Source organism: Nicotiana tabacum, chromosome 16, assembly GCF_000715075.1.
Source record: "Nicotiana tabacum cultivar K326 chromosome 16, ASM71507v2, whole genome shotgun sequence".
Lineage (NCBI taxonomy): Eukaryota > Viridiplantae > Streptophyta > Magnoliopsida > Solanales > Solanaceae > Nicotiana > Nicotiana tabacum.
This window is the reverse complement of record NC_134095.1, coordinates 89,081,151-89,152,937: the sequence shown is the minus strand read 5'-3', so window position 1 is coordinate 89,152,937 and position 71,787 is coordinate 89,081,151. Positions and strand designations below refer to the sequence as shown.

General features: G+C 38.5%; 5 protein-coding genes and 1 non-coding gene across 6 annotated transcripts; 4 read left to right on the top strand and 2 right to left on the bottom strand.

Annotated features, from left to right (window-relative positions):
- Window positions 1-12,274: 12,274 nt before the first annotated feature.
- Window positions 12,275-22,851, top strand: LOC107788116 (F-box protein 7-like). Its single transcript, XM_016609774.2, has 11 exons — window positions 12,275-12,547; window positions 14,055-14,141; window positions 14,311-14,423; window positions 15,955-16,071; window positions 16,159-16,255; window positions 17,218-17,291; window positions 20,401-20,454; window positions 20,558-20,659; window positions 20,841-20,899; window positions 21,689-21,899; window positions 22,613-22,851. The coding sequence occupies exons 1-11, from the start codon at window positions 12,538-12,540 to the stop codon at window positions 22,670-22,672; spliced, it is 984 nt and encodes a 327-aa protein (XP_016465260.1). The 5' UTR covers window positions 12,275-12,537; the 3' UTR covers window positions 22,673-22,851.
- A 3,641-nt stretch (window positions 22,852-26,492) lies between these two features.
- Window positions 26,493-27,686, top strand: LOC107788113 (uncharacterized). Its single transcript, XM_075232207.1, has 3 exons — window positions 26,493-27,068; window positions 27,167-27,332; window positions 27,472-27,686. Exons 1-3 carry the CDS (start codon window positions 26,493-26,495, stop codon window positions 27,684-27,686), a joined length of 957 nt encoding a protein of 318 aa, XP_075088308.1.
- Window positions 27,687-27,695: 9 nt separating this feature from the next.
- On the top strand, window positions 27,696-28,343 carry LOC142170323 (uncharacterized). The gene has a single exon (XM_075232205.1). The coding sequence runs from the start codon at window positions 27,696-27,698 to the stop codon at window positions 28,341-28,343; it is 648 nt and encodes a 215-aa protein (XP_075088306.1).
- Window positions 28,344-47,082: 18,739 nt separating this feature from the next.
- On the top strand, window positions 47,083-51,037 carry LOC107788115 (BTB/POZ domain-containing protein At1g21780). Its single transcript, XM_016609773.2, has 4 exons — window positions 47,083-47,283; window positions 47,362-47,513; window positions 49,821-49,936; window positions 50,250-51,037. Exons 1-4 carry the CDS (start codon window positions 47,099-47,101, stop codon window positions 50,853-50,855), a joined length of 1,059 nt encoding a protein of 352 aa, XP_016465259.1. The 5' UTR covers window positions 47,083-47,098; the 3' UTR covers window positions 50,856-51,037.
- A 369-nt stretch (window positions 51,038-51,406) lies between these two features.
- On the bottom strand, window positions 51,407-55,798 carry LOC107788114 (chlorophyllide a oxygenase, chloroplastic). Its single transcript, XM_016609772.2, has 9 exons — window positions 55,620-55,798; window positions 54,780-55,016; window positions 54,286-54,390; window positions 53,801-54,076; window positions 53,456-53,603; window positions 53,173-53,357; window positions 52,958-53,070; window positions 52,498-52,792; window positions 51,407-52,049 (listed from the first exon to the last, which is right to left on the bottom strand). Exons 1-9 carry the CDS (start codon window positions 55,689-55,691, stop codon window positions 51,885-51,887), a joined length of 1,596 nt encoding a protein of 531 aa, XP_016465258.1. The 5' UTR covers window positions 55,692-55,798; the 3' UTR covers window positions 51,407-51,884.
- A 12,316-nt stretch (window positions 55,799-68,114) lies between these two features.
- Window positions 68,115-68,233, bottom strand: LOC142171037 (5S ribosomal RNA). Its single transcript, XR_012700650.1, has one exon. It is a non-coding gene; the product is annotated as a 5S ribosomal RNA (ribosomal RNA).
- Between the last annotated feature and the right edge of the window lie 3,554 nt (window positions 68,234-71,787).

The window sequence follows — 71,787 nt, the reverse complement described above, 5'->3', positions numbered from 1 at the left end:
GTTCGTGAAGGCTTGTCTGGGTAAACATTCTAGGAGAAATTTACATTTTCAGAAACCTCGTACTCTCACGAGTCTATACATAACAAGAATACTGAAATCGGAGTCAAAACGACCCCTCAAATCCTCATTTAAAGGTCTCTTAAACTCAAGCCCTACTTACTCATTTTTCCCAAATTTTTCACCACTAATTAAGTCCTTAATCACATAAAAATGAGTTATGAAGTCAAAAATGTTACCTCCAAGTGATCCCTCTTGAATCCCTCTTCAACCCTCTTCAAAAAGCTTCAAAATCGCCTAACAATGCAGGAACCTAGGCTAAAATTCGCGAAATAAACCTTTTAAAACATTCTGCCCAGGCATTTAATTCCTTCTTCACGAATGCGGTCAAGCCCTCGCCTTCGCGAAGCACAAAAATGACGTTGACCAAAAGTCCTCTTACGCGAACGTGACAAGGCCCTCACAAACAAGCCTAGAATGTTTATTTAACCTAATTTCGCGAAGGCTAGTCTCGGAACGCGTTCGCCCGATATTGAAACGTGGGCCCGAGGGGCATTTTGGTTATTTTACCTAATTTCGCGTGTTAGCTTAGAATTTAATTGTAGAATCAGTTACTTGAAGTGTTATTTACATTATGAAATTGAATTGAATAGATTTGGGCCATTTGGAGTCACGTACTCATGGCAAGAGCGTGGTTTCGGATTGATTTTTGAGCCGGTTCGAGGTAAGTGGCTTGTCTAACCTTGTGGGGGGGACCTTCCCCTTAGGATATGATATATTTGATAAATGAAATGCCTTGTACATGAGGTGACGAGCACGTACTTGAGCTAATTGTTGAAAATCCGATTTTTCCTTAAGTATTTTAATTGAGTTCTTTTTTCCTGTTTTATTCTACTTGTGAATTTAGCCTGTTGCTAGTTTAGAAAAGCATGTTTAGTTGACTTAATTGCCTATTTGCTTAAACTGCCTTAATTGTATTACATGAAGCATGTTAGGCTAGAATTAGTTGTTTACTTGGTACAACATTTAGCTAAAATTGGGTATTCTTGTTTTGCTGTTGTGCGTTTTTACTTTGGGACTACGGGACGGCATCCCGGGAGATCCCCTGTACGTATTTATGATCTGAACTGAGGTGTGGGATATGAAGAGATCCCTAGCACGTATATTGAGGATACCAAGAGATCCCTAGCATATATTGAGGATACCAAGATATCCTCGGGATACCGAGAGATCCCTAGCATATATTGAGGATACCAAGAGATCCTCGGGGTACCAAGAGATCCCTAGCATATATTGACGATACCAAGAGATCCTCGGGATACCAAGAGATCCCTAGCATATATTGAGGATACCAAGAGATCCTCGGTTATCATCCTTGTTATGAGTGGTACTTCCTTGTGGTTTGCCTTCATCTTTGTTTCCGTTATTATACTCTTATTATCCTGTATAAATTCTTACTATAGATTCTCAATTGCACTGCTTATCTTATCCTGTCATCTTTATATTTTATGTAACCTCAGTAGGGCCCTGACCTTCCTCGTCACTACCCAACCGAGGTTAGGCTTGGCACTTACTGAGTACCGCTGTGGTGCACTCATGCCCCTTCTGCGCATGTTTTTCATGTACAGATCCAGGATACCGCTACTCAGGCCTATCATCCTTAAGGAGGCAACTCCTCTAGAGACTTCGAGGTACATCTACCGCATCCGCAGACCGAGAAGTCCCTTTCTATTCCTGCTTTTAGTATTTTAGCCCTTCTGTATTTTTTTGTTCTTATTAGACATTCCGAAGTTAGAGCCATGTAGTATTGATCTTAGCTTGTGATTCGTGGGTTCCCGGGTCTTGGATTTATGTTTTGGTATTGATAGTTAAGCATGGTGTATGCCGAGCGGCACATTTAAACACTCTTACTGCTTTATTTTGGTTTTAAATTGTTTACTTCCGCAAAATTTTGGTTTTCTTCCACAAATTAGGCTTACCTAGTCGTAGAGACTAGGTGCCATCATGATGGTTCATGGAGGGCGAACAGGGGTCGTGACAAGTTGGTATCAGAGCTCTAGGTTCATAGGAATCGCGGATCACAAGCCAGTTTATTAGAGTCTCGCTGATCGGTACGGAGACGTCTGTACTTATCTACGAGAGGCTATGTAACTGTTAGGAAAACTTCCACTTCATTTGATTTCCTTGTCGTGCGATATTTTGATATCACAATTCTAAAATTTTGTCTTCTATTCTCTCACAGATGGTGAGGACACGTGCTACTCGAGATGATCAGGCACCGGCGCCCCCTACTGCAGCTGTCAGAGGCCGGGGCCGGGGTAGAGTCCGAGGATACGCACGTGGTGCAATCGGAGCACCTGCGCGAGCTGCCACCGAGGTACCACTAGTGGACCCAGCCGGAGTCCAAGCACCTGACACGCCCACTGCTACTACTACTCCAGCTCTTCAGGAGACACCGGCACAGTTTATGAGTATGTACACCACTTTGGCTCAGGCAGGGTTGCTTCCCCTTGCTGCAGCCACATCCCATGCCGGGGGAGGAGCATAGGCTCCCGCCGCCCGCACTCCTGAGCAACGAGTGCATGTTGAGTAGGTCCTTGAGATTATTCCTATACAGCCTGCAGTGCCAGTTCAGCCGGAGGACAGGGAAGCGGCTTCCGAGGATGAGCAGCTGAGGCTTGAGAGGTTCAAGAAGTACAATCCTCCTGTATTTAGTAGTCTAGCATTGGAGGATGCTCTGGTATTTCTTGATGAGTGTTACCGCATTTTCTGTACCATGGGTATCTCAGGATCGAGCGAGGTTTCTTTCACTACCTTCCAGCTTCGAGGAGCCGCCTATGAGTGGTGGTGCACCTACAAGTTAGATAGTCCAGATGAGGCTGCTTCACTGACTTGGGCTCAGTTTTTAGATCTGTTCCTGAGGGAGTATATTCCTCAGAGCCTCAGAGATGCATGGCACGCAGAGTTTGAGCATTTGTGCCAGGGTGCTATGACTGTTTCAGAGTATGTTGTCTGTTACACCAGTTTGGCTAGGCATGCACCAACCTTGGTTTCTACTATCCGCGAGAGGGTTTGCCGGTTTATTGAGGGCCTTATTCCCAGCATCAGGTTTAGCATGGCTCGTGAGTTGGAGATGGATATTTCTTATCAGCAGGTGGTGAGTATTGCTAGGAGGATTGAGGGTATGCATGCTAGGGAGAGAGAGGAGAGGGAGGCCAAGAGGTATTGAGAGTCGGGCCATTATTCTAGTGCCCGTACCCCAGCTGTAGGTCGTCATGGTAGGGGTTATATAAGTCGTCCTGTTCATTCAGCTCTTCCAGCAGCCAGTAGTGCTCCAGCTCCTCCTAGGCCTAAGGAGCCTTATTATGCACCTCCAATTTCTAGCGTGCCTCCTGCGCGGGGTGCTTCAAAGGTTAGTCCAGCAGACCTGGCCCTAGCCAGTCACAACCACCGCATCCTCCCAGGGCTTGTTTTGAGTATGGTGACACACGCCACGTGGTGAGGGATTGCCCTAAACTTGGGATGAGTGCACCTCCACAGACTTCTCAACCACAGCGTGCCCCACAAAGTTCTCAGGCTATGATTACAGCTCCAGTTGCTATCCCACATGCTTAGCCAGCTAGAGGTGGAGGTCGGGGAGGTAGAGGTCGCCCTCGAGGGGGAGGCTAGGCCAGATACTATGCCCTTCCTGCTCGTACCGAGGCTATTGCTTCTGATTCTGTCATCACAGGTATTGTCATGGTTTGTCATAGAGATGCATCGGTTCTATTCGATCCAGGCTCCACTTACTCTTATGTGTCTTCTTATTTTGCTCAGCATTTGGGTGTACCTCGGGATTCTTTGAGTTCCCCTATTTATGTTTCTACTCCTGTGGGAGATTCACTTGTTGTGGACCGCGTTTATCGGTCGTGTTTGGTTACTCTTCGTGGTTTTGAGACCAGAGCTGATTTGTTATTACTCAGCATGGTATATTTTGACATTATCTTGGGCATGGACTGGTTGTCGCCTCATTATTCTTGATTGTCACGCCAAAATCGTGACGCTTGCTATGCTAGGTATACCGTGTGTTTAGTGGAGGGGTACTTTAGATCATACTCCCAGTAGAGTTATTTCTTTCCTTAAGGCTCAGTGCATGGTTGAGAAGGGGTGTGACACGTATTTAGCTTATGTGAGAGATGTCAGCATTGATACCCCTTCAGTTGATTCAATCCCAGTAGTACGGAATTTTCCCGATTTGTTTCCAACTGACCTTCCAGGCATGTCGCCTGATAGAGATATTGATTTCGGCATTGATATGTTGTTGGGCACTCAACCTATTTCTATCCCTTTGTATCGTATGGCTCCTTTTGAGTTGAAGGAGTTAAAAGATCAGTTACAGTAATTTCTTGATAAGGGTTTTATTCGACCTAGTGTTTCACCTTGGGGTGCTCCTGTCTTATTTGTGAAGAAAAAGGATGGTTCTATGCATATGTGTATTGATTATCACCAGTTAAACAAGGTTACAGTGAAGAACCGTTATCCTTTGCCTCGTATTGATGATCTGTTTGACCAGCTTCAGGGCGCACGGGTGTTTTCTAAGATTGATTTGTGCTCAGGTTACCATCAGTTGAAGATTCGGGAGCCAGATATCCCGAAGACTACTTTCTGGATTCGGTATGGTCATTACGAGTTCCTTGTCATGTCATTTGGGCTGACCAATGCCCCAGCAGCCTTTATGCATTTGATGCACAGTGTGTTTCAGCCATATCTTGACTCGTTCGTCATTGTCTTTATTGATGATATTCTGGTATATTCTCAAAGTCGGGAAGATCATGAGCAACACCTTAGGACTGTGCTTCAAACTTTGAGAGAGAAGAAATTATATGCTAAATTCTCGAAATGTGAGTTTTGGTTAGATGCAGTGGCATTCTTAGGCCACGTGGTATCGAGTGAGGGTATTCAGGTCGATCCGAAGAAGATAGAGGTCGTACAGAGTTGGCCCATACCATCCTCAGCTACAGATATCCGCAGTTTCCTTGGTTTGGCGGGCTACTACCGTCATTTTGTGGAGGGGTTTTCATCGATTGCATCCCCTATGACCAGGTTGACCCAGAAGCGTGCTCCATTTCATTAGACGGAGGAGTGTGAGGCGAGCTTCCAGAAGCTCAAGACAGCTTTGACCACAGCCCTAATTTTGATACTGCCTATAGGTTCGGGGTCTTATACGGTCTATTGTGATGCTCGAGGGTTTGCCTCGGAGCGGTGTTGATGCAGGATGGTAGGGTGATTGCCTACGCATCCAGACAATTGAAGATACATGAGAAGAACTACCCTTTTCGTGACCTTGAGTTAGCTGCCATTGTTTACACCTTGAAGATTTGGCGCCATTATTTATACGGGGTTCCCTGTGAGATTTATACTGGCCATCGAATCTTGCAACACTTGTTCAAGCAAAAGGATCTAAATTTGTGCTAGAGGAGGTGGTTAGAGTTGCTGAATGATTATGACATCATTATTTTATATCACCCGGGCAAGGCCAATGTAGTGGTTGATGCCTTGAGTCGCCGGGCAGAGAGTTTGGGGAGTTTGCCTTATTTACTAGCATCAGAGAGGCCTATAGCGATGGATGTTCAGGCCTTAGCCAGCCAGTTTGTGAGATTGGATCTTTCGGAGCCTAGTCGGGTTCTAGCTTGCGTGGTTTCTTAGTCTTCCTTATTTGATCGTATCAGGGAGCGGTAGTATGATGACCCTCATTTGCTTGTCCTCAAGGACAAGGTTCAGCACGGTGATTCCAGAGATATGACTATTGGTGATGATGGGGTATTGAGGATGCAGGGTCGGATTTGTGTACCCAATGTTGATGGGCTTTGAGAGTTGATTCTGGAGGAGGCCCAGAGCTTGCGGTATTCCATCCATCCGGGTGCCGCGAAGATGTATCAGGATATGAGGCATCACTATTGGTGGAGGCGGATGAAGAAAGATATAGTCGGGTTCGTAGCTCGGTGTCTCAACTATCAGCAGTTAAAGTATGAGCATCAGAGACCGGGCGAGTTGCTTCAGCAGATAGAGATTCCAGAGTGGAAGTGGAAGTGGGAATGGATCACCATGGACTTTGTAGTTTGACTCCCACAGGCTTTGAGGAAGTTTGATGTTATTTGGGTGATTATGGATTGGCTGACCAAGTTCGCTCATTTCATTCCTATGTGTACTATTTATTCTTCGGAGTGGTTGGCGGAGATTTATATCCGGGAAATTGTTCGTCTACATGGTATTCTAGTTTCCATTATTTTAGAAAGAGGTACTCAGTTCACATCATGGTTTTGAAGGGTCGTTCAGCGTGAGTTGGGTACTCGGGTAGAGTTGAGTACAACATTTCACCCTCAGACGGATGGACAACTTGAGCGCACTATTCAGATTCTTGAGGATATGCTCTGTGCATGTGTGATTGAGTTTGGAGGGTCTTGGGATTAGTTCTTGCCATTGGCGGAGTTTGTTTACAACAATAGCTATCAGTACAGCATTCAGATGGCACCGTATGAGGCTTTATATGGGAGACGGTGTAGATCCTCGGTGGGCTGGTTTGAGCTGGGTGAGGCCAGATTATTGGGCACAGACTTAGTTCAGGATGCTTTGGAGAATGTTAAGTTGATTTAGGATAGACTCCGTACACCCAGTCCAGACAGAAGAGTTACGCGGACCGGAAGGTTTGTGATGTTTCCTATATGGTTGGAGAGCGGGTTCTGCTTCGAGTTTTGCCTATGAAGGGCGTTATGAGATTCGGGAAGAAAGGGAAGTTGAGTCCGAGGTTTATTGGCCCTTTTGAGATATTGAGGCGTGCTAGGGAGGTTGCTTATGAGCTTACCTTACCTCCCAGCTTGGTAGGAGTTCATCCGGTATTTCATGTTTCAATGCTCCGGAGGTATCACGGTGATCCGTCGCACGTGTTGGATTTCAGTTCAGTCCAGTTGGACAAGGATCTATCCTGTGTTGAGGAGCCAGTAGCAATATTGGACAGGCAGGTTAGAAAGCTAAGGTCAGAGAACATTGCATCAGTAAAGGTTCAGTGGTGGAGCCAGCCGGTCAAGGAGGCAAACTGGGAGACCGAGCAGGATATGCACAATCGTTACCCTCATCTTTTCACTACTTCAGGTATGTCTCTATGCTCGTTTGAGGACTAACGAATATTTAAGTGTAGGAGGATGTGACGACCCGGCCGGTTGTCTTAAGAATTAATGCCCCGATCCCCTATTAAATGCTTTTCCCAAGTTTATTTCAGCTATTTCGATTTGCCGAGATGTTCGGTTTTGAGTTTCGGAGAGTTTTGGGACACTTAGTCCCTAAATGAGAGTTTAAGTGTTGAAAAGTTGACCGTAGTCGGAACAGGGTGAAGACGACCTCGAAATGGAAATCTGATGGTTCTGTTAGCTCCGTTGGGTGATTTCGGGGTTAGGAGCGTGTTCGGATTATGTTTTGGAAGTCCGTAGCTAATTTAGGCTTGAAATGCCGAAAGTTGAATTTTTGAAGTTTCCGGTTCGATAGTGAGATTTTGATCTGAGGGTCGGAATGGAATTCTGAGAGTTTCAGTAGTTCCGTTGTGTCATTTGGGATGTGTGTGGAAAATTTCAGGTCATTCGGAGGTGGTTTGGTTAGGTTTTTGATCAAAAGTGTAATTCGAAAGATTTTGGAAAACTTAGGCTTGAATCCGATGTGTTTTGGTTGATTTGATGTCATTTGAGATGTTTTGAAGATTGGTACAAATTTGAATAAGGTTTTAGGATATGTTGATGCCTTTGGTTGAGGTCCCGGGGGCCTCGGGTGTGTTTCGGATGCTCAACGGATCATTTTTAGTTGTTAAAAAGTTGCAGAATTGCAGGTTCAGCTGTTGCAGATATTTACTCTTTGCGTTCGCGAGTGGACCCTCACATTCGCGAAGAGTCAGTGGAGGTTAGTGAAATTTTAGTCTTCGCGTTCGCGAAGGGCTGGATACTTGTGAACTGCGTTCGCGATTGGGCTTCGCGTTCGCGTAAGAGGAAAATTGGCCTAGTAGAATTTACTCATCGCATTCACGTTGAGAGGAACGTGTTCGCGAAGGCTTGTCTGGGTAAATCATCGCATTCGCGAGGGCCTTGTCGCATTCGCGTAAGAGGACTTTTGGTCACCGTCATTTTTGTGCTTCGCGAACGCGAGGCCTTGACCGCGTTTGCGAAAAAGGAATTAAATGTTTGGGCGGAATGTTTTAAAAGGTTTATTTCGCGAATTTTAGTCTAGGTTCCTCCATTGTTAGGCGATTTTGAAGCTTTTTGAAGAGGGTTGAAGAGGGATTCAAGGGGGATCACTTGGAGGTAACATTTTTGACTTCATAACTCATTTTTATGTGATTAAGGACCTAATTATTGGTGAAAATTTTGGGAAACATGAGTAATTAGGGCTTGAGTTTAAGAGACCTTTAAAAGAGAATTTGAGGGGCCGTTTGGACTTCGATTTCAGTATTCTTGTTATGTATAGACTCGTGAGAGTACGAGGTTTCTGAAAATATAAATGTCGCCCGATTCCGAGATGTGGGTCCGAGGGGCATTTTGGTCATTTTACCTAATTTCACGTATTAGCTTAGAATTTAATTGTAGAATCAATTACTTGAAGTGTTATTTACATTATGAAATTGAATTGAATAGATTTGGGCCATTTGGAGTCGAGTACTCATGGCAAGAGCGTGGTTTCAGATTGATTTTTAAGCCGGTTCGAGGTAAGTGGCTTGTCTAATCTTGTGGGAGGGGGGGGACTTTTCCCTTAGGATATGATATATTTGATAATTGAAATGCTTTGTACGTGAGGTGACGAGTGCGTACTTGAGCTAATTGTTGAAAATCCAGTTTTTCCTTAAGTATTTCAATTGAGTTCTTTTTTCTTATTTTATTCTACTTGTGAATTTAGCCTGTTGTTAGTTTAGAAAAGCCTATTTAGTTGACTTAATTGCCTATTTGCTTAAACTGCCTTAATTGCCTATTTGCTTAAACTATCTTAATTACATTACGTGAAGCATGTTAGGCTAGAATTAACTGTTTACTTGGTATGAAATTTAGGGGGAGGTGCCATGTTGCATGCTATTTACTGATGACATAGTCCTAATCGACGAGACACGACGCGGCGTCAGCGAGAAGTTAGAGGTTTGGAGACATACCCTTGAGTCCAAAGGTTTCAGGTTGAGCAGGACGAAGACGGAATACCTTGAGTGCAAATTTGGGGCAGAGCCGACGGAAGCGGGAGTGGAAGTGAGGCTTGATTCTCAAGTCATCCCTAAGAGGGGTAGTTTCAAGTACCTGGGGTCGTTTATTCAGGGGTCCGGGGAGATCGACGAGGATGTCACACACCGTATAGGGGTGAGGTGGATGAAATGGAGGTTAGCGACGGGAGTCCTGTGTGACAAGAAAGTGTCACTATTACTGAAAGGTAAATTTTATAGGGCAGTGGTTAGGCCTGCTATGTTGTATGGGACCGAATGTTGGCCGGTGAAGATCTCACACATCCAGAGGATGAAAGTTGCATAGATGAGGATGTTGAGGTGGATGTGCGGGCATACAAGGAAGAATAAGATTAGAAATGAAGATATTCGAGAGAAGGTGGGTGTGGTCCCCATGGAGGACAAGATGCGGGAAGCAAGACTCAGATGGTTCGGGCACATTTAGAGGAGGAACACTGATGCACCGGTGAGAAGGTGTGAACGACTGGCGGTGGTGGGTACGAGGAGAGGTAGAGGGAGACCTAAGAAGTATTGGGGAGAGGTGATCAGGCAGGATATGGAGCGACTTAGGGTTACTGAGGACATGGCCCTAAACAGGGAATTGTGGAGATCGAGCATTAAGGTTGTAGGTTAGGGGAAATTGTGATGTCTTTTTTACAGCACACTAGAGTGAGACTAGCCAGTTAGGAATTAGTCTTAGGATGCTATTGATCAACTACTGATGATGGGCTTTATCTTCTGTGTATTAATACCTTACATCTTTCTCGTATTTCCTATATCTCTTATATTGCTGTTACTTTGTTTTTTATGGTATTTATGTTATGTTATGGATTTTATGGTATTTTATGTTGTTTTATTATGAGTCTATTGATAGTACTAATATAGTGTCTCTTGTTGCCTCTTTGAGCCAAGGGTCTCCTGGAAATAGCCTCTCTGCCCCTCGGGGTAGAGGTAAGGTCTGCGTACATATTACCCTCCCCAGACCCCACTTGTGGGATTACACTGGGTTGGGGTTGTTGTTGTTGTTGGTGGTGGTGGTGGTGGTGGTATGAAATTTAGCTTAATTGAGTATTCTTGTGTTGTTGTTGTTGTGTGTTTTTACTTTGGGACTACGGGACGGCATCTCGGGAGATCCCCTGTACGTATTTATGATCTGAACTGAGGTGCGGGATACCAAGAGATCCTTAGCATGTATATTGAGGATACCAAGAGATCCTCGGGATACCAAGAGATCCCTAGAATATATTGAGGATACCAAGAGATCCCCAGTTATCATCCATGTATGAGTGGTACTTCCTTGTTATTTGCCTTCATCTCTGTTTCCGTTATTGTACACTTATTATCCTGTATAGATTCTTACTGTAGATTCTCAATTGCACTGCTTATCTTATCCTGTCATCTTTATATTTTATGTTACCTCAGTAGGGCCCTGACCTTCCTCGTCACTACCCAACCGAAGTTAGGCTTGGCACTTACTGAGTACCGCTGTGGTGTACTCATGCCCCTTCTGCGCATGTGTTTCTATGTGTAGATCCAGGTACCGCTACTTAGGCCTATCATCCTTGAGGAGGCGACTGCTCTAGAGACTTCGAGGTACATCTACTACGTCCGCAGACCGAGAAGTCCCTTTCTATTCCTGCTTTTAGTATTTTAGCCCTTCTGTATTTTTCTGTTCTTATTAGACATTCCGAAGTTAGAGCCATGTAGTATTGATCTTAGCTTATGATTCGTGGGTTTTCGGGTCTTGAATTTATGTTTTGGTATTGAGAGTAAAGCATGACGTATGCCGAGCGGCACATTTAAACACTGTTACTGCTTTATTTCTATTTTAAATTGTTTACTTCCGCAAAATTTTAGCTTTCTTCCGCAAATTAGGCTTACCTAGTCGTATAGACTAGTGCCGTCACGATGGTTTACGGAGGGCGAACTGGGATCGTGACACCCGACCCGATCCAACCCCACCATTTTCCACTCCTAATTATCAGTAATCCCTCGATTCTAAAGATTTTTAAAGTGCCCCAACTTTTTATTTCGTTTAATTCTTTCGGTGAATCTAATAAATAAGCTACAGGTTTATTTGAGCTCAGTAGGTTTAGTTTAGACCCTATAAATATATTAAAAAATTATTTAAATAAGTATAAGTAAGGGTATCTCCGACCCTTGCGCCATTTTTTTTACACCAAACTGCTATAAACACTAAAATGATGCAAATTAACTCCAGCCCATTATGCTATTTTTGACACACACAAAAAAAAGAATATTGTTTTTATATTCTTCTCTCTCTTCTATTTTATATTATTTTTTATTTAAATTTATTTTTTTATTTCATAAAACAAATCTGTTCTTTTTCCTTTTTTAAATATTCATCACATATAATTCGTATTTCTTTCTTATATAGCCATTTCATATAAAATTATTTTATACCATAAATTTTTAAATAATATAAATTATAAGCAAATAATTATACATTATACATATTAGTGGAATAATTAAAAAAACATTACATTATGGTAAAATTTAGTTTAATTTCTACATAAATATTCAACTTATAAGATTAGTATATTGCTCCTATAAATGCACTATTAATGCATTACGAAGTGTAAAATGAGCATCTTTGTCCTTAATTTTTTTTGTGTCAAAGTACGTATTATGAGCTTTAATTGCATCGACAATATGAAGCGCATCATGAGCTTTAACAACATATTATATTTCAGATTTGTAATTTTTATTTTTTTGATGGTGATATATTTTTATATAATTATAACTTATAATAAAATTAACTTATAATTTTATATGAAAATAAAACATATGAAAATTAATTTATAAAAAATATACATCAAAATTAAAATGTAAATTGAATATTATAAAGATATTACAAAAAAGGTATAAGTAATATAAAATTTATAATATGTTAAATTAAAAATATTATATAATAAAAGATAATAATAAAATATTGATGAATAGTAATAGTGTTGATGAATAGTTGATGATGTAAGAAATATGTTGGGACGGAGCACCAAAATATTTAATCGGCGCCGTTGATGATTTTTCATAGCATTTGACGAGGAGAAGAAAAAAGAAAATATATCATCAAATAATGTAGGAACACATACTCATACAATAGAAAATAACAAAAAAAGGAAAAAAAGAAAAAAGAGAAAAGAACTACTGGTCAGAAGTGTAGCAACCCGGCAAAGAAACAACGGTTAGTCGGTGTTTGGGTAGACGGCAACCATAAATCAGGAAAATTGATTTCCCCAAAATTTCCCTTCCCGTTTCTTCAATTTCCTTGGAAAATCAAATTGTGGAGGAACAGAAAAAAAATGACATCAGGTAAGCTAGGAATTGCTCCAAAACGTTACCTCTTTCTCATTTTCATAATTATTCTTCTCTATTGTGTTCTATAATTGGTGTTCATCATCTAGGTATTTGTAAATTCAAATTATTTGGTTGGATTTTTCGAGGTTTTTGGTTATGTAAAGGGTTGTGTGTGTAATTGGGAAACTCAGTTGTATGTTAGTAAAGTTCAAAATATTTTGTTGGAGTTTTCTGGGGTTTCAAGTTATTCAAAAAGGGTGTTAATTGCTGGGAAAAGGAATTTTTTTTAAGTATTTCTATTATATTTGTGTTTTCCTACGTGGGCGTTGCTTGTTTTCATATTCATTTTCAGCTTCTATTGTATTGTGTCATATGGAATTATGTTGTGTTTAATGGAGCTGAAATAGATCATGGAGTGCAGGGCTCAAATCCCCCAAAACACTAGGTGATTAGTAGGTACCTGGTGGATTAGTTGAGGTACACACATATCGGCCAGGTCACTACTGTTTATAAGGAGAAAAGAAAAAAGAAAAAAAAAGAATTGTGTTCTGTATGATAAATAAAAGAGCACAGACTCATGTATATTTTTTGCTCGTCTGCAGTTTGATGAAATAGTCATGTTAGCACTTTTACTTATGTCCTATGCTTTTAAAGAAGTTGTTTTATACATCAGTAGAAAATATAAAGAACTCTAGTACTTTTTATTTCTATTTTTATTATGTATAATATTGGGCTTAGATGAGTTTATATGGAGTAACATGGTCACTGAGGATTCATATAATTGATCCCAACTCGTTTGGGACTGAGGCTTAGTTGTTGTTGCAATTTGATGAATCTTTCGCTCTCTACTTATTGCTTAGTTGAGAAGTTGATTTTGCTGATCCTCCCTAAGAGTAATTTATGACTTTCCAATCTCGTTTGCAGTTTGATGAAATAGTCATGTTAGCACTTTTACTTATGTCCTATGATTTTAAAGAAGTTGTATACATCAGTAGAAAATATAAAGAACTCAAGTACTTTTTATTTCTATTTTTATTATGTATAATATTGGGCTTAGATGAGTTTATACGGAGTAACATGGTCATTGAGGATTCATATAATTGATCCCAACTAGTTTGGGACTGAGGCTTAGTTGTTGCAATTTGATGAATCTTTCGCTCTCTACTTATTTCTTAGTTGAGAAGTTGATTTTGCTGATCCTCCCTAAGAGTAATTTATGACTTACCCAATCTTGCAATAATTTTCATTTACTGTAGGTCATTTATCCTGATCTTAGTGATTTGTTTAATTCTTTCGAGTAATGTAAGTATTTGTTTCCAACTTATGCTGAGAATATATAACTTTTTCGTCAATCTCTATGCTTTAGTCCTGTCACCTGGGTTTTTATCAGCTTTTGGAAATTCGTTGGGCCAGATTCTCGAGTTAATGACAGAACTAGAAACTTTTCCTTTTTGGTGTTGTCATGCTCTTCTTATTCTGTAATTTTGGTTATCAATCACTGAAAATGGCTCATATCTTGCAGATTACACGGTTAAACTCGCAGTGGAACTTGAAACTGCTGCACGGTTGAGGGCTTCTCAGTTCATTGTACCTCAAAGGCCATGGCTTGGTATTATCCGTGCCCTTTGTCATTGTTTACGTTAATTACATTGCTCCTAGCAATTTCTAGCTGCATAAACTATTCATTCTGTCTTGGGTTCTTTTTGCTGACATTTAGTTTTGATGACGAATTTGTGTAGAATAAAACTAGTTTCGACTCACATGGCTTTTCCTTCCAGATTTGTACGGGATTAATGTTAAACCTGTCGCTCCTTTTGGAAGCGCTAGTAGTAAGCTGTTTGTTGATCCTGCACTGATACACCGGGTACTACCTGATGAACTTCTTTTTGAGGTATACTTTCCTGGATTTCAATTAATTTTCCTCTGTAATTTTTGTATCAACATGTAAATATATGGCAAATGCTTGAAATGCTTTGTGACACTAGGAAGCTGAACAATATTGATAAGACCTGTAACGGAGATGGGCTGCTAAGTCAATTTTTAGGTATCGGAACAATAAATGATATTTTTTTCATAAATATCAAAAGAAAAAAAAAAAACCGAAAGTAAGAGGTTTTTGTGGCTGTTCTGGTTTACTCATACATTTATAGTGAGGTGATATCTAGTTAGCCCCTTGTGAATAACTATGGCTGTTCTGGTTTACTCTTACATTTATAGTGAGGTGATATCTAGTTAGCCCCCTATGAACAACTTTTTCTTTCTTGCCACACAATTGATTAGTAGATTCTATGTGGAGACCAGCATTACTACTTTAACATCTGCTTTAAGCCTTTTTTCCTCTTCGATTCTTCATCTTTAGAAGAAAGGTTGGACCCTATCTCTTCTTCATTGGAGATTGGGCATGCTGGACTCTATGATCTCATTATAGTACTCAAGTCAAGCTTTACAGCCAAGCATAACAGTGACCTTTTTCTTTGATTCTTTCTCTGGCTGGTTAGCTAGTTATCGAAGAAATTTTATCTAATTAGCCTTCAACGGACCTGCCTCTCTCTCTCTCTCCCTTAGGAATGGCAATGGGGAGGGGCGGGTGCGGGGCGGGTTTGGCAAAACCCACAAAAATTTCAACCCGCTCCGCCCTGCATAGTTTTTTTTTCAGTTTTTAACCCGCCCCGCCCTGCCCCACTTAATTTTTTTTCTTTTTTCTTTAAGTTTTTTCTAAAACTAACTAGTTTGACATTTTATTATTTTATAAAATGGAGAGTTTAATAGAATACATAAACATTTACATTTACCGTCTTGCAATGGTGAAACTAGAAAACCACCAGCTCCTATACCCAGTTGTTGCTGCAAATATCCTTGATTAAATCCTCAGAGAAGATAATAATAGACATAACTTCTCCGGTATATCTCTAAGCAGTATTATCAAGGCATCAATAATGATATCTTAACTTATGTAATATCATTTTGGTGAGACTTATGCAAATTGGTTAATTATAAATTAAAATAGTATTCGTGTTAGTGAAGAAGGATGTGAAATTGTAGTTGAAATGATTGCTTTGTTTCAAACAAAAAAAAAATTCAAAGTTGCCCCGCATTAAACCCAAAACCCGCCCCGCTTTAAAAATTTTAAAAATTGTTTAACCCGCCCCGCATCAAACAAAGCCCGCTCCATTGCCATCCCTACTCTCTCTCTATCTCTCTATCTCCATTACACATGATTTTGTACCACTACTTGATTTACCTTTTTAAGAAGTATTAACATAATAATATATGATTGCCAAATTGCTGTGTCAAATCAGATATACTTGAGAAAGATTATGCTGTTTGTAGATTGAAATATTAGATTTTCGTCCTTCCTGTCTCTCTATAGCTAAGGTGAGGAAGTCGGAGACTTATCATAATTTATGATTGATATTGTGTAGATCTTCTCGAGAATGACTCCATACACCATGGGTAGGGCAGCTTGTGTTTGTCGAAAGTGGAGGTATACAATTCGGAACCCTGTATTTTGGCGCAATGCATGTTTAAAGACTTGGCAGGTACCGTGGGTACTGGTTCTGGTAGTTCTTTTTACCACTAGTAAGCTTGGTTATTGATCTTTAGAAATTGTGCCTCTTTCTTTGAAGGTTGCTGGAGTGGTAGAAAACTATAAGGCCCTTCAGTTGAAGTATGATGGTTCATGGAGAAAAATGTGGCTTTTAAGACCAAGGGTTCGTACAGATGGTAAGATATAGTTGCACAATTGCTTCGAAGTATATTATAGTTACATTAAATTGCTGTGGTTATTCTTTTAACACATGATATTTGCACCTGTTTCTATGACAAGAAGTTCCTTATTAATTAAATTACTCTTGGGAAATCATTATTTTGGGAGGGAGAGCAGATTGAGGACATGTGTGGGGATGGTTTGCTATACTGTTCCTTTCGTTGGATTTTGGAATGTTATGTTTTCTGATTATTGATTTTGGTGACAAATGAAATAGATGCTTTTTCCAAGACACTAGAATGCCAGTACTTTAACTTCCATTTGTTACTTTTTGGCTAGATAGGTGCCTTCTTTCTGTACAGTTCTCAGATTATTCATTATTACAACGCTGCATTTTAATTATCCTCAAATCCAATCTGTCATTTGGTCATTGGTCGCTGGAATAATACAACACTCTAATCCTGTATCTGGGAAGAGCCTTTAAGTTCCCAAGTTTTATGCGCTAATTGGTGCGTCATGTGTAAGAAAAGTAATGGTACATGTTCCTATGTGTTTCTGCTAAACAGTGTTTGTTGATGTTCATTTCTACATAGCTTTTCTACTAAAGATAGTGGTAAGAGTTGCTGATGTTTTGGTAGAATTTTTGGTTTCTCCTTGTAGCATCAATAGAATTTTGCTATAGAGCATCCAATATTTGGTAAAAGCTGGAATTATAAAGTTTTCCAGGAAGTGTCTTAAAGCTGGGTATAGTGTATTTGAGAGGAATGCAGCGATTGTATTTTCCAAAATAAATCTCTCTGTGGATGGTATATGACATAAGGTGGTGTACCACATATCAATGTATTTGTCTTAAATTTTCTTCTCATCTCTTCTGAGCAAGTGAATTTCCCTATCAGGATGTTTCTGTCATAGGCTGTAAAAATTTGGTTGATTTGTGTCAATGACTCTAATTTCAAGTTTTCTTATTTTTATCCTACAGGTATTTATGTCAGTCGAAACACATATATTCGTGCAGGAGTTGCTGAGTGGAAGATTACAAATCCAGTTCATATTGTATGTTTATTCTTGTTTTCTATTTAGTTAAAAAAAAGGCAAAGTACATCATTTACCCCTTGACCTTGAGGCCAAATCCCTCTTACACATGTTTTCAACACAGCAACCTTTTACACACTTAACCTTTTCAAAGTGTCTCTAAAACACACCTGTTCGGCACTTGACCACTCTGTTCCCAGCAAGTGTATGTCACACACCATTAATATCGTGACACATGTCATAAACTTTAAAAAAATTACATTTAAAAATCTCCATCTTCTTGAAAAAAAAATAGAAAAACTTCATCCTTCTTAATCTACCCAAGGCACCATTTTAGCCAAAATCCATCTCTCAAAATGGTTATCAGCTTTACGAATTAAAAACTAGATTTTGTGGAACTGATTAACCAACAATGATCAATATTTATTTGTAGGAACTTTCTTTCTCTAAACTTTCCTAATCAGTTTTCTAAAATAATACTAATTTAATTTGGAGTTGGAAAATTTCAATTTCAATCACCTGCTCATCATTTGAAGTTTTTTCATTTAACTCCTTAATACCTTAACATTCAAAGTTGTGATTTTGAACTTTAATTTGCTACATTGATAGTGCTTGAAAATTAGAACATTGGGGATTGTGATGAAGAATTTGAAATGGGTTTCATTGAATTAGTGGCAAAATAGTAGCTTTTTTACCTTTGTGGTTTATGGGTTTTAATTTTGAATCAGCGGAAATGAAAAAGATTTATGGTGTAGCACAGATTGAGGTAGGTGATGTTGGGCGGCGACAATGGAGGATGGCGGCAGAGCAGCGATGAAGGGATGGTGAAGATGGAGGCCCAAAAACTTTTTAAAAAAATAAATTTAAGATTGATTAAAAAAATTGATGAAAAAAGAAGATAGATAAAAAAAAGTAAGAAAATGAAAAGAACTGAACACGTGGCGTCAATTTATAGCTCCATACACAAAAAAGTTAATACTCACTCGCTTTTATTGGGTGTAAATCACGTAATGCCAGGTGAGCAAAAGTGGTGTGTTTTTGACACACTTTTGAAAGATTGTGTATGCAAAAAGTTACCCGTATTAAAGGAGAGTCATAGGGATTTGACCTCAAGGTCAGGGGGTAAACTATGTATCCTGCCTTAAAAAAATTCTCATACAGTTCTTGAATTGCATCTTGTGACATGAGCTAGAGCTGGTGAATACTGGATGATACTTTTAAGAGAAGGCAAATTGTGCAATATGCTAATTCATCTTTTGTCTTGTTAATTGTATGAAGGAAGAAAGTTCAGAAAATTTGACGAATTAGACAAATGGAACTTCCTCTTTTCACTAGGATATAGAGGTCGCTAGTTCATCATAGCTAGAAGCATAGTAAATTATTGTGTCCTTATTTCTCGTGAAGATTTATGATCAGTTGAGTCATTGCTAATCCCCCCTCCCCAGGAAAAGAGAAATAATGAAATGTGCTTTTGGCAGTGTTGTCAAAGGCAAAAAGCGTTAAAAAGAGCTCCAAGTCTATCGGGGCTTTAAGCGAAAGTGCAATTTAAGTGTGGGCTTTAGTTAAAAAAATACGCAACGAAGAAAAAAAAAAGAATATATAATACAAGAAATAAATAACAATTTCATTCATAATGATTTCCTTAACAAATAATATATTCTTTTGCCAATCATATTTATTGTTTTGTATTGCTCTATTCAAGATAGAACTTATGGGCAATGAGGCGCATGCCTTAGTGCTTTGCCTACACGGGAGCGCAATATAAGTGAGGCGAAGTGCATACCCTGAGCTTTTTTGAGTTTCAGGGCTTAAGCGCGCCTCGAATGAGCCTTTGATAACACTGGCTTTTGGTATGGTTTGTATGTGTACCTGGGAGATGTTATCTTTGAAGGAATCAATTATGATCAGTGTTTGTTGTAAACGATTGAAGTTATTTTTTATCAAAAAAAAATATTTTACACCAAATGGAAAAAAGAACATGCATCTTTTAATGGCGCAAATCATTTTCCTCTACAACTATCTTTTCTTTTCTTTCTTTTAAGTTCAATTGTGGGGTTGTGATGGTTTGGGGGGGGGGGGGTGAGGTAAAAAGATGCAGCTTATGGGGTTTGAACATTTCGCCTACATGTTGGAAGACGCTGGTGCTCACCAAGTGAAGCTTCACAATCATGTATGCAATGGAAGGCGAGGGTATATATGTGAATGGTACGGGTGCTCTTCAAATATTTCATGTTCACTTCAACCATTTCTCCTGCCAGCATTGCTAACATATGTCAAACTTTACTATGCGGAACGTCTAGCAAATGCGAGACCCTTGCTCCATCTCCTATTTTCCTGCTAATATCTCGTGCCGCTACCCTTTATATCCGACCAAAACTAACGCAAAAGGAAATATATTCTATCATAAGACTTTTTCTATGAGAAAGTTACGGTGAATACTTTATATGTCAACTGAAAGTATTCGAAGAAAATATTAGACTTCTATATTTTGTTTAGTAATCGTGGTGTCTGGGCCAACTTACGCGGATCTCAACTAATTCTATAAGGTATCTACTACCTTCCACCAGCACAGTTACCGGATAACCCTGTCCGTCAAGGCTTGGACAAATGGAAGAAGTCACCTACTGTTTTTGCCTCCGTGGGATTCTAACTTGAGACCTCATGGTTCTCACTCCACTTCATTGACCACTAGGCCACACCGTTGTGCGATTTGTACTTTTTTTTTCCCCAATACTAATGTTTTGTACTAGAGAAACTTATGTCAACCTGATGTCTCCTAAACATTTTTATTTGTTTTTTGAAGGGGCTCGAGTTTCTTGGGAGAGGACATAGTATTTAAATTTTCATTGTGTTAAGCATCATGATCTCTATCAACTTTTCCTTGTAGAAGAAGTTATTCAGTTCTCTGATTTGGACATTGCTCGTTAATAAGTCAGTTGTTGAGCCTAAATAATTTAGTCTTTTTGTTTTAATTGGTTAGCATTGATATTCTATCAATTCTAGATCTGTGTTTGAATTTTTCATTAGTGATGCATTTTCCTCCCATTGCTTCTTTTTCTTCACTTTGCATTCTATAGCAGTTAGTCCTCCATGGCATTTCATAACACCACAATTGTTCCTTTGATTGTAGGTATGTTACTATCGCTATATGAGATTTTATCCTTCGGGCAGATTCCTTTATAAGGTAGTCATCGTTGGTTGCTTAGCTCTTGTGACATACTAGAAGATCTTTACATATTGTTTGTTGCTATAACTGGTTTATAACTTACTGTGAATTGCTTAACTAGAATTCATCACAAAAAGTCAAGGATGTCACAAAATGCCTGAACTTCCGTGCCTCAAGGGCTGACTGTGTTTTTAGGGGGAATTACACTCTATCAGAGGATAAAGTAAGTTCAAATCTACTTTTACGTACAACTCAATTTGTTTTCTGCAGCAATATTGGTCATATATGGTAAAACCTATATCATGGTTCATTCCTCCTTGGTTAAGTCGGTACTGCCATTGGCATTTAGTTGAGTTATATGAAGCAAAGTTTGAACATGCAGCTCATTGCTTTCTTTTTTGCAGGTTGAAGCTGCTCTTTTGTACCCTGGAACGCGTCCAACTGTGTTAAGATTTCGTTTAAGGTATTTGATCACGGACATTCTATTTTTGTAATTTGAGTTCTTATGCTTAGCTCGTGTAAATTTAAATCATTATTGAAGGTTGGGTACTTTTCCCCTCTGTCCCTTTATGTGACCGTATAAGTTCTTAAACTTTTCTCTAAGAGTAACTAGCTTTTAAGCAAAAGAATAATTAAAATGACCATCTGTAAGAGTGCAACTTAAATTATATGTTGATGCCAAGTGAGATGTATGATTTTTTAAACTCAGATTTGAAAGCAGCAGGCTATCTTTTTCAGATCCTGGTAACTCTTGTAAAAGGTTTAGTGTTGTGCTTCCAATAAATGTCAACGCTCATTACAGTTCCCACCTTATCCTATAGTGCAAGCAGTGCTAACAAATTTCTGCGTCTTTAAGATGTTTTAAGTAGGTTCTGCGTGTAATGTGTGGATTTCGTGGTAGCTAGTCTCTTGGGCTTTCTCTTGTAGAAGTAATCGATTAATACTTGCGTAATTCCATGCAGTTCTTAAGACGTTTTGAAAAATTACTCTTGTATTAAAAAAAAAAATCAAATTCTGACTCTTAGTGCTATTTTTCCACTTGCAGATGACATGTTCTTTTCATTTATATCACTTGTGATACTTTGTTGTCACTCAATCGCTACATTGACTGCAATTGATAAACCTGAAGTTTGTACTGTAGAGTGGAAAGTATATAGAATCTTCACGAACATGTAATGCTGGTTTCTCTAATTGGTGTAATTTCTACTGGGTGCCTCTTACACATTTATATGACACATCACATTTCCATTAGGTTGAGGGGTACAACTCAAGGTGCTAATAACAGAATGGATCTACTTGCACTTCTTACGAGTGGTGTGAATGACAGTGAGGTTGACGGCCCTGATGAAGACATTCTTGGGGTTGTTGAGAGGTGGCAAGATGATGAAACACATAACCCAGATGTTCCAGCAATTTCACACAAGAGGGGTCTAACACCTTTTGTCTTTGTTCCATTTGAGGAGGTGAGTTTGTCATTCACATTTTTGTTAAGGAGTCCCTCCTCAAATCATGCGAAAAGGAAGATGGTTTATCCTAAAAATTAAACTGTCTTCCTTTTTAAATCTGAAAATAAGTATGGCTAAGGATCCAATTCTAATAGGTGGAGGATGCTTCTTATGATTGAATGTGATGTAGTGTCTTCTAATTTACTATAACATAAAATAAATTAGCTATTTCTAACTTGAAGCTTGCTCAATATTTATTTACAATCTTGAAACAGTCGATATAGGTCTATACAAAATAAGTAAAAGAAAAATTGGCTGAGTCACTTTGCATAGTAATGTTATCAGAAGCTAGAAGAATATGCTGTTTCTCCATAATTCATACACCCAATTAGCTGCTGCATATACATGCATTAAGTCGCCACTGAATGTCCTATCTAGTTTAGATATTTCCTCCTTCCTTGCTTACAATTTTTCGCGATTGTTATCATTGTGGTCCCTTTGCTTACAGTTTTGATGATTTTAGCCCTATTTGATTCTATGATTACGATACTTCATTTTCCAATCACTAGCCTGATAAAGGTTTTCCTATATCTAACGTCACGTGAAATTACAGCGAAATAAAGTTTTAATTTGTTCTGTTCGATAACAATTTCAGATATTTGACATCTATCGCATGCATATATGATTGAACACGATTAACACTTTGCTTCTTATCCTTTTCGGGGTTATAGGTGGAAACTTCAGTTCTGAATCTCCCTGTGGAAAGAATGGACTTTTACGTGCCTGGTTAGGAACTGGATCAAATAGACAATCTATTGGCTGTAAATATCAAGTATTGATTTTTTTGCAAGTCTTTTATTTTGGTATCTGTAATTGGAAAGCTATCGATTTGTTGTGACATAGGTTCCTATCGAGAATGAAAGACTGTGTAATATGATATCTTTGTTTGTAATATATGGCAGTTTGAATATGTTCAAGTTGTTATCTGTGTGACAACTACCTTCTTTTAATAAAATACTTGAGGGTGAGAGGAGGGAGAAATTGGGAATCGAACAGTATTACCGTCTTTTAGTATGAACATCAACCTACACAAGTGGATGTTTGGGCAGTTCACCAAGTGAGTTAATAATTACTGATTTATTGATGTATAATTGTAAACATGTGTTTGATTTTGAAGTTGATAATATGTTGTGTTCAACTATAAGTTTGGCCTTGTTGTTAGCCACTCTTGAATTCTTCCCTCTCTGCATCCTTTTTTCCTTATGAACTGGGAGTTGCTTATTTAGGGTGAGACTTTCGCTTTTCAACTCTCGTTTGCACACCAAAACTCAACTTGATTGAACTGGTTTAGTTTGTTTAAATTAGCACATTTTTTTGCTTTTACTGTGCTTGAGCCTTGAACTCATCTCCATAGTTGAAGTTGAAGTATGTATTACTTTAGCTTTTAGCTCGTGAGACGAATAAAAGAAAGGAAAAAAAAAGGTATTTCGGTGCACTAAGCTCCCGCTATGCGCGGGGACCGGGAAAGGGTCGGACCATAAAGGTCTATTGTATGCAGTTTTACCCTGCATTTTTACAAGAAGCAATTCTACGACTTGAACCCGTCACCTCATGGTCATATAGCAGCAATTTTACCAGTTACGCCAAGACTCCTCCTCTAGCTTAAATACCTTAAAATCGAGTGTGGAAGGTGGAATATCGAAAGAGGAGATGAAAGATAACTCAAGAGTATGCAAGCTTTCTGCATTGATTTCGTCAAATGTTTCCCTCTATGATTTGTTTCAAGAATATTATATAAGCATATATCAATTATCATTAACAACAAGACTGCACTAAATAATAGAGTAGTATAAAGCATTGAACTAAAAGTAATGAATTTGTTGCAGGCACATCTAAACCCAACCAATCGAACGCACTACTGTGGCCAGCTCTTGTGATGTTGATTTTCACTTCTCATATATGATCACCAATAAACAGAAAAATAGGGAAAATAAAATAGAGTAGTACATATTTCTTATCTATAAATATCAATCCAGAGAGCTGCTTCAAATGTAAATCACAAGTTGGAACTCCTCTGCACTCATAAATTTCTACGGATAATGTTGGGATCAAAATAACCAGATGTCAAACAAATGCGAACAAAGTAAACCTCGGTGACAATAAATTAGAGGACAAAAAGAATTATATTAAAAGAGATATATTATATTTAATATAGTTTGGTCAATTAACCTATATATCATTTACTAAAAAAAGAGAATATAAAATTTCGAGAGAATAGTTTCCCCTTTATATAAATTTCTCTTAAGAACTACATTATGGATGCTATTTTGTATGAAGGAGTGATCCTCAATTTATAAAGGTGACAACTTTTTTCCTCCGAGAAATGAATCTATCAAATATGGAAGTGGTTTATATTTATTTATTTTTTAGAAAAAGCAAATCAATTATAGTAAATATTTTACACTTCTTTAAAACGACACGTAAATCCAAATATGAAAAGAAAATTAGGGTAAACACTAACAATTCTCCCTTGTGGCTGAACTTTCTTGACAAAGTTTGATCTGCCTTCTTCACATAATTTTCATCACTGCTGCTTGTTATGATTAAAAGTAAGTATTGGTTGAAAGTTGGAGCCATGTGCATTAAAAATAAGCACATGTTAAAAATATTGGAGTTTTGCATTAAAAGTGAGCATGGTTAAAAGTAGAGCCCTACATCAAAAGTGATCAGGGATAAAAGCAAAGCCCATATGTTAAAAGTAGGCATAAGTAGAAAATTATTTTTATTTTTAAAGATGCACCGGCAGATATGTTGAGAATATGGTTGAACATCTTTGAACATGTTTCTCGAACCTTTTCATTATCGCCAAATTGGCTGTAGCTTGATCTGAACCCAACTTGAATCTGTCTTCAACCTCGCTTCAACAATTGTCTCTGGCAGAGGCGGATCTACACTAGGCCTTGAGGGGTCACGTGAACCCGTTAACCTCGGCAAAAACCCTGTATATATATTGTATGTATAGCTGTATATATTTTAGGGACCCTTTAAATATTTTTCTTGGCCCCCTTATAATCGAATGTTGCTTGGAGCAACGGTCCGCCAGTGTCAGTAGTATTTCCCTTCGTTTTGCTACGAAGGACTGGGGTTCGAAACCCCCTTTCCATAAATATTTCTTTTTTAGTTTCTTTCACTTTTTATAACTGAAATAATCAATTATATATTAGTACAATAGTACTATTTATTAGTCACTAGTCAACAGTTGACTAATTTATAATTTTTTATTTTACCTTTTCTCAATTTTATTATATTTTAATAGTTATAGATAATAGTCAATTTTATTATTTAGTTCTTCTACAAAATCCTACCCAAAAGCCCCAAAATATTAAATCTCTAAACCTTCTTAGTTCTTCCTCAATCAAACGCAGAAGCTCCACAGTCGGCCAGTCCCCTCCGTCAAACTCAGAAGCTCCCCTCCTTCAATCTCAGTCTTCACTCCTCAGCCATCACTCCTCACTCCAAAATAGAGAACCATTCTTCCTCAATCTCAATTTCTCTCACTTTGAAAAAGTAGGGGGCATCGAATCTCTGGTTAGTGCTTCTCTTAATTTAAAACTTAATTTTTATTTATAAATTGTAAGAGCATGGAGAATTGGGGATGGATTTTATATGATTTTATTTAGGTTTAAAATTTTTGGTTCAAGAATCCCCAAAATTTAGGTTTGCCACTGGTAATTAAATCAAATTTTCTCTAATGTTATAAATAAATAAATAAATATACGTCTGCATTCTAATTATAAAGTGATGAATACGTACATCTATTAACTTCGCTGATTGTAATTGGCCTTGTTGATGATTACGGGCCTTTAAAAGTCAGAATCGCAGCCACTTTATTTTTACTAACTTTTCAATAAATTAATCACTGTCATATGATACTTAGCTCAGCTAACATTCAATTACTTATGGATGAAATCTCTGTATATTGGGTTTCTGCTTTGCTTTACTATGGTTATGAAACTTTTTGCTTTGCTGTGGTTTCTGCTTTAACCCTTTTTGCATTTGATGAATTTCTATTTTTGATAGACTATTAAATTTATTGAACTCATTTTTTGTAGGAAGTTCTTGTTCTTGTGAATTGAGATGGACGTATTTTTGACGAAGTTTAATTCTTCTCAACCAAGTTCTAGTCTTAGAAACAATTCCTCACATCTTATAGATGAGTTTGATGAGAAATTACTCAATCCTGACCCTGGAGAGAGAGTACCCCATTGATAAATATAGTCTTAGAATACAGGATGACGTAAGAAGACACTACATTCAAAATGGACCTTGCCAACCAGTTAATCATAAATTTCCTAAAACTTTATTCGGGAATAAAATGCGTCAATTTAGTTCGGGTTGGTTTAAAGGTTCCTATTCTAGATGGTTGGAGTATAGTGTGAAGAAAGATGACGCATTTTATTTATGTTGTTATTTATTCAAAAATGATTATGTTCATGAAAGCACGGATGACTCTTTCACAAAAACGGGCTTTAAGGCTTGGAATAAAGCTTCGGAAAGCCTTGATTTACAGGTTGGTAAAGTAAATAGCCTCACCACAAGTGTTTCAACAAGATGCTAGACTTATCAAATCAATCCCAATCAATTCAAGTTGCTTTTGATAAGCAATCTGAGAAACAAAGAAACGAGCACCGAATTCGTTTAAATACATCAATCGATGTTGTAAGATTTCTCTTGTATTTTGGGCTGTCTTTTCGAGGTCATGATGAAAGTGATTCTTCAAAAAACAAAGGCCTTTTTCTAGGGCTTTTGGAATGGCTTACAAAGAGGCTCCCTGAAGTAGATAGAGTCATATTGAAACATGCTCCAAAAAATGATATGATGACTTCGCCAAAAATTCAAAAGGACATTGTGAGTGCTTGTGCACAAGAAACCGCGAAAGCTATAATCAATGATTTGGATGGGGATTATCTCGGGATATTAGTTGATGAGTCCAAGAATATTTCACACCATGAACAAATGGCCCTTGCTTTGCGGTATGTTGACAAAAAAGGCCAAGTGAACGAGCCATTTATTGGTCTTGTTCGTGTTCATGATACCTCTGCAAAGTCGTTGAAGAAAGCAATACTTTCTTTGCTTATGAAACACCCATTAAGTCCATCCAAAATACGTGGACAAGGTTATGATGGAGTTAGTAATATGCAAGGAAAAATAAATGGTCTTAAAGCTTTAATTTTGCAAGAAACTCCTTCGGCACATTATATTCATTGTTCGCTCATCAATTACAGTTGACGCTTGTAGCGGTTCCTAAAAAACATAAGGAGGTGAAAACTTTCTTTGCTATAGTTGCTAATGTGTTGAATGTGATTGGAGCATCCTTTAAACGTAGAGATCAACTTCGGGGTCATCATGACGAATTATTGGAGCAATTGCTAGAGAGTGGTGAAGTTCAAAGTGGGAAAGGATTAAATCAAAGAGCGAGAACTTCAAAGGCCAGGTGACACTCGTTGGGGATCACATTGTAAAACATTAGATAACTTTGTTGTTTTATTTGCATCTACTGTTCATGTGCTTGGGGTGATTGAATATGAAGGTCAAGAGGCTAATGATAGATTGCAAGCAGAAGCTTTTTTGAGTAAAATCAATTCATTTGAATTTGTGTTCTTGCTTCACTTGATGTTGAAGGTATTGTTGATGTCGAATGAGCTGAGTAAAGCTTTACAGAAGAAAGAGCAAGATATTGTCAATGCCATGATATTTCTTGACCTTACAAAGGAAAGGTTGCAACAAATGAGAGATGAAGGATGAAAATCATTAATGGATGAAGTATATTTGTTTTGTACTAAACATGACATTTTGGTGCCTAATATGGAAGAATTCTATATTCCTGGAAAGTCGAAGCGTAGTCCTTCTAATGTTACTTATTCACATCACTTACGTGTTGAGCTTTTTTATACAGTGATCGATTTGCAAGTTCAGGAGCTTAACCGTCATTTTGATGTTGTTAGTGGTAACTTGCTTCTTGGTATGGCTAGCTTGAATCCGGCTAACTCGTTTGCTAATTTTGACAAAGAAAGAATAATGACCTTGTCCAAGTATTATCCAGATGAGTTTGGCAAATTGAAGCTTCGAGATCTTAGTCACCAACTTGACACTTTCATATTGCACATGCAACAAGGTGACCCTAGATTCTCAGATTTGAAAGGAATTAGTGACTTGGCAAAAGCATTGGTTGAGGCAAATCTTGTGGAGACATATTCACTTATTTATTTACTTGTGAAGTTGGCTCTAATTTTACCTGTCGCGACTGCAACGGTAGAAAGAGCATTCTCATCCATGAAGTACATCAAAAACGAATTGCGTAGTAGTATTGGTGATGCATTTTTAAATGATTATTTAGTTTGTTACTTTGAAAAAGAAGTATTTACAAATGTAAGCAATGATGCTATTATTGACCGTTTTTAGAATATGAAAAAGTGTCGAGTTCAAGTATAAGTGGATGATGTACTTTTGTTATATTAGTATCAATTAAAGATATTCTATAACATTGAAGTTTGTCTTTTGATGTAAATTGTGTCTTCTTTAGTTCTCATTTTTGGATAACAGTAGATATTACTATTAGTATGTCAGGAATTGTTATTAAGGCCACTACGCTTGTTTTATATTTTAAAGTTTATTCCAGTTTAGTCCATGTGTGCGTAAGGATGTGCAAGAAGTTGTATATTTTCTTGGAATGCTTTTTTTTTTTTTAAATTCGCAGATCAATTGGGGAGTCTGATGAAATCGAAGTTTGTGTTCACGGGTCAATTGGGGAGTATGATGAAATCAAAGCATAAACTCTTCTTACTTTATTTTAGTTTTTTGCTTAGCAAGTTTATATTATATAGTGGATTGTGCTGCTTATTTACTGGTCTATCATAGAGTTTATACGTATTTTTTTTATTAGCTTTGGATAATTCACTCTAATGACAATGGTGCCCCGTTATACTCAAATCCTGGGTCCGCCTCTGGGTGCATTATGGAAGTTTCCTAAAGTAAAACTAGTTATACAACCAAATATGAAAACTCTATTGGTGCATTAATTAACTTCTAATACACTAAATCAAAGATACCGAGAATTAGCATTTATGATTTGTCCAGCTTGTTGATCTCCGGGAAATGATATTTGTGCTGATTTGCTATTTTTTTCTATTAGAGATCGTCAATTTTACTATTTTAAAAGTTAACTATATTAAATTTTATCAATATTAATTTAAAGTAAAAAAATTCAAAGCTTGAAACGAGGCATCCTTTGAGCTTTGAAGAAAGCTATAAAGTGTCGTGGCTCGAGTGATTCACAACCTAAGGGTCTCAAATTTGATCTATGAGGTATTAACTTGTATACGGTTAAAACCGGATCTACCCGATTTTACTATTTGATCGAGGCTGAAGAATTGCATCAAAGGTTGACCTCGCGACGGACCAGACCGAGGTACGAGAATAAGGCACCGAGTTCGAGGACCGAGATACCTATCGAAGATCGAGACCAAATGAGACAGACATCGAGCAAAGCACAATAACATAAAGGCGAGATATCCGTGACTAGCCGAAGATCACGGCGTAAATCTCGGAACAGATCAAATCAAGGGCGGTTATTTAGTTAATCATGGGATTTGCTTCCGAAATTAGAATTGTACCATAACTAGGATTCCTCTGCTATATAAATAGGGTCCTAATCATTTTGTAACCATCTTACATCCACGCATATCAAAGCAATACAATACTTTCTAGCTTATATTCTTGTTTATCATTTAGCTTGTTTCTTAACTATTTTATGCACCGATCAGTTCGACGTCACTTAAGCTCGAAGGTTGAATCATGTTTCAAGACTGGTTTGCTCTATCTTATTGTTAATCCATACTGTTAATCTTTACGTTTATCAATTGGTATTAGGTGAAATCATGTGTCCTTAAAACCACATTATAAGTTTAATTGTTATCCAATTTTTAGAGTAAACAGTTTGGCGCCCATCGTGGGGCTAAAGATAATATTGATTGCCTGATATTTATTTTCATAACACACACTACTTTACGCTTGTTCTTGTGAGTATTTTTTATTTCAGGTCAACATGTCTAACTCGCAAGCAGTATCCACTCACGCCAATGACGGCCTCGGTTTCCATGGAGAAAACGATAATTTAGTCGCCCCAAGGATCAAAGTGCCTCAAGCTGGACACGAGGGAGTACCAAACACGGACCCCGTCGATGTCAGTTCACACGTCGCCCTAAATGCAAATTTGGGCGTTGACCCTGGAAATAGTGTCCGCAGAGATGCCCGAGCAGTCGATCAGAACGCATAGAGCGGTGGAGAAGGTGGAATTAGCCTTCGCATGATATTCGAAATGTTACATACTCAACAAGCTGCAAAAGCGCAACTCCAAAATCAGAATCGAGCACCAAGCAGAATTGAACTCGAAACGTCATAGGAAGTTGTTCACAGAATTGAACCTGTACCGGAGAAATCGAACGCCAATGAATCATGGATTGACCCCGACATTATGAAGATGATCAAGGAGCTCAATAAGAGGATCAAATCATGTGAAAAGAAAATCAAGGCTAATAACAAAAAGGTAAAAACGTACAACTCACGGGTTGACCAAATACCGGGGGCACCCCCGATTCTAAAGAGTTTGGATTCGAAGAAGTTCATGCAGAAGCATTTCCCTCCAAGTGAGGCTCCGAATCCCATTCCTAAGAAATTCCGTATGCCAAAAATCCCTAAATACAATGGGACCACCGACCCTAATGAGCACGTCACTTCTTACACGTGCGTAATAAAGGGGAATGATTTATAAGATGATGAGATTAAATCCATTCTATTGAAGAAATTTTGTGAAACTTTATCGAAGGGTGCCATGATATGGTATCATAACTTGCTACCCAACTCTATTGATTCGTTTGCTATGCTCGTAGATTCTTTTGTGAAAGCCCACGCCGGAGCCATTAAAGTTGCAACGAGGAAATCGCCTCTTCAAGGTAAGACAAAAGGATAACGAGATGCTCAGGGAATTTGTAACTCGATTCCAAACGGAGAGAATGGATTTTCCTCCCATCACCAACGACTGGGCTTTTCAAGCTTTTACACAAGGTCTCAATGCTCGAAGCTCCATAACCTTACAATAGTTGAAGCAAAATTTGATCGAATATCTGATTGTCACTTGGGTCGATGTGCACAATCGGTATCAGTCGAAGATTAGGGTCGAAGATGATCAACTGGAAACTCCAATTGGTTCGATTTATCCCATCAAGCCCGTGGACAGAGTTAAAAGGGACATCGATCGGGAGCCACAATCAAATAGAGATAGGTACCAGCCATACAATGGAGATCGGAGAAATAACGGGCCCGGACGCAACCCCGTATGGAATTATAGAAGAAACAATCGGGGACAGAGTTCTCGGGGGCTTATGAGCAAAAGCGTTTTCGATAGGGATGTTGGGTCCAAGGAAGCACCTCGACTGTCAGAATACAACTTCAGCGTCGATGCATTAGGTATTGTATCAGCCATCGACCGGATTAAGGATACTAGATGGCACAAACCCTTACAGACCGATCCAGCTCAAAGGAACCCTAATCAAATGTGCAAATACCATGGTACCCATGGTCATAGAACTGAAGACTGCAGACAACTGAGAAAGGAGGTAGCCCGTCTATTCAACAAGGGTCACCTTTGAGAATTCTTAAGTGATCTGTCTAAGAATCACTTCAAAAATAGAGATTCGAACAAGAAGAGTCATAACACTTGATTCATATGATCGTTGGTAGGGTCGATATCTCTCAAGGACCGGTATTCAAATGCACCAAGGTGACGATCACAAGGGAAAAACGAACTTGGGACTACTTACCAGAAGATACCTTGTCTTTCAACGATGAGGATGCAGAAGGGATTGAATAGCCTCACAACGACACGCTGGTAATATCTATTCTTATGAATAAAATTCAAGTTAAACGTGTGTTGCTTTATTCGGGTAGCTCAAAAAAATATTATTCGATCGAGGGTCGTAGAGTAACTCGGCCTTCAGGATCAAACTGTGCCTACAACTCGAGTACTCAACGACTTCAACATGGCAAGTGAAACTACCAAAGGGGAAATCATTTTGCTAGTAAACATGGCCGGGACTATCCAGGAAACAAAGTTCCATGTAATCAAAGGTGATATGAGATACACCGTGCTGCTCGAAGACCTTGGATTCATAATATGAGGGCAGTACCTTCGACGCTTCATCAAGTCTTGAAATTCCTAACATCGGAAGGAATCAAAACAGTGTATGGCGAACAAACTGCCGCCAAAAAGATGTTTGTAATCGATGAAGTAGTATCAGTATCAGTGCTTTCGTCAACAAAAGGATTGGAGTCAAAGGGAAAATAAGAAGTCAAATAGCAACCACAGGCACCAGCCTCGGCCCCATCGGAGGAGCAGGAGATATTCGAGGATGAAGATTATATGATACCTCAAACCTTTATATCCCAGATAATTCTAATGCAACGAAATCGACGGTCAAGGATCTGGAACAACTCATACTGATCCAGCATCTTCCTGATCGAAAGGTATACCTGGGCAAAGGGTTCACTCCCTAGCTCAGGAAAAAACTCGTTCAATTCCTTTTAAATAACATGGATTGTTTAGCTTGGTCCCACCTAGATATGACAAGGATCCTACCGGAGATCACAACACATCAATTGAGCCTGGACCCGAAGTTCAGATCGGTAAAAGAAATGAGAAGGCCCCAGTCCGAGGTAAGACATGCATTCATCAAGGACTAGGTAACCAAACTTCTCAAAATAGGATCCATTCGGGAAGTAAAATATCCCGAATGGTTAGCAAACATAGTTTTAGTCCCTAAAAAGGGGAACAAACTTAGAATGTGCAAAGATTATAAAGATTTAAACAAAGCATGTCCTAAAGACTCTTTTCCTCTACCAAATACCAATCGCATGATCTATGCCACGGCCGGCCACGAGATCCTTAGTTTTCTCGACGCTTATTCAGGGTACAATCAAATTCAGAACCCGGAGGATCAGGAAAAGACTTCATTCATCCCTAAGTATGGCACCTACTATTATAATGTAATGTTGTTTGGGCTAAAAAATGCCGGTGCTACTTACCAACACCTAGTGAATCGAATGTTTGAAGAACAAATAGGTAAATCAATGGAGGTATATATTGACGATATGCTAGTTAAGTCCCTGTGCACAGAGGACCATTTAACACATTTGCAGGAAACTTTCAACATATTGAGAAAATACAACATGAAGCTCAATCCTGAGAAATGTGCATTCGGGGTCGGTTTGGGCAACTTCCTCGGCTTTATGGTGTCAAAGAACCGAGATCAATCCCAATAAAATCAAGGCAATCGAAGACATCATAGTCATGAACAGCATTAAGGCCATACAGAGATTAACAGGGCGGATAACAGCCTTAGGCCGGTTTATCTCGAGGTCTTCAGATCGAAGTCACAGGTTCTTCTCACTGCTTAAAAAGAAGAACAATTTCGCTTGGACCCCGGAATGCCAATAGGCATTGGAAGAGTTAAAGCAGTATCTTTTGAGCCCACTATTACTTCATACTCTGAAAGCGGACGAGCAACTCTACTTATATTTGGCAGTCTCGAAAGTTGTGGTAAGTGGTGTCCTATTTCGAGATGATCAAGGTACGCAATTTCCTGTTTACTATGTTAGTCAAACTTTAGGTGAAGCCGAGACCTGGTACCCACATTTAGAAAAATTAGCGCTTGCTCTGATAAGCGCCTCTTGGAAATTAAAACCATATTTTCAGTGCCACCCAATTTATGTGGTGACCATTTATCCTCTTCGTAATGTTTTGCACAAGCCCGAACTCCCGGGCCGATTGGCTAAATGGGTCGTTGAAATCAGTGGGTATGATACCGAGTATCAACCCCGAACGGCCATCAAGTACCAAATATTAGTAGACTTCATGGCCGACTTCATGCCAGCCCTCGTACCCGAGGACGAAAAGGAACTTTTGTTAAAAATGGGTACCTCATCGGGGTGTGGACCCTTTTCACAGATGGCGCTTCGAATGTGAAGGGGTCCGGGCTAGGCATCATTTTGAAGCCGCCCACAGGCAATATAATTAGACAATCTATAAAAACCCCTAAGTTGACTAATAATGAGGCCGAGCATGAGGCCATGATTGCAGGTCTCGAGCTGGCTAAAACCTTGGGAGCAGCGATCATCTAGGCCAAATGTGAATCCCTACTTAGGGTTAAGCAAGTTAATAGAACCTTCGAGGTTCGAGAAGATCGAATGCATAGGTACTTGGATAAATTGTAGGTAACCCTACACCGGTTTAAAGAATGGACCATACAGCATGTACCTCGAGAACATAATAGTGAGGCCGATGCTCTTGCAAATTTAGGGTCATCAGTGGAAAATTAACTCGGGGACTGTCATACTTTTGAAGTGAGTAATCGAAGAAGGCCATGCCAAAATAAACTCTACAAGCCTAACTGGGGATTGGAGGAATAAATATATCGAGTATCTAAAAAACGGGAAGCTTCCATCAGACCCTAAGGAATCGAGGACTCTGCGAACAAAGGCTGCAGGATTCACATTGTCCGAAGATGGAACATTATACAAAAGGATGTTCGATGGACCGTTTGCAATATGTTTGGGTCTGCGAGACACCGACTATGTCCTACGAGAAATTCACGAGCGTACTTGCGGGAACCATCCCGGTGCCGAATCACTGGTTCACAAAGTCATCAGAGCGGGATACTATTGGGCCAATATGAAAAAATATATTAAGGAATTCGTTTGAAATGCGACAAGTGCCAAAGATATGCACTGATGATCCACCAGCCCAAAGAGCAACTTCATCCAGTCCTATCCCCATGGTCGTTCATGAAATGGGGAATGGATATCGTCGGCTCTCTACCATCGTCCCCAGGTAAAGCTAAATTTATTTTATTTATGACTGACTATTTCTCTAAGTGGGTTGAAGCACAGGCTTTCAAGAAAGTCAGAGAAAAAGAAGTTATAGACTTCATCTGGGATCACATCATATGCCGATTCGGGATACCCGTGAGATAGTATGCGACAATGGAAAACAATTTATCGGTAGCAAAATAACAAAGTTCCTCGAAGATCAAAAAATAAAAAAAATCTTGTCGATGTTGTATCATACTAGTGGGAACTGACAGGCCGAATCAACAAACAAGACCATAATTCAGAATCTAAAGAAAATATTGAACGACACTAAGGGAAAGTGGAGAGAAAGTTTGCCCGAAGTCCTTTTTCATTTGTATTTTATACTAACCTATTGCAGGTGTGTCACGCCCCAAACCTGGGGAGGCGTGGCTAGCACCCGGTGCCGAGCTAGCCCGAGCGAACCACTCTGTAACTCATTCATTTTTCTTCTGTAACTATCATGGGCCAACATGGCCACAACTTATAATTTATAACTATAAGTAGGAAAACATTGTATCACTAAACCATTTTTCTTAAAACATGAATACATATGGGCTGTCAAGGCTTCTGACATACTGTATAAAATGAACCTCTGTCTACAAAGCCTCTAAGATTATTCGACATCAAATGGGATATGGTACCAGCCTACCTATAAGTCAGTAGCAAAACTTTGATACGATGACTCATAGACTCGGTTGCACTCCGAATGAGGTGGAGTCTTACCGATCCTTCGCTGAATGCCAATATCATCTACTATGAGGGCTCGTCAAACTGATTATCTATACCTGCAAATATGAATGCAGTGTCCCCAATAAAAAGGATGCCAGTACGAGTAATGTACTGAGTATGTAAGGCAGAAGCGAAACATAACAATAAGTCAACATGAATTAAAGACATATAAGAATCAACCTGAATCTCTGAAGTCCCACCGTATATGCATACTTATTATACTTACATATATAATGCTTCTTTTTGAGACTATTTCTATTATCCATATCGTATGATGCATGACCGCCCAACTGATCAGTGGTAACTTTCCGACCGGCCGTAGCGTGATGGTAAATGCATGATTGCCCGATCGACCGTAGCTCAGTGGTAAATATGTAACTGCCCAACTGGCTGTAGCTCGATGGTAAATACATGACTGCCCGACTGGTGGTAAATAATGATACATAACTGCCCAACCGGTGGTAACTGCCTGACCGGCTGTAGCACGGTGGTAAATGCATGAAGATGCACGTATCACTTAAATTATAAATATTAACATCTTTATCAAATACCTTAATAAAGACTTAGGAACATACTGAGACATGCTTGAATATCATTTCACATAAATGAACAACATAGACATCCTTAACTGCTAAGAGTAGAATCACTTATCGAATATCATTACATTTACGTATCATTGCTTGGATCATGCCAAAAGAAAGAAGGATTAGCCTTAGCATACCTTAACCGATTCTCTTGACAATCCCTCTAACGCACGTTGATTGCGACAAAATATGTAATAGTGGATCGAAGTAGGGGAAAATTCGTATGATATTCTTTGAGAAAGATTGCACCGTACTTCCTTAGAATCGCAAAATCCCGTTGCTATAACATTACGTAGTCTCGTATGTTTTTTGTAGAAAAATCACGTTGCTTAACATCTAATCTTTCATGAATGAGTTTCTGAAGCATTCTTTGAGCTTTTGTAGAGATTCCATAATGAATTAAAGAGGTCTTTCTTTATATTTGGGTGTGGCCCCACTTGAATAATGACTAAGCCACAAAATCTTGTAATTGTGACACAAAGGTATATGACTTAAGAGCCAGATTTAACTAAGGCTTCTTGGCTGCCACGTTTTGGGGTTCAAGCTTATCCAAAATATTTATTCACCAATTTCTTAATTAATTGCTAATCTTCCCCTAAAAACCCACAATTATTCAAATATTCACATAATTGAGAATTATCTCAAATTACTTATAATATTACTCACTTTTAACACAATTTATACACTTTACTATCATGGTCATGTGGTACTTTGTACAACACTAATCTATAAATACGGGGTATTTTAGCTTGAACCGTTTTTATCTTCAAATGTCAAACTTCGACCAACCTCATTTTCTTCAATTCTCTTACCCTTTCACTTTCACGAATTTACTTATCACTTGCTTGAAATAGCATAATACTTATAATGCTCAAATAATCTTGTCCTTGAACTGATGTCAGTTATCTTACGAAAAATTCATCGTACAATACTATAGGGTATAATATTATCGTAATATAATACTGCGGAGCATAACATCATCATAATATAATACTGCGGAGCGTAACAACATTATAATATAATACTGCAAAATATAACATTATCATAATATAATACTGTGGAACGTAACATCATCGTAATACTGCGGGGCGTAACATCATTTCCCCCTTTGGAACATTCGTCCTCGAATATTAACTGACGCAATTATCATTTTCATTACCTATGTCTTCTGAATACTTTAGTACTCTACTTGCCATCTACGCAACTGTTCTGTGAATAATTCCAAAGGCCAGGGCATTCCCCCCTTTAGGACTCTTTCTCACACCATGACTTGTGGTCGGAATCCTTTCAATCCCGTAACTATTTCTGACCTTGTAAATGTGCATATGCGATCTTCTCTCCTTTGTAAACTAAACTAAAACCCAACCTCTATCTGATGTCTGGACTATTCATAACCTTTTGTACTTGAGTATCTTGTATCTTCTTCACATTTACCTTACTTACCTTTTAATCTCGCATCGTATCTTCTGTTTCTTTCATAACCTCCCTTCCACATAAATAGAAATTACATCTATGCCTTAAAGCTCTACTATGACACCTACACCTCTAGTGCATATAAAATGTGGCGAAAGCTTCATACTGACTTCTTATGACTCAGTTCTATGGCACGATTTGGAAACAAAAGAAGGGTATCATTTTCTAAAGGTCCTATAGCCTCTCAATTATAAATGCGGCGCGCAATACACCCATAAGTGAGACTCTACTAGGCACGACTTTGTATACTTTCTGGGACACGACATGCTCAGATACCATTTTGTCACGCCCCAAACCTGGGGAGGCATGGCTGGCACCCGGTGTCGAGCTGGCCCGAGCGAACCACTCTGTAACTCATTTGTTTTTTTTTCATAACTATCATGGGCCAACATGACCACAACTCATAATTTATAACTATAAGTATGAAACACTGTATCACTGAACCATTTTTCTTAAAACATGAATACATATGGGCTGTCAAGGCCTCTGATATACTGTACAAATGAACCTCTGTCTACAAAGCTTCTAAGATTGTTTGACATCAAATGGGATAGTGTACCGGCCTACCCATAAGTCTATAGCAAAACTCTGATACGATGACTCATAGACTCAGCTGCACTCCGAATGAGGTGGAGTCTTACCGATCCTTTGTTGAATGCCAATCTCGTGTACTATGAGGGCACGTCAAACTGATTATCTATACCTGCAGGTATGAATGCAACGTACCCAATAAAAAGGACGTTAGTACCAATAATGTACTGAGTATGTAAGGCAGAACTGAAATATAACAATAAGTCAACATTAATTAAAGACATATAAGAATCAACCTGAATCTCTGAAATGCCACCGTATATGCATACTTATTATACTTACGTGTATAATGCTTCTTTTTTAGACTATTTCTATTATCCATATCGTATGATGCATGACTGCCCAACTGATTAGTGGTAACTTCCCGACCGGCCGTAGCGCGATGGTAAATGCATGACTGCCCGACCGGCCGTAGCTCGGTGGTAAATATGTAACTGTCCAACTGGCCGTAGCTCGATGGTAAATGCATGACTGCCCTACCGGTGGTAAATAATGATACATAACTGCCCAATCGGTGGTAACTTCCAGACTATCCTTAGCACAGTGGTAAATGCATGAAGATGCACGTAACACTTAAGAGGCTAGATAGGAGCGAGTTGGTAGTAGAATCAAGAGGTAAAGCGATAGTTGAGGCTTGAATTGTGTTCGTGGCATCGAGGTAAGTGTCTGGTCTAATCTTAGCTTGAGGGATTAGGAGTTGTGTCCTATTTTTTATGTGTTATTTATTGAGTACGACGTATAGGCATAGTGACGAGTATCTATATGTTGGTGTCAAACATGCTCGTGAGTCTTATACTATAATTAATGTGACTCCGTTTGTATTGTTCATGCCTTTTGTGGTGATTTCTATTGTTGAGCAAGACTTGCAGAAGTAATATTGGTATTTTAAGATTGAAGAGCGTTGGCTCAAGTTGTAAAATGAATTGTGGAAGTATAATTGGCAATTGAGCCTTATAGAGCATTGGTTCAAGTTGTGAAGTGAGTTGTGAGATAAATGTGAAAAGGAAAAGAGAAGAGGATTTTTGATATTGTTCCCTCGCCGGGATTCGATTGTTGTACTGTTGTTCCCTTGCCAGAATTTTATTGTGATTTCATTTATTTCCTTGCCCTTATTTCTTATGATTATTATTTTGGTAAGAGAGTGTTAAAGCACGAAGGGTGATGCCGTGTACTTGTCCTTGATTTTTCCTGAATCTTGCTGATAATTGAGTTATGTTGTCCTTTATGTTTATTTACGGATTTTCTATTGTTACTTGATTTTATTATGATATTATTGATTTCCTTGCCGGGATATTGTTGTTCCCTTATTGTTCCCTTGTCGAGGCTCCTTTGTGATTAGTGTTGAATTGTATACTAGGATCGGGTTGCACACCGTAACAATATTATATTTGGATCGGGTTGCACACTGCAACAATATTATATTTGTATCGGGTTGCACGCCGCAACAAATATTATATTTGGATCGGGTTGCACGCTGCAACAATATTATGATTGGATCGGGTTGCACGCTGCAACAACAATATAATTGGATCGGGTTACATGTTACAACAACAATATAATTGGATCGGGTTGCATGCTTGCACGCTGCAATAACAATATAATTGAATCGGGTTACATGTTGCTACAACAATATAATTGGATCGGGTTGCACGCTGCAATAGTGATACATGATCGGGTTGCACGCCGCAACAATATTATGATTGGATCGAGTTGCACGCTGCAACAACAATATAATTGGATCGGGTGACATGTTTCAACAACAATATAATTGGATCGGGTTGCACACTGCAACAGTGATAAATGATATGTATCGGGTTGCACGCCGCAATAGTGTTTTTATGATTTGGATCGGGTTGCGTGCTGCAACAATAGATAATAAAAGTGTTTATTGGTTGGTTATGATTTCCTTATTCTTTTGCTGTGAATTCTAAATTGTCTTTATGCTTTTCTCTCGAATTACTTTTGATAAATGATATTCCCCCGCAGCATGTCTCCCTCCCATCTTTAATTGTTTATTTTTGTTTTATTTTCCTTGTATATAATGTAACTGCACAAGTTTAGTTGGTAGTCTGATCCTAGCCTCGTCACTACTTCGTCGGGGTTAGGCCAGGCACTTACTATGGGGTCAGTTGTGCTGATACTACACTTTGCACTCTTTTGTGCAGATCCCAGTACTGTAGACTTCAGACCGCAGTAAGATTGTTGTTTCGCGTTCATCAAGCGACCCGAGATAGTCCTGCAGGCGTCCCTAGGCCTTGGCGTCTCCTTCCATCTATTATTCATGCTTCTTTTGTATTCCCAGAGAAAGTGTTGTATTATTTCTTTCAGACCTTTAATTGTAGTACTCTTAGACAGTCTGTGAAGTTGTGACACCAGTCTTGGGTAGATTTGTTATGGAATGGTATTAGCAGTGTTATTAAAACTTGAAATTAAATCTTCCACTTATTAAATTTTGTTGATTATTACCTATTAGTTCTTAATTGTTAACGGATTTGAAATGGAAACAAGGTAAATAATTCAGTTGGTTGACTTGCCTAGCTTTCATTAGTAGGCGCTATCACGACTCTCGAGGGTGGGTAAACTGGGCCGTGACAATTTTTCCCTCAGAAAATGTAGGGAGGATCGGTGAATCGCTAATTTCTATTGCCCCAAGTGAGTCACCCACCGATTACTCACTTCGGTGAGGGGCATCTTTGGCCTCCAATGACTTGGGGACTTTGCTCGGGCCCTCTACTGAAATCTCCTCGGTTCGAGGTTGAACCTATTCGGCCCTTACCTACTCAGCGACCTTTAGGGCCTCGATGCTCTTTGTTGTTCGGGTCACCAGCTCGAAGCCAGCATCTTCATTTTCCTTTTCTTCGTCTCTTAGTCGTTGAACTACATCTGCAGGCATGACAGCGGTGTCTTTCTTCAACTTACAAGCCTTTCTCTTCTTGGACTTTGGAGTCTCGGAGGGCGAGACTTTTTTTCTTTTCTTTTCCTTTATCAGCTTAGGGACCGGGGGAGATACCTCCTCCTCTCCGGACGGGGGCCTCATGACGACATCTTTTCCGAGGCCTGTATAAAAGGAAGTCAAGAGAGTATAAGAGGGGAACATTTTAATGAAAGACATCGGATACGTGAAGAAAAAGCTTACCATGATTTTTGGCCTCTCATCGGCCCCTTGCTAAATCGCGCTATGTGCGCTCAGCGTATGAGGAGGTCAAAGCTAGGGTCCAAACCCAGCTCTCGAGGTTTGGAATCGCACCAGGCATCCAAGCGACCACTACATCATAGAAAATAATGTCGATGATGAGAAGTAAGGAAACAAAACAGTAAATAGAAGCTAAAGGAAGGATTAACTTACGCTCCATATTCCACTTCTCGGGAAATGGCATCTTCTCGGTCGGAATTAGGTCGGAAGTCTTCACTCGAATGAACCGACCCATCCACCCTCGATCATTGTCCTTGTCTATGCTCGAGAATAGCACCTTAGTGGACCGGCGCTGAATCTTTATTAACCCGCCTCGAAAAAGACGGGGCATATACAGCATGATAAGGTGGTCAAGAGTGAAAGGTGTCCCTTCGACTTTGCTCGCAAAAAATCTGAACAGAATGACAATCCGCCAAAAAGAAAGGTGTATGTAACCTAGGGTTATTTGATATTGGCGTCAAAAGTCACTGATGACGGGATTGACAGGGCCCAGCGTGAAAGGGTATGTGTAAACACTTAGAAACCCTTTCACATGGGCAGTGATATCTTCCTCGGGAGTCAGAATCACCATCTCTTTCTTCTCTCAATGGCAGTCTTTCTTGACCTGCTCAAGGTCACTCTCAGTTATCGAGCACATGTATCTCGACATTGGCTCACATCGGCCAGGTATAGACGAAGTTGTCTCGACTTTGAAGTCAGAAGTAAGATCACACCCACCTCAAAAATGCACTCCTCGGGGCACGGCTCCACCAACCGACCGCGATGAAGAGGCACCCTCCTTTTCTGGAACAGTTTTAGGCGTTTTTGCCATTTCTGCAAGTTGAAAGAAGGAAGAAGAGAATGAGCTTTGGTGTTTTGAGGGAAGGTTGATAAGGAAAGCTAGAGATTATGCAGCACAAAAAAGCTTGAAGGAAGTGAAAAACTTTGAAGATTAAGGCGGGGATTAAGAGTAAAGTTTGGGCAAAAGAGAAAGAAAGCACATTTATAGGAATAAGATGACGGTTCAAAACCAATAATGGCGAACAGCAACTAACATGCATTTAGTGCCTCGATATACGGACCGACAGAACATTTCAGTCACTTCCGTCGCTTACGTCATGGAGATGACGTCATGGTAGGAGGTACAAAATTGAAGGCTCAATTCATTTCTTCTCATTACACTTCAAAAAAATGAGGGGATTATCTGTATACAGTTAAAATCGGACCTACCTAATTTTACTATTTGATCGAGATTGGGGAATTGCATCGAAGGTTGACCTCGCAACGGATCAGACCGAGTTATAAGGATAAGGCACCAAGTTCAGGATCGAGATACCTATCGAATATCGAGGCCAGTGGCGATCAAGACCAAATGAGACAGACATCGAGCAAAGCACAATAACAGAAATGCGAAATATCCCTGACTAGCCGAAGATTATGGCGTAAATCTCAGAACAGATCAAATAAAGGATGGTTATTTAGTTAATCATGGGATTTGCTTCCAAAATTAGAATTGTACCATAACTAGGATTCATCTTCTATATAAAGAGGGCCCTAATCATTTTGTAACAATCTTACATCCACGTATATCAAAGCAATAAAATACTTTCTAACTTATATTCTTGTTCATCAGTTAGTTTGTTTCTTAACTATTTTGGGCATCGATCACTTCGAGGGCACTTAAGCTCGAAGGCTGAATCACATTTCAAGACTAGTTTGCTCTATCTCACTGTTAATCCATACTGATAATTTTTACGTTTATTAATTGGTATTAGGTGAAATCACGTGTCCTTAAAATTACATTATAAATTTAATTGTTATCTAGTTTGTAGGGTAAACAGTTTCTTGGAGAACGGCTAAGAATGTTTAGCTCGAATGGCTAAAAGAAAAAAATTAGGTATATTCATTCTTCTAGAGCAGCAAAGGCAGGGAGTAAGGCTTTCAACCAAACAGAGTAAGGGGACTCGATAGAGCTGTTTTTGCCGAGACAAGGTTGGACCGAAATCGATATAGAATGATGCTACAACCTATCTTGATCATCTTGTGAAATTCTAAATAATTTAGTAATCAAAGATCTTGAAAACTGTTATGAAATAATAAAAGAAGAAGAAGAGTATTGCAGAGAAAAGTTGGGAGAGAGAATTCTTATTGATTTTTGGGATTATTTATAATGGAATAAGTCCCCTTTATTTATAGGGGAAAAGTGACTTAGTCACCAAGTAACAAACCCTAGAATCTCTCTAAATATATACATTCATCATAAATAAAATTCTATTTATAACACTCCCCCTTGAATGTCTATTCAACAGATAATGTGCCTCGTTAAAACCTTAACCAAATACAATCCAATGGGAAAAAAATTCTAGAGAAGGAAAAAGAGTACACATGTTTAGAAATACGCCTTTTGGTTGCTTCATTAAAAACCTTGTAAGAAAAACTCAGTGGGACAAAACCTTGTAAGGAAAAAAGAGTACAACGAATATTAACTCTCCCTGATGAGAGCATCAATTCACATCCTTGAGCCTTCACATTCTAATCTTGTGCACCATCTTCAATAGATCGTTGGTATAGATTTGACAAACAAATCATCCATATTAATCTGAACGAATTTATTTCACCTTGAAATCATCATCCCTAATAGATGTATTGCCTTCATATGATCTGGTTGGAATCGTCATTTCAATATCTTCATATAGAGGTGAAAACTTTTGCTATCATATTATCATATTTATAGTTATAGCAAGATACATTTGTGCACAAATTGCACTGAGGAAGTGGTACTTCAACATCAAGAATTGTATATGCTTCAAGCAATTTAAATCCTTCAGGGATTGTCATATGTGTTAAGTCATGTGATAGACTTTAATTAGATGCATATCAAGTTTTCATGTCATGCTAGACAAATAAGATATAGAAAACTGATTGCACATATCATTGATTTTATACTTTCAAGTGTTTGAACTACATGTCCAAAACTATATGTCTTTCGTATGAAACCAATTCTATTCGAATTGTGTCTCTTTCATTTAGCCAACATTTTTGTGTCTGTATTCGATAGACTTAAGATCCTCATCATACTTAGCGCTATGATAGATTTCGTCGACGAACATTTTATATCGGTTCCAATATTTTTTCATAAAGACATAACATAGAGATCTCTCCATTCATATGTTCAGATACCTGAATCTCTCCTGAGATTTTATGAAGTGTTATGTCATGTGATCTTCTAGATCACTTGTCTCCTTTATTATGATCATTTTGATCATTTGCTCATCTTCTTTATCAAGAAGTTTATTTGAAACCCATTTGTCTATACACTTTAAAAGTACCATAGACTTTGTCCTTCTATGACATAATAGGAGCATTTGCAACAAGAATATAGTTATTTTCTTTGGGTCAGCAAATGCGTCTGGCATGCTTTGCAATATATTGCAAATGGATTATCTTTTTATGAACTTCAAGTTCATATTTTCGAGGATCTAAATGTACAAATGATAATTCATTCCACGTAACTTTTTCTCAACTATTTATCATCTCTCCCCCTCATGTTAGAAAAACTAACTTGTTTCCTCAACTTTGAGAACTCATCTTTGTGCGTTATGGTGTTAATCAAAATACACACTGCATATTAATAATAATACGATGAAATTATTTGGTTCCTGACCCTGAAGCACTTGTGAGGGGAGAATGTAATATACTTTCGTATATAATGTATATCAAACTGATATAGATAATTTTGTTCTCATAAGCAATATTTTAGCTATTAAGTGGAGGCACTCAATAAATTATTTTGCTAAACCAACTGTGATGTAACCCAACTTATCAAGATAAACTATCTTGGATAGAAAATCTGGAAATTATGCTCTAAATTAAATTATTGAGCAAATTACCTTGCAAACACTAAGTTGCGGGTTAATAATAATCGCACATGTAACCATCTCATAGATGCATCTTATATGGCATACATGGCAGGTGAATGGGCCCATATTCACCTTTGATATTTCCAGAATTCATGGGATTCAATCCCAATTTTAGTTGGTCAATTAATTAACGAGAACAAACAATATAAGAGAATTCATAATGAACTTTCTAGTTCTTTAATATTTACCCATGTGAATTTTCTTTTATTTTTTTTGCACATCATACTTAAATTGATATGGCTAAACCAATTATGCCAACTGAATAAATTATCAATATTGATAAAGTTCAGATTTACACCATGACGTGTGCAATTATCAATAAACTTCAAGTTTATTATGATATGAGTTTTTTATATCAATAAACATCCACTTTATTGTGGTATTCTTTTATTTGTGTAGTACAAACTGGAGAATAAAGCGGGTAACTTTTCACATACATATTATCCCGCTACAAATTGTAGTAATAGAAGATATTAAATCTTTCATTTAATTTATTTATAGTCTCAGTATGACAAACCGCTTTCGCGAATACTTTAGAAACTAAATAAGTTTCTTTGAGACTTACTACAATACAATATCTTATTGATAATCAATTTTATTTCTCCAAAATATTGGTAATTGGCTCTTCCAAAGCTCTCAATTAATTTTGTACTACTACATATTCATCAACATCCATATGGTCATATATCTCTTTCAAGGAGAAAGTTATACCATTATGTCATGGTCAAAATTATATGCAAGATATGTTTCTTGCATTATTTTTGTCGTTTAATAATCACGTTGCCAAAATATTTTGGAGTATAATAGGTACGTGACCAATGACCATTCATGACATAATAATGATATTATTTTCTTATATCATCTCAAACCTCCTTCTAGAGGTGAGTGTGGTATATTCGCTACCACTAGCACGTTCATATTCTTTGAAGAATGAATATGTATTCATATATCACATGTTGTCACATTCAAATCATGAATGGATCATAATCATTTATATGTGTGTTACAAAATCTCATGTCAAATCGATGACAAATATTACTTTCACAAAGTGAAAGACAATTTTGAGAATCCACAATGGTGGCGATTATAATTTCGTCTATTAGCACGTCCACATTCATTGATACCTTCAAGGTAATAATTTTCTCTTCTTTCAGACTTATTACATATTGCTACCACATTCTCTTAAGGGAATGAGAATGAAACAAATTCAATGGGATGAGTTTGCACTTCTTTGCTCACAATCATATATGAATTTGATCATGGCAAGGCATAGAAATTTTACCACTTTGGGTGGTTATGATTTCTTTCAAACTTCATTAGAGTTACAATCAAAATTTATCATCTTTGCTTGTATTTATAATCAAATTATAGAATGTCAAAAAATTTAAAAAGAAAAATAAAGTAAAATACTTACCTTAAATCCAGAATTTAATCATGAAGGAAGTTCATGAAACAATTGACAATTATTATGCTCAATCCCAAAGCTTCTACTCAATTGGTTATAGTTTCGTGCTGGAAACGTGTTACGAAATAATAAAAGAAGAAAAGAGTATTGTAGAGAAAAGTATGAAGAGAATTCTTATTGATTTTTGAGATTATTTACAATGGAATAAGACCTCTCTATTTATAGGGAAAAAAATAACTTAACCACCAAATAAAATCTCTCGGAAATTTATAGAGTCAAGTGAAACTAGCCACTTATTGTGTCTTAAATTTTCAACAGTCCTTAGTCAAAAGCAAGACTTCTCACTTAAGTTTTACTCCTATAACTTAAAACGTTCCTTTATGCAATCAGCAAAGGCTGTTCAAAAGAAGTCCACTACCCACACACACACACACACACAGAGTAGAAGAAGAATGACGGACGCAAAGGTAGAAACGATATCAAGGTTAGCTCAATGGAGGATCGACAACTTCGGAGCATCCACTTACAAGCGATCCGACCCTTTTAAAATTGGTATCTGGAACTGGTAATTTGCTCTCTATTTTTCATCTTTCATTTTTTCAATTTTGTTTTTCTTCTGATGTTGAAGTTGTTGATTAATAAGGCACTTATCAATTGAAAAGAACCGGTATTTGTATATTCGGTTGTTTCCAGAACCATCTCGGCTTTCAAAAGAGCAGCTTCCTCCTCCCTTTGCTCGGTTTATGCTCCGTGTCACCACCACCGGCACCAACCGTAGACCTCACATATCTCCTGGTATTTTTTTATTTTTTTTTTGCTCTTCTGTGTTTTGATTGTGTATTTATGTGATGGTGTTTGGCTCAACATAAAGTTTTAAAGGAAGACTTGAAATTTATGGGTTAGAATCAATTACTATAAAAATTTGTGTGGCTATAAATCATCTCATTAAATAAAAATGGGACATTTGAAGTTAAATTATTTTTAAATATAGAAATGTCACATATATTGAGGCAGAGGGAGTACCACTTTGTTTGATGTACTTTTGTATTTTGGTACGTCTAAAAAATATGGTCTATTTTCTGTTCTGGTAAAGTCATTGCTTTCGGAGAAACTTATATTAGTTTGAAACTTTGAATTTTTAGATGATATCTGTATACAATTTACATAATACATGACAAGTTTAAATAAATATCCACAGGACACAATTATTATTACATTTTCAACTCACCTGTGAAAATTGACGCATGTCATATAAAGTGTGGCCAAGGCAACGTTGAGTTTTACGTTGGTATCAAGAAGTCTTACAAGTAAAAATCCTTAGGATGAGTTCAACTCCAAAATGTTTTAGCTCATGCTACTACGCGCCTCCATCCCCCAAAAAATAAATTAAAAAATGAACCAATAAACAAACAGGAGATCCAATCCTTATTCTTGGAAGAATGGCATATATCTGGCTACCATAGTCTGATAGTCCATAGGCAGATGCAACCTATTAAATCTGGGTACAGTATTTATGCATGGAAAACACATATACTTTATGTGAAAAGGCAAGTAAAATTTCAAAAAGACTAGTATTAACTTTTGAACCCTTTTTATCACAAGTACAGTGCGTTTAGTGCTAAGAGCCTAAGAATTGAACCCCTCAGGTTTGTTTCCTGATCGATCTGCCTCCGCTGGCTACATGTCATTCACTTGTTCTGTTCTCCTACAGAAAGAGAAAAAGCAAAAAAAGAACAAGGGTTATCCTCCTAGCATCTAAACTTACATATTGGCAGATTTCGTACTAATTGAACTGATCGTGCTGCACATATTGATTTCTTTTCTCTTTTTACTAAAATTTTCATGTAGCAGAAAGCTGGCTGGGCTAGGTCTTAATATTTTCTCTCAAAATCTTAGCTTCTTGCTCTATTCACAAAAGGTCTGGTTGCAAGTCCTATATTCTCTATTTGCCACACAAGTGTAACTTATCTATAAATATCATGTCTATAGCAGTGATCGTCAAATGACATCATGGTTATTTGCATTTACTATGGATTATTTGGTAATTGATCTGCACTCTACTGAACGGCAAGAGACGAAGTTACTTGTATGGTGTTCAAATGTTCTCTTGGAAAGTCAACAAATGTCCATTCCTGTCCTCATGGAGGGATGGACACGCTGACATTTTTACGTAATACTTTATCAAGTCAGTTGCCACTCATATCTGAAATGGAGCAGTATACATATACCTGGCTCTGAAGCTTGTGGTTTCTTTGGAAAGCAATTATTGGACTCATCTTATGTTTTTTTCCCCGCATTCTAGTATATTAGGCAGCCTGTATTTTGGGGGATGAGTATGTACTGTCAATTACCACGACCTGTGTAATCTTCAGAGGATGGGTGTTATACTGCACACTGCATGCATCTTGTGATGACTAATGGGGTATCTTAGGCAACTCAGACCAATGTAGATTATCCCTTGACCCTTCCTTGTTTTCAGTCAGGGAAGTCTTGTCATCAGACGTTTTAACTATATATTTAGACAACAGAAGGACTTAGCAGGTGCACAATTGGATGTTTAAGGTAAGCTGACACCTACAAATAGCCGAAGCACAAAGCCCAAATACCAAGTCAAAAGGACCGAAAAGCACTGAAAAATGAGAGCAAGAACAGTTCAGTATTCTACACTTTCAGTGTCCTTAAGCACGTAAATTTTCCTTCCTTATATGGTCAATTTTTTTTTGTTTTATTGACCATAATTCATTTTTTTTTAAAAAAGGACTTCCATACGCGCTACAAATCAAGTGTCCGCCTTTTCTTGTAGTATAAGAACCTATGTCTAGACTGCCTTCGGCTATTAATATGCCAATAATTGCTAGCCCAACTGTTGTGTACTATTTAGGCTTTTAGTTAACGATTGTTATTATTTTTAGTTGCACAGTGAAGCAATATTCTTCAGCGGTACGTCCAGACACATGAAATTGTACTCTTTTGCTTCCTTGTGTTTCTCTTTGTTGTCCAGACTAAAGAGACTGCAACTAATGTCCAGAACACACGATGAATTGCATTAACCATATTTGACATGTTATGTTGCATATAATTCTGTGGTGGTCCATGTTGCAGTGTATGAGAGGCTGCTTCGAACAAGTGATGACTTTGTGTGGCCTATTGATTCTGCGTTACAAGGTCGATTCATCATTGATGTTGAGTTCCTTGACCTGAAGATCTACTCACCAAATGTGAGTTTCTTGACATGCTACGGTGTGTGTATGCTTAATATGTATGAGATTGCTAATTGAAATGGTTCTTTGATAAAATACCTATCCAGTTGTAACAGATAGGGCTTGTGTTTAGGTGTATATAAATTGACTTCTTTGGTTGTTCCTTTCTGCAGATTTGAACTGAAAAAAAAATGAAATTTTCCCAATATACCGTTTTACAGAAAATGGAACAGAATGAAAATTTCTTCTCAGCATTTATCAGAAAACGACCTTGATGTGTTTTTGAACTCATGTTCCTTCACTTAGTAACCTGTGGTAATTGAAACTTTAGGGTGGAGAAGGCAAATCTATATGGCCCGATGACATTATTTTGCAAGCTTTAGCTACCCAAAGTACTCTCCGGTGTCTCTCTCGTATGCTTGACGAGTCCATCCATGCTGATGTTACCATAAATACCGCTGATGGATCAGTGAAAGCTCACAGGGCGATACTGTCTGCTAGTTCGCCTGTGTTCCACAGCATGTTCCTCCACGATCTCAGGGAGAAAGAGTCCTCTATGATTGACATAGAAGACATGTCAACAGAATCATGCACAGCCCTTCTCAGTTACCTGTATGGGACCATAAAACAAGAGGATTTCTGGAAGCACCGGTTGGCACTTCTGGGTGCGGCAAACAAGTATGACATTGCAGATTTGAAGAATGCTTGTGAGGAAAGTCTCCTAGAAGACATCAACTCGGGAAATGTCCTCGAAAGATTGCAAGAGGCTTGGCTTTACCAGCTAAATAAATTGAAGAAAGGTTGCTTAACGTATTTGTTTGATTTTGGCAAGATTTATGATGTTAGGGATGAAATAAACAACTTCTTCAGACAGGCAGATAGAGATCTGATGCTAGAGATGTTTCAACAAGTGCTCACAGTTTGGAAGCCGGCGTAACCTGATATGAGGTTTTTGTCCATATCTGTATGTAGATAACTCTTAACTCTAGCTATTACTAACCTGTAGCTTTCTAAGAAAGCCGTGTGGTGTCTTACACTATTATAATCCGGTGTAAATTTGTGGTACTATTAAGTATGCTATCTGGTCAAAACGGAGATGATTAGTGTTCTGTGCTGGCATCTATTATGGGGGTTTTTCTTGTGATTGTTGTGTTAACACTTAAAAGATTGGTAGAAACTATCAAAGTACAAAATCCTAACTCCTTAGTACAGAGTCAATCCAAAATTGTCCTTGGAAGAACCTCGTGAAAGAGTTTATTTTGACCTTAGTAGTATGAAGTGACATGGTCATCAACACTATAATCAGCAGCTTTCACATTGTTTTTGTATTAGGAAACTCTTGTCCAAGTATTCTATGCACCCTACCTCGAAGAGATTTTTTTTCCCGATCTTCTATTAGTGTGATTAGGAGTCGAATTGCATTACACTCAGCAGTATCTATAACTTTGAGCTCTGTATATTCTTGACAAGACTCTAAAATGACAACTGTTTCATCAAGCATTGCCAATTGTTCTATATAGGAACATCACAAGAATAATATTTCAATACTGTCATACTGATACAACTTAGCTCAAACATCTAGCAGAGGTCATAAAACTTCTGATTCCATTTTGGCAAAAACAATAACTCTTAATTGAAAAAGGAGATCAGAATTTACGCTATGACAAGGTAAAGAACCGAAAAAAATTTCTAAACCGCAGAAAGGGTCGCGATACGAATTATTGGTGGAGAGGGGTGTGAAAAAGGTTGCTCAAAACTGTACACGAACCTACAAAAATTTGTGTACAAACAAGGGGACGTTAGGCTGAAATCATCTCTTCTTAGCCATGCACCAGGAACCAGATGCTCTGGTGTCTCCTCACAAGAACAATCCTCAGCAACTGAAGTTCGTCATGAACTGATGATGTAAGCTAGAGCGAAGAATCATCTTGAGAAGTAAAAACCTGTACTTGGAATAGTCCTAAATTTATTTGCTGAATGGTAGATGCTTTGCTCCACTATCTACAGCATCTCTCCATATTCTATACCTCACACCTAGCTTATCGTAAGACACTGGCAAGTTCCAAATATTGGCGCCATTGAGCATGCGATCCTGCTGGCCCAACACAAGCCGTAGGTCTTCATTTAAAACCTGTATAAAATTCCACAAAGAGATAAAGTTAGAACACATCTTTCATTTTGCTTCTCTTTAGTTCTCTTTACAAAGGGAAAGTCTTTGCAGCATCATCCTCACGAAGAAGAGAATGTGATAAACATCTTTTAAAGAAGATGAAATTGTATTCAATATTTCTGGCAAGATTCTATTTCAGAAGTTGGTGTTCACAATTTTGTGGTTCTATTTTAGGCAATTGTATTTAACTTCCACGAATTAAAGAGTTTGCAAGTCTAAACCCTCGAGATCTTGAGCTTCTAGAGCTGTGTGATGGTAATCCTAAATATTCAAGCTTTGATTTTGTTTCATGCTATCATTTTTCCAAGACTAACAGAATGCAGTTTTTCATAGAACAATCAGTCACTGACTGATGACTTCCATAAGATGTTAAACAGCCATTGTCAAAGCTTTTAGGACAGAATCTAACCTGTTCGGCAAAATGTCTCCAAACATATTGCATGAAAGGGATGTGTTTCAGCAGGGGAGCAAAATCCAGTGACATCCTATATAATAACCGTGTCTTGTGTCGTGATGCAGGTAAGCAAACATGAAGTTGATGAAGGTGTGTACAACACTGCTTGGTACTCTGCCCCTCCAATTTGCCTGGCTTTGAGATTCCAATGGTTGATAAAACCATACAAGGTGGTCTAAATTCCATATCTATTGGATAAGGATCCCAATATCCTTGCAGACCAGAAGCAGGAGTCAAAAACTTCACCAATCTGAAATAAGGTAAATCATAAGCACAGAGACCTTCATATGTTTTTAAATTGATAAGTAAAATCAAGTCTTCTGGATAACTATATGAAAATAAATAGAAAAACAATCTATGTTGCTAATTACAAGACTTCTCGGTAATTAGCAACATATAATATAATAACAACTACCTTGGGACACTCCATCCTTTAGCAAAGGTTGATGTATGGGTGAAAGGAGCATGTGCAAGATCCAATAAATTGTCTAATAATAGCCCATGTTCCACTGGAAGTTCCATGACTATCTGTCAATAACGACAACCGCTATAATGCAAAAGTATTCAAGAATGTGCTGTAAGATATTCTTCCTATTAACAACTGAAAATCGAATGGCAGTGATTTCAAACCTCCGCATGGATTTGAAATCCAGAAGGCGGTAGTAAAGAAGGAAGGGTAGCTGCAGGGGGATCATTTCCTGGCCAAATCCATATCATTCCCTCTTGCTCAAAGCAGGGCAGTGCTTTGATCTTTACATTCAGTAATCGTGTTGATGGCATTTTCTCACACTTCCCATCAGTTGAGTATTCCCATCCTAAATTCATGAAAAGAACAGTGTCAGCTATTTCAATGTTGTGTCCACATCCCAAATAGGAACTCTGAACTAAAAGTAAGATTCTTCTTAATTCTCACCGTGATAAGGGCACTGAATGCGTCCCTCTTTCACTGAGCCAAGATCAAGGGGGCAGGCTCTATGTGCACACGTATTCTGTACACATCCAGGTTTTCCATCATTCCCGCGAAAGATCACCCATGGTTGCTCAAAGCAATCAATCGGTAACTGAAACATAACATTTTATGGTCATCAAATACAAGAGCCAGAAGAATTAACACAAGACCATAAAAATCTATCTGAATTTACAGAAGAGCATGTTAATTGGTTTTGGCATCATAATTTTGCATCTACATGATTTTGTATGTTGAATCAAATGCTGCCTCTCTTTATGCGAGTGAGATTATTTCAGATAATTGACTTACCATGGTGTCATCCTTAAGATCTGCGGAGAAAGCAACAGGGTACCAAAAGTTCTTCAAACGGGAACTGTAATCTTGGACAGGACCTGACACACTCAGGGTTCTTCGGGGTTGCTTGCTTTTAACAGTATCCAATAATGCTGTTGACGTACTGGCAGAGGAGGACGAGCAATCTGATTCTGCCGTGCTTCTCTCTTGCAGAAGCCTATCATTAACCAACTCTTCCATGTAAGCTAGCTTATCCAAAGCAGCAGAAACCCGGGCCTCAGATATATGTACCTGTTGTATTGATACATCAGATATAGAACTTTATGCTTACGAAAATAAGCAAGATTTTATAACTATCCATTTACATTTAAGACTTATTTCAATAAGTTTGACATATCAAAGGCAAATAGCCCTGAATATCCACTGGTGTTGAAAACTAGAAAATAGAAAATGCAATTTGTATCCAAATATCATTTTGATAGGATAAGAATTTTTCATACCTGGTTGTGGGCCTGAGAAAGCTCTCCTTGCAACTCTGCAAGTTCCTTTTTCATGGTTCCAATAGATTTGTATTCACGTGCTAGAGGGTTCAACACTTCCACAACCTATTTACATAATTTCCGCTAATCAGAACAAATGGTAGAATACCATGATGACAGTGGCAGAGCCACCTTATGCGAAGGTCACACTGTTTAGCTAGGTTAAAAGTTTATTTTTATGCACATATACTATATGTTGAATCCCTTATGATTACTTTTTTATATTATGACATCCTTTAGTGAAATTTTTGGCTCCGCTACTGCATGACGAGCAGGAAAATTTGAAACAAGTCTAAAGAGAATACAACAGGAGGAGGTGAAAAGGACACTCTACTTGACAAGCTAAGAAAACAAGAAATAGGAGTGCTACAAAGTTGTATGTAAACCTAGAAAAGACAGTGAATGTTGTATTTACCAAGTTCAATTAAAGATAGGAAATTAATTCAAAGACAAACCTTTTCATGCAGCAGCATGATTGTAAGTACATCTTGCCGAGCTCGCCAATCACAGTATTGTAGATCATATCTAGCAACTTCCAAAGCTTGATTTGCATCCAAGAATTTGCCTTTAATTTGTGGAACTTTAGACCTTGGATCTTCCACATTAAAGAGTGTCAACCAGGAACTTTTCTTATCTGGCATCCCACCCTCCTCCCCATATACTGCAAACACTCCAAAGCTCCCTTTGACATACTGAGGATGAACAAGATGCAAAACCAGTCAACAATTGTGAAAATGCAAGTGATGTATGACTCTCTCCATACTAAAATGACTTAAGTACAACAACAACAACAACAACAACGCCGCCTCAGTCTCAAACAAGTTGGAGTAGGCTATATGAATCCTCACGTCGTCATTTAAGCTCAACGCATGTCATCATCTACCAAATAAATTAGTACCGATTACACGACGCAGAGCTTATTCTTGCATATAGTCCCTTGGACAATCAAATAAATTTCAACTATAGTGAAGAATCACAGCCACTAGAGTGAAGTGTAGCAACCTATGTAAAAAAATTTACTACCATCCACAAGATCACTAGTCAAAATTATTCCACTTTAGGAACTAAACATATTTCAATTTACCAGCTATCAACCAAATAACGATCATGATCCTATCCGTTGTGAAATCTCAATATAGATAACCAGCATCAAGAAATGATTTTTGTTTTCCTTTTTCACCACAATTTCAAAAGGGTCTCTAGAAACAGGCTTAATTAAGATAAAGAAGCAAACTTTTCAATGTTTTGCAAATACCCAAAATGAATGAATAAAAGGAAAAAGAAAGCAAAGGTACCTTTCTAGTATAAGACTTAGTAGAGCGGCACAAAGAGAAAGGAAAAGAAAGAGCAGTAGTAATGGCTGTCATGGCAGAGCTGAAAATTAAAAGATTTTTGTTTTAGCTTTCTCCACATATATATCAAGCAACAACAACAGCAGTAGAAGAAGAAGAGAGAGAAAAGTTGGTGTCATTTTCTGAGAGGGAAAGATTTTCTTGATAAGGGGTTGGCGTTCTGCGCAATCTCCACTGACCTGCCATGGCTTGCCACGTGGAAAACAGTGGGACCCTTCTGTTTCACATGTGGCGCTTCGCATTTCCACATGCTTCTTTGTGTATTTACTACTGCTGCCATTTCAAAAGAGGGATCTTTCTCTGTATATCTTGCAGCTGCCAGCATGGATGCTCGGAGATATCTCTTATTTGATTCTTTTTTATTTTTCCTATTTACTGAACAGTCCTACTTTATGTTATGTGGCTGAATAAATAAGACCCCTTATTTTGGTTGAAATTGAAAAAAGAAGGCAACTATTCAACCAGGGCGGCTCAACGGATTTTGTGGCCTAAAGTCAAAACATACTAAAAGGATCTTAATTTTTTTTTTTGTAAAATCCATGATAATGAGATACAAAACAAACTCCTAGGACTTTGGTCAAGTTGTAAGTGTATAATACGTGGTGTGTGAATTAGGTGCACGTCACATATTGGAACTCTATCGTAAATGACTAGTGTTGAAGCCGATTGATGACTCTTCTGCTAAGATGAACCCGCAAGACGACGAGGACACTGCCTCCACATATGACCCATCTCCCCATACTCATAGCAACTCCCAGGTACTGGAGAAGGGGACTGAAGGGAACCCCTCGTACCGGAGTGACTAGCAGATGCACCTGGCATAGAAGAGCCCTGAACTGAGGGAGCACGGGACGAACTCTGAGCTAGAAGGGCACTAAGTAATGACTGGCCCTGATGAGAACTGTGAGAACCATGACCCGATGACGTCCCACGATAACCTGGGCGAGCTGGCTGAGCATGCCTGAATGGACGGCCTCTGCCGTGCTGAAACTGACCTCTTGAAGGAGCACCACTATAACTACCAGATCCTCGAGGCCTCTTGGCCTACCTCTCCGCTCGCTCCTGGCAACGAACAGACTCAATCTCACGAGCAATGTCTACAACCTCCTCAAAGGTAGCACCAGTCACCCTCTCCCTGGTCATAAGAATACGAAGCTGATAAGTGAGGCCATCAACAAACCTCTTAATCCTCTCTCTATCTGTCGGAACCAACCAAATCGCATGACGAGCTAACTCAGAGAACCTCATCTCATATTACGTCACAATCATCTCTCCTTGACGCAACCACTCAAACTGCCTGCGCAGCTTCTCTCTGCGAGACTGCGGCATATACTTCTCCAGAAAGAGAACGGAAAACTGCTACCAGGTAAGGGGTGCTGCACCAACAGACCTACGCCTCTCAAAAGCCTCCCACCAAGTGAAGGCAGCTCCAGAAAACTGATAAGTGGTAAAAGCGACCCCGCTGGTCTCCAGAATACCCGTTTTACGAAGCATCCTCTGACAATTATCTAAGAAACCCTGGGCATCATCTCCCTCTGCACCACTGAAGGTCGGAGGCTGAAGTCTACCAAACCTCTCTAACCCACGCTGCTCGTCCTCTGGCATGGCAGGAACTACATAGTCCTGAGCAGCTACAACCGGTTGGGCTGGATGTGCCCCCGGTGTCTGAAGTCCCTGCACGACCTTCTTAGGTGTGTGAGCGGGGGAAGTCTGAGTGCCTTCCCCGGCCTGAGGAGTAGCTGCAGCTGTAGTAACTGAGACCGCCTGAGCTAGGCCAGTGCAAACTGAAAGAATATGAGCCAAGGCCTCATGAAGACCCGGAATCACAATAGACACAACTAGTGCCTGAGTTGGTGCTGTTGGAACGTCCACAACTGGGATCTGATCCTAAATTGGGGCGGCTGGTGGATCTGCAGGTGTTGCCTTAGCTGCTGTGCGGGCCACACCTTTGCCCCTACCGCGACTACGACCGCGTCCTCGACCTTTAGTGTCCACAGCTGGTGGTACTGGTGGTCGTCCATCCTGACCGGTAGCGCGTGTCCTCACCATCTATGAGAGAATAGAAAAACAGAAGTTTAGTGCTTGGATCAACAAATTCGCACGACAAGAATTTCAACAATATGAAGTCTTTCTAAAGGTTCTGCAACCTCTTGAGGATAAATACAGACGTCTCCGTACCGATCCGCGAGACTATACTAAACCTGCTCATGACTTTTGAGACCTATGTAACCTAGGCTCTCATACCAACTTGTCATGACCCTAAACCCGGACTCGGTCGTGATGACACCTCTTGTGAAGACAAGGCCAGCCGACACATTCCCATTTCAATTTTAAGCAATTAAAATAATAAGCATTAAGTCTTAAACATGATAAAATTCAAAATAAACAGTGAACAATACAATTTGCGAAAAACAAACCTAACATAGCCCGATACCGGGGTGTCACCAGTCATGAGCATCTATCAATTTAATACAAGTCTGAAGGGTCTACAAAGCTACTACAGAATCACTTATAAAGGAAAGGAAATGAGATAAAGAGGGAGAGGCACAGGGGCTGCGAACACCGAGCATCTACCTTGTGGACTCCGAAATCTGCCGGGAGCTCTCAACCCTCGCAAGCAGGATCAGCAGCGCTTGAATCTGCACACAGAGTGTAGGGAGTAAAGTGAGTATTCCAACTTAGTGAGTAATAATCATAAATAAAGATTGAGAAGTACGAAATCACGTAAGGCACATAACAAGTTATAAGGAAGCAGTAAAAGCCAGTAAAAGTAATGAAATAGTGAAAATATGCAAAGTCACTTTAGTTCAGTTTAAACTTCATAAAATGCCTTTTTAACAATTAAACAAGTAAATGACAGACAATTACGAAAAATAAACACATAAAGGATCGCCCCTCGGGCACAATATCAACAAATCCGCCCCTCGGGCAATATCTCAGAAACAATACCAGCCACTCGAGCTATATCTCACATCACAATGGATACCCGCGCTCATTGGGGGTGTGCAGACTCCTGGAGGGGCCCCTTACGGCCCAAGCGCAATACCAAGCCATCTTGTGACATCATCACTAGGCTTTTGGCCTCATATCAACAAGCCACCTCGTGGCGTACAAATCTCAGACACTCGGCCTCATAATCATAATCAGTGTTTTTTCTCACAACATAGGCCCTCGGCCTTACTCAGTCAAAATCTCACAGCCACTCGGGCAACAGTAAAACATGGTTCTCATCCCAAAATATCATTTAAGTGTTAAAGCAGAGTAAACATAGCTGAGTTATGAAAACTATGGAATATAACATGATTGAGTTCAAGTATAAAGTCAAAACAGTGAGGAAATATCAATACAAATCCCTTAAGGGTTCAAATAGTTGGCACGAGGCCCAAATATGGTATTCAGCCCAAAACATGATGATAACAAATAGTTTTCAGTCAAATACGTGGTAAAATAGTCATTTGGGACGGACTAAGTCACAATTCCCAAAAGTGCACGGCCCCACGCTCGTCATCTAGCGTGTGCGTCACCTTAATATAGTACAACAATGTGCAATCCGGGGTTCCATACCCTCAGGACATCATTTACAATCATTACTCACCTCAACCCGGTCCAAATCTCTAGCTCGCGATGTCTTTGCCCCTTGAATCGGCCTCCGGATGCTTCAAATCTAACCAAAATCAGAATCACAACGTCAAAATATGCTAAGGGAACATAGTCCATTCAAAAGAAATCAAATTACAACACAAATCCCGAAATTGGTCAAACCCGACCCCCAGGCTCACGTCTCAGATTCTGGTAAAAATCACATCAATGGATTCCTTATCACTCCCCGAGTTCATTCATACCAAAAGCATCAAAATCCAACTACAAACGGCCCCTCAAATCCCAAATTTTAGGTCTCCAATTTCAAGCCCTAGTTCTTCAATTTTAGGCTTAATTTCCATGATTAATTAGGTGTAATTCACATTAGAATCGAGTATTAAGTCCATGAATCTTACCTCCAAGTGTTTCCCCTTGAAATCCTCTTTAAAAAGCTCCAAAATCGCTCAAAACTGATGGAAATAAACCCCAAAATCGCGGACAAGATGACTATTTAAACATTCTGCCCAGGCCTCGATTCCTTCTTCGCAAACGCGGTCAACGCCTCGTGTTCGTGAAGCACAAACCAACTTTGACCAAAAATTCCTCTACGCGAACGCAACCAGCCACTCGCGAACGTGATGGCTCCTCAGCTTGACCCTTCGCGATCGCGATCCCTCACTCGCGAACACGATGAACAAAACACCTTGAAACCCAGCTGCCCAACTTCCTCTACGCGAACGCGCTCCCCTTCTCGCGAACGCGATGCCTAATCTCCAGCCCTTCGCGAACGCGGAGCCTTCCTCGTGTACGCGAAGGCTAAAATCTCAGCCTCCTCAATTAACCCTTCGCGAACGCGAAGGTCAAATTCTCTGCAGCACTTCAGCAGTTTTTCTGCAATTCACAACAACAAGAAATGGTCCGATTGACCACCCGAAACTCACCCGAGGCCCCCGGGACCTCAACCAAACATGCCAACATAACCCATAACATCATTCAAACTTTTTCCAACCTTCGGAACGCTCAAAACGACATAAAAACACCAAATTCGCATCGGATTCAAGCCTAAGAATTCCAAAATCTTCTAAATTACGCTTTTGATCAAAAACACAACCAAACCACATCCGAATGACCTGAAATTTTGCAAACACATCCCAAATGGCACTACGGAACTACTGCAACTCTCGGAAATCCATTCCGACCCCTATATCAAAATCTCATTTATCAACCGGAAAAAGCCAAAAATCCAATTTCGCCAATTCAAGCCTAAATCTACTCCAGACCTCCAAGACTCATTCCGATAACGCTCATAAGTCCCAAATCACCTCCCGAAGCTATCCGAACCATCGAAACTCACATCCGAGCCCTCTAACACATAAGTCAACATCCGGTTGACTTTTCTAACTTAAGCTTCCTCAAAAGAGACCAAGTGTCTCAAACCTTATCAAATCCTTTCCGAACCCGAGCCAACCAACCTGATCGCATACAGAACTGATAGACAAAGCAATAAGAAGCAGAAATGGGGGAAACGAAGCGGTAACTCATGAGACGACTGGCCGGGTCATCACACTAAGTGACCTTTTTGTCCTTCATTAAGACCCTTGAGCCAAAACAATTAAACGAGAGAAGTCAGCTGCAATGAACCGGGTAAATGGGGAGAATTGTTTGATCTGCCAGTAATTATTGTAGATTAAACTTGTGCAATATTTTTTAATTATTATTTAAGATATCACCTTTTCACATTCCAACATTTATTCGTTTGGTCCTCTGAGCTCCCTACATATGATGAATATTATGAACAAGACAATGAAGATTAGAGTGACTCCTTAAATTACTGAGTCACTAACCCTTTATACAGTTCAAAGCCGCACTCCAGACCTATTGCTGCCAACAAGTACGCAAGCAGGAAGTACAAAGTTTCAAAAGATTAGTATGACAACGAGTATGCTGATTACAAAGATGATGACAAGATATTATATTCGGTCTTATATGTCATAAGAGTATATGATGAACTTTCTAGATAAAACGTGAATGAAATAGTCACTGTGGGCTACAACTCTTTCTTCTTTGGTATTGGGATTCGCGGAGCGCACAGTTCTGTGTTTGGACAACTGATACATTCTTAAAAGTTATTGTAGTAATTAATTGTTAATGTGTGTTGGGAAATTTTTTTTAGAGGATTGTGGAAATATGAAGTAGGAGAAGAAGAAAACCGAATAACCATCCATTTAAATATTTAATAGATCGGCTCTTTCAACCTCTTATCTTTTAATTCTTGTTAGCGTGTAGTTAAGAAGAGTTATCAGAATAAAATTGTGAGTGTCACAGTTGATTTTCACTGTAACATTTTAATTAACTATTTTCTTACTTGTTGAGGAAGACGATGGCTATAATCCTGAGTCCTGACTATGGTAGTACAGGTCGTGGAAGGAGCGTTAAGGTGTGTCTTATGCTGAGCGTTGATCATCTAGTATTCGGTGTGCTTGGCCTTGTTACTGGTTACTTCATGTACTTTTTCAATAGTAATTGCTTGGCATTTGACATACCTTTTAGCATGTCCATTTTTGGAATATTAAGTTTACAGTAGGAAACTTTGGTCCTTGTCATTCATGTAATGTTCCTTATTATCCGGAATATAATACTTGAAAAGTCCTGTATATAGTCATGTGTGTAATGGTTTGATATATTCAACTACTAGTAGGGTGCCCCACATGAGCAAGGAGGTAAACAAAAAAACTATTTTGGTAGATGATAGAAAAGCAATGAAGTTAAAATCCATCTAATAAACTTTTTGAAGCAGAGCTTTTTCAACTTATTGGCAGTTTGTCAATCATACTCTCTTATTTGTAATTAATAATTTAGTGTAAAGAACGAAAAGCGATAAGCAGTAAATTGTTGAGGTTTTTGCTTACGACCTAGGAACTTAACTTACCCATTTTGTCCTGTTTTTGAAGTTAATTTGGTAACAGTATGTCCCACAATAGTAGAACTTTCCTAACCTCTTTCTAAGCTCTATAAGTTCAAAACCAGAAAAGAAGTTATAATTTTAGTCCTAGCTACTACTATTATAAAAAATGCAGAGGTACAAGACTCAAGTCCTTAAATTAAATGACTGATAAGATCACCAACAAACAGCTAGCCTCCAGTTCTGATTATTCGTGTTCCAATCTTGTGCTCCACAAAGTATATATATCTTTGTGGGTAAAATAAATGTTGGGTAGCTCAGTAGTGTTCTGACAACTCAATGTTGTAGCATTGCGACCTGCGTATTTAAGATTTTACAGAATGTAAAATCGTTAAAGGAAAATAAATGACTAAAATCACTCCAAGCTTAGATAACATCTCTCCACGATGATATGATATGCAAGTTAGTATTATACATATTCTTGATGTCGACCCTAACATATAAACAATTATCGTATAAGTGTGGATGTTTAAGGTAATCTAAAAATTTCGACACCATACTTTAAATGTCTCATTATCAAACATTAGAAAGATTTATACTCTATTTATTGAAGGACCAACAAACCAACCGTAAAGATGCAATATGCAACACCCTCAAGAAAAGGGTATATGCATAGTGGCAATGCCAAAACCTGCTACAGGAAGAAAATAGAATCATCATAAGCTATAAAAGAATTACACTTCCATACATTCTTTGTTCTATTCTGAAATTAAATGAAGTCACAAATTGCAGAGCGCACGTAATTACTTCAAGAAGTATACTTGGAGAAAAAAATCATTTGAAGGGATAAGATTCTAAAGCCTGCGTATGAAATACACAAATAACTACTATGAATGAATACCAAAATTTATCTTCTAGTTGAACTGTTATTCTAATATTATAGGGGTAAGGTTCATTAAAGGGCACATTTTTGTCTTAATAAAGGACGCTAGAGAAAACTATTCAAAATAAATATAACGGAGAAAAAGATCGTCTAGTAACTTTTACTTGTCCTTGTATTATGAGACTATCAATAAATTGTATGATAGACTAATAAGTCTTCAATAAGAAATGGACTTATCTAATGATATAGATGATTTTGAAACTCAAAATCTGCACCATGAAATGCACTCATCTCTGAATAATTAACCTTCAGCTTTTCAAAGTCGGTGACTAACCTGCCATGCTTTTTCCAATCAGTTGAGATGGGTCAAGCACCAACCAGCTCCATGAGTAGTAGGAAGGTCATACAGTCTGAAATCCAATCGCCTTGCAAGGATAATAGCTACTGAGAGAGCTCTTGGTGATGACTTTTAGATATTGATGTAAAACGCCACAGATTTGATATAGAAATACCTTGTTCAAGCAAATGCACGTGCCAATCATCCATAAGATACATCCCACATGTAAATCTACCATAACAACATGGCAAAAAGATGAAACGATCTAAAAAAGAAATCCAAATATATCACAACTAATCTCAGGTCATTCGGACATGGGTTGGTTGGATTTTTGTCAAAAGCGTAATTTAGAAGATTTTGGAAACTTAGGCTTGAATCCGATGTGTTTTGGTTGATTCAGTGTTGTTTGAGGTATTATGAAGATTGGTATAAGTTTGAATAAGGTTTTGGGATATGTTGGTGCTTTTGATTGAGGTCCCGGGGGCCTCGGGGTGATTCGGATGGTTGACGGAGAGTTTGAGATTTTTGGTGAAGCTGCAGATTTTCTGCTTCTGGTATTTCAGCACCTGCGGATTGGGGACCGCAGGTGCGATGCCGCAGATGCGAGGAAAGGACCGTAGAAGCGGTCAAGGAGGAGAAGGGCAGGAGCCGCAGATGCGGTGGGCTGAACGCACCTACGATGGTGCAGGTGCGGCTATTTGGTTGCAGATGCGACTTTGGTCACTTAAGTGGAAACTGCAAGTGTGGTGTCTTGGACCGCAGAAGCGGCATCACAGATGCGGTTGATGGACCGCAGGTGCGGAATCCCTGGGTCTGAAGGTATATATTGTTTCCTTTGCGAATTTTTGCTAAGTTCTCCATTTTTTAAGACGGGTAAGGGGCTAAGGCAGTGGATTTCAAGAGAAATCAAGGGATATCAGTTGGGTAAGTTCCCTAAGCTTCATTATTTGGGTTTATGATTATTTTGTCATTAATTAATCATGGTATTAGTGGAGATTAAGGAAGAAAAATTGGGGATTAGGGCTTGAGATTAAGAGACTTTAAAATGGGAATTTGAGGGGTCACTTGGACTCCGATTTCAGTGTTCTTGGTATATATGGACTCGTGGGAGGATAAAGATTTCGTTGATGTGATTTTTATCGAGTTTCAAGATGTGGGCCCGGGGGTCAGGTTTGGCCAATTTCGGGATTTTTGGTATAAATTGATTTATTTCGCATGGGCTTCATCCCTTTAGCCTATCCTAATGTTATGATTCTGATTTTGGGTAGATTCGGCACGAGTTGAGGCCGAGACAAGAGGCAAAGGTGTCGCGGAGTAGTATTTCCACCAGTTTGAGGTAAGTAACCATTGTAAATCTGAAACTGAGGGTATCTAACCCCGATTTTCAAATTGTGTTGATAAATGCGGTGATGCACATGCTAGGTGACGAACGCGTGGGCGTGCACCGGTAGGGATTGTGACTTGGTCCGCCCCGTAGCGACTATTAAGCCGCGTATTTGATTTGAAACCTTATGATATTCCGTACTTTAGTCATTATACTGTATTATGGGTTGTATGCCATGTTTGGGGCATTGTGCCGACCTGTTGAGACCCTTCGAGGCATTTTTACTGTTTTTCCTTACTTTACTTGTTTGAAAGCATATCCTCAGTCATGTTTTACCTGGTTATTGTTCAAAACTGGTTTTATCACTCTACTTCTTAAATGTGATGATTGTTTGGACTGAGTTCCCTAATTTCTAATATTGTGCCTAAGTGGCTATGAGGTTAATGATTGAGAGAGGTTGAGAACCTAAAGGTGAGGATATTTATATATGTATGAATTATGGATCGGGCTGCACGTCGCAGCGATACTTATATGGATCGGGTTGCACGCCGCAGAGATATATATATTGGATCGGGCTGCGCGCCGCAACGATATGACGCTTGGTAGGAGCCCCTCCGGAGTCTGTACACCCCCAATGAGCGTAGTCGACTATAAACTATGGATCGGGCTGCACACCGCAGCGATTACTATGATCATTACTATTATGAGATATCAATGATTTTGAGTGCTGAGTGTGAGTACTGAGTGGTGAGAGCTGAGTCACGAGTGACTGAGAGGCTGCCCGAGAAGCCATATTCTGAGTGATACCTTGCCCGAGGGGCACATTTATGATATTTTCACTACTTTCACCCATCTCTTTTTAAAATGAGCCTCTATTGATGAATTGCTAAGTAAATGATTTCAAGTATTCCAAATGAAACTGGAGATTTTATGATGAAACTGGTTTTAAACTGTAGAGTTTGATCTATTATCCTGTTGTTTACTCCTTTATATGATTTTAACTGCTCGTCAATGCTTTCAGACCTTATTTACTTTAGTTACTTACTGAGTTGGCATACTCACGTTACTCCCTGCACCTTGTGTGTAGATCCAGGTGCCCAAGCGGCAGAGTGAGGGTCCTCAGCTTATCCAGAGTTTGTCGGAGATTGCAAGGTAGCTGGATGGCGTCTGCAGCCCTGCTTTCTTCCTCTATCCTTGTTTTTCCGCATTTTAGACTTGTTTTGTATCAGACAGTTAGATTTGTATATGTTAGAGGCTCTAGACTTGTGACACCAAAATGTTTGGGCTGTGTTGGTTTTGTAGACATGTGATTTTTGACCCTCCCCGAGATTTCACCCATTTTCGCGTAAAATATTTAGTTTAGGCCTAATATTGTTATTTCAATTATTTTGACTATTTTACTTTATATAAAAAAAAACGAAAATTACAAAAATATTCTTCTTTTTAGTTTATATACTTTTCGTAAAACTAAATAATACAAAAAATAGTACCTTATTTTTATCTTAATATGATATTTGAAAATACCAAAAAAAATAGGTTTGTTTTAACGATTAGTCTTATTTTAATAGTTATTTTTTAAGTAAGATTAATTAGTAAATAAGGTAGTATTTTAGTCTTGTTCACGGAGAAAGAACAAAATTTGGGCTCAAACGACCCATTTTTAGGTCTAATTCTATGTGCTACATGTTGCAATCTACAAGGGTAAAAGAGGTCATTTGGCGGACCAATGAGGGTTTAAAATAAATGAGAAAAAAGGGTGAAGTGTAAAAAAATAAAGCAAGCAGGGCCCAGTTATAATTTTCTTTCACGCTTTTTCAAGAAAAGACCAAAATTGAAAATGAAAAATCCAAAAACAAAATTGTACTTTCCCGTCATTTTCCAAAAAAAAATCAAAAAAAAGGAAAAAAAAATCCAAAAATAGTTTACATGTTTCATTATTTTTCAAAAAAAAAAATATTTTCTTTAAATTATTTGTTAATTTTTAATTCTCGCACGTATCCAATCTTTCCGAACTACGCGAACCTGATTCTCGTCTCTCGGGGCGGGATACGTAGGCAGCCCACATAGGGTCCGGTCTTCCTAGTGAATCTTAGGTTCTTAGCTTCGCGGGGTCTTACCCAAATCTTGCATTTTAGCCACTTTTAGCCACATAGGTTAATTTTAAAAAAATAGTCACAATCATATCTTGCATGTGTCCAACAGGAAGGGTTATTGTCTCACATAGCGTTTTAGGTCTGTAACTTTATTTGATCTTAATTTTCTCATACAGGTGTGGATTTACTTACCGGAGTTTGAGCATGACAGACGCCCTAGGACCATCCAGTCAAGTCGCTCATTTAGGAGTTGCTTAAGGAGAATTTTATTTATTTGTTATGTTTTGAGTCTGTTTTTCTTTTTATGTCATCTTTTACCTTCTAATTTTGTACAGTAATGTCGAGTCTTTTGTTATTGTACTTTCTACTTTATATTTGAAAAAGTGTGTTATAACTCAATAATCCAAAAAAAGAGGTTTTGTGTTTTATATTTCTGTTAGAATACTAATTCTATAAATTAAAAAAAATTCTTTTAAGGTGGGTTTCTTTTAGAAAATTAATATCTAGAACTCAAAATAAAAAATTACTGTTATATTTCCTTTTGGTACATTAAGACTAAAAATTCAACAAAAAAAAGAATTTTTTTTAGTACCTCTTTAAAGTTTACTTTAAGATATTAACTCTAAAAATCCAAAAGATTTTCTTTTGAGGTTCTTCTTTGGGAAATTAATGAAAAATGAATAAAAAAAATATATTCTTTTTATTTTCATTAGAACTTTAGGACATTGTACATGGAAGAAAAAACATACTTTATCTTTTGTTTATCTTTAGAATTTCTCCTTTAGGTAATCAAAAATTAAAATCCAAAAATATTTTTATCGTTTTCATTGCTTGTTTCGAAATCTTTCTTCAGGATATCAAGTGAAAATTCAAAATATTTTTCTTTGGTACATTCTTTAGATTTCCTTCCTAAAAAAAGAATCAAAAAATATTCCTCTTCTAGGGGTTTTTCCTTAATAATTTCCCATAGATATTTGTTTCAAAAAGAAAAAAAAATATATATATATATATATGCCCGTTAATCTTGAGTTTAAAATAGGTTATAGAACATTAAGTCTAGAAAAAAAAGATTTTCTTCTTTTATTTTCCTTTTCTAGTCAGAGTAGTCATTAAGGTAAAAAAAAGAGCATTTTATTTAGTCTATTCTCGGTTTTTCCGAACTACGAAAAGATCTGATTCATGCGGCGTCATGATACGTAGGCAACCTACATAGGGTTCGATCGAATCAATATCGTTTACAATGCGTAAAAGTCATTTGTGAATTTATTGGCTCTACCGTCGTATATTAAAAGAAGTAAGATATAAATTTTGTCAAAAAAAGGGATGCAACACGAGGACTTCCCAGGGGGTCATCCATCCTAGTACTACTCTCGCCCAAGCACGCTTAACTTCGGAGTTCTGATGGGATCGGGTGCATTAGTGCTAGTATGATCGCATCCGACATTCCTTGCACTCTAACAGGATGTCCCCATTTTATTTCTTTTGTTATCTTTATTGCGCAGAAGGGTGGTTGGTTTGTGGTTTTTAATTAACTCATCCATACAACACAAGGTCAAAGAGCAAGGTAGCCATGGCTAAAAAGGACTTGGACACAAGGGTTATTGATCAATCTAAGAGAATTGTTGAATTAGAATCTGAGTTGAAAGAAGAGGTCTTACGGTTGAAAGGACAGATGGCCGAAATATATCAAGCCTGGATTAGTGGGCGTCCTCCACCATCAGTTCCCACTAACTACACTGAAAGTCTTGTCACCATTCCGCCACTGTCACAAGTCCAGGATATCTCCCCACAACCTTTTCACACTCCACCTCCCAGAACCACCTCATATCCCACTCCTTGGACCACTCATGTTTTTGTAGCTCATCAACCTGCAACCTTTCTTCGATCCTCTAGCGAGATTGTGTTAAAATTCCACGATGCCCAACACTATGCTCCAGAAGCAATTTTCAAGATCTCGGGACCATACTCTTAAGCTCCTTATTTTGAGCCTCTCGGTGAGACTGCAAAGCCTGCTAAGACAGTGGAGCAAGATGAGATATCCAGAAAGTTGAAAGGGTTTAAGATGCCATATTTTAATTTGTATGATGGGTGTTGAGATCCAGTAGCCCATTTGAGGGGTTATTGCAATGAAATAATAAGTGTTGGCGGGAAAGATGAGTTGTTGATGGCATATTTCAGGGAGAGCCTGACTGGGACAGCTTTGGAGTGGCTTACTCGTCAAGATGTCAGTAAGTGGCATGCATGGGGTGACATGGCTCAAGATTTTGTTTGGCACTATCAGTACAATGTAGACATTATCCCAGACCACTCTTTCCTATCTCAGATGGAAAAGAAACCCGAGGGAATTTTTAGGTGAGTTTTGGCTCAGATGGAATGAACAAGTTGCTCGGGTCAGTTCTCTGATTGATAGAAAAGATGTTGCCGAGTCCCGCCAATGACAGAATCAAGTGGGCATTCCTCCTAAATGCTTTCAGCCTCAATACCGACCCTATGAATATCCTCGTACTCCAGATAATCCTTCCCAGTGCTATTTTCCTCCAAAAAATCACCAAGATCATGCCTCACCTTCCCAGTACTCTATCCACAATGCACCGCCATATGCTCCACACCCACGAGGCCCCTAATGGCTTGTACCACCTCCACAAATATCGTACCTGCCTCCTCAAGCATGTCAACCACCTACCCATATGAGGTTCCAACCGAGGTCGGAGTACAAAATGAAAAGACAGCAGGAAAAAGAAAGGACTTTCACTCCTATTGGAGAATCATATGCCAGTTTGTTCCAAAAGTTGAGGCAATTGGACATGTTGAAGCCGATTCAGATAAAAATGTCGAACCCTCTTCCAAAGAATTTTGATTATTCTCAAAGGTGTGCATATTGCTCTAATGCCCCGGGTCACAATACAGAAAAGTATTGACATCTAAAAAGAGCAGTTTAGAAGCTTATTGATGCAAGTGACATTATCGTGCAAAATCCAGATGCAGTAGACACTAGCCAAAGTCCATCGCCTGTTCATAATGAGACGTATATGGTGGGTATAATTTGTGTTGAAAAGAAATATGAAAATTCTTCTAAGATCCTTGGAGGGCCACTTGCCGCAAAGTTTTCAGCGCTATCAGTCTCAGTTCCAAAAGTTGATCTTAAGAACAAGTTGGCAAAAGGGACTCAAAAGCTAGTGGGTGAGGTCAATGTGATTGAAATTGGTAATGATATTGGTAATATTGATGTGGAACTCAGTGGTTAAGATGTCGAGCTTGGTAATTGGAAAGACGATCCCTTCTTGGTTAGTCAGAGAGGAGTTCTGGTGGTTTATTTTGTTGTCATTTCTGTTGTTCGGGTTATTTCAGAGTTGTGATCCGGATATTGTCTTGTGACTCAAACCCTTCTATCCTTTTATTTTTCCTAGTTCGTTTAGTCGTAGTAACTCGTTTAGTGTCGTCTAGATTTGTTCCAGAATTGTAACCCCAGTTTATTTTGCTTGTTTTGTTGTTCAAACCTTGTCACCGTCTGTCTAGTGCAATTTTCTGTTTTCTGTTATTTCTAGTCATTTTTTGTTTAGTTCTCTTCTCCTTTTATAGTTATTTTCATGTTGGCTCTAGTGACATGACATGCACGCATAATTCTAGGCCTGGTCTTAAAATTTAGTTTAGCCATGAAACAATGAAGCAATTTTGAAGATGATAGGGACACTTGAGGGCAGTAGGTACAAATTTGGACATTTTGAGATCATTTGAAGCCCGAACCATGTGAAACTGGGGCAGATAATTTGGGGAGTTAATATGATGACAAGAATTCGTTAAAGGAGAGTGCATCCCGGACAATTTGAAGCAAAAAGCTTTGAGTTCAAGTGCATCTCAAGTTACAAGATAAAGTCAAGAAAGTTTCTCTGAATTGACGGAGGATATCCATTATGAAGAGGGAATCACCCAACGGGGGTTCTGTACTTGACAAGGCACTAAAAAGAGTGGAAGGCATATCAGTGATACCAATGCCGATGCTGCAAAAGATATGCTATGCAAGATCTTCATTTTCATTTTCAAGTTGCATGTGTTGTACTCGGCATTTTTAGGGATTGGGAGGCCCTCTTTCAGCTACCCAAACACTTATACCATTCGATACCCTTTTGAGCATGTACTGATTTCTTTGACCTCCCCTCTTTTGGAAACAAGTTAGAGTAAAAAAAAGTTCATGCCCCTATAGATTTATTTTATAAAGTTCATTCCAAAAAGAAAAAAAAAGAAAAAAAAGAAAAAGAAAAAAAAAGAAGAAAAAAAAAGAAAAGGAAAATAGTAACAAAAAATAGTCTTGTAAACTATGTTTGACCTGATTCTTGTCACCACAAGATACGTAGGCAGCCTTATGGTTCGGTCATACTAAATAAAATATTGCATAATCCCACGAAGTCGAAAGTGGGACAGTCTTTCTTAGTAACTCCATCAAAAGAAAAAAAAAGGAATCAAATTCCCTTGTTTTAGAAATTGGGGCAAAGTTTTTAGAATAGATTCCCAAAAGTTGTAAATAAATTAATCCTGTTATCTTAGTTATTTTTGAACCTTTATGATATCCTTTCTTTCTAACCCTGTCCAAAAAGCCACATTACAGTCCAAAAAAGACCTCTCAGATAATCTTTGAGAGTGTTGAGTTTAGACATGCCAAGAGTATATGATGTTTTTACCATAGTTAATGCCTTGTCATCTGCAGAATCAGAGGAAATAAGAAGAAAGGAGCAAAATGAGAGTCTTATTGGTGAAAACCTCACAGGCACCATAAGGCGATGGTGAGTTGAGGGAAAAAACAAAATGAGAGAGTCTTGATGGTGAAAACCCTTCGGGCACTACAAGTCGAATAAGGTCCGTGAATCAGATAGGATAATCAGAGCATTGAAGCCCAGTTTCACAACTCAGAGGTACAACAAGAGTTGAACATTAGACTTTCTTGATAGATTAGGCCACTTAACCAAAGGTGCATGTCATGGTCATTAGAGTTGGTATC

Coding starts and splice junctions, on each gene's coding strand:
- LOC107788115 (XM_016609773.2), top strand. CDS start 47,099: ATGCAATCAGCAAAGGCTGTTCAAAAGAAGTCCACTACCCACACACAC. Junction 47,284..47,361: donor AAAATTGGTATCTGGAACTG/GTAATTTGCTCT, acceptor TTGATTAATAAG/GCACTTATCAATTGAAAAGA. Junction 47,514..49,820: donor TAGACCTCACATATCTCCTG/GTATTTTTTTAT, acceptor TCCATGTTGCAG/TGTATGAGAGGCTGCTTCGA.
- LOC142170323 (XM_075232205.1), top strand. CDS start 27,696: ATGGATGAAGTATATTTGTTTTGTACTAAACATGACATTTTGGTGCCT.
- LOC107788113 (XM_075232207.1), top strand. CDS start 26,493: ATGCTAGACTTATCAAATCAATCCCAATCAATTCAAGTTGCTTTTGAT. Junction 27,069..27,166: donor GTGGACAAGGTTATGATGGA/GTTAGTAATATG, acceptor CATCAATTACAG/TTGACGCTTGTAGCGGTTCC. Junction 27,333..27,471: donor AGAGAGTGGTGAAGTTCAAA/GTGGGAAAGGAT, acceptor TTGAATATGAAG/GTCAAGAGGCTAATGATAGA.
- LOC107788114 (XM_016609772.2), bottom strand. CDS start 55,691: ATGACAGCCATTACTACTGCTCTTTCTTTTCCTTTCTCTTTGTGCCGC. Junction 53,358..53,455: donor CATTCAGTGCCCTTATCACG/GTGAGAATTAAG, acceptor TCATGAATTTAG/GATGGGAATACTCAACTGAT. Junction 52,050..52,497: donor GGAGACATTTTGCCGAACAG/GTTAGATTCTGT, acceptor AATTTTATACAG/GTTTTAAATGAAGACCTACG.
- LOC107788116 (XM_016609774.2), top strand. Junction 16,072..16,158: donor CATGTTTAAAGACTTGGCAG/GTACCGTGGGTA, acceptor CTTTCTTTGAAG/GTTGCTGGAGTGGTAGAAAA. Junction 16,256..17,217: donor ACCAAGGGTTCGTACAGATG/GTAAGATATAGT, acceptor TTTATCCTACAG/GTATTTATGTCAGTCGAAAC.